Source organism: Castanea sativa, chromosome 4 (assembly GCF_040712315.1).
Source record: "Castanea sativa cultivar Marrone di Chiusa Pesio chromosome 4, ASM4071231v1".
In the NCBI taxonomy this organism is placed as follows: Eukaryota; Viridiplantae; Streptophyta; class Magnoliopsida; order Fagales; family Fagaceae; genus Castanea; species Castanea sativa.
In genome coordinates, this window is record NC_134016.1 from 24,882,240 (window position 1) to 24,954,328 (window position 72,089).

Genomic DNA, 72,089 nt, shown 5'->3' on the forward strand with positions numbered 1-72,089 from the left:
TACCTCGATCTTGAAGAATGGTAATCAAGGGGCTTTTCTACCTCGAAACCGGAGCTGTGTCAACCAAGGGGCTTTTCTACCTCGAAACCAGAGCTATGGCGACCAAGGGGCTTTGCTACCTCGATCTTGAAGAATGGTAACCAAGGGACTTTTCTACCTCAGAACTGGAGCTGTGGCGACTAAGGGGTTTTTCTACCTCCATCTTAAAGAATGGTAACCAAGGGACTTTTCTACCTCGAAACCGAAGCTGTGTCGACCAAGGGGCTTTTCTACCTCGATCTTGAAGGATGGTAACCAAGGGGCTTTTCTACCTCGGAACCGGAGCTATGGCAACCAATGGGCTTTTCTCCCTCGATCTTGAAGAATGGTAACCAAATGGATTTTCTACCTCCAAATCGGAGCTGTGTCGACCAAGGGGCTTTTCTACCCCGATCTTGAAGAATGGTAACCAATGGGCTTTTCTATCTCAGAACCAGAGCTGTGTTGACCAAAGGGCTTTTCTACCCCGATCTTAAAGAATGGTAACCAAGGGGCTTTTCTACCTTGAAGCCGAAGCTGTGATGACCAAGGGGCTTTTCTACCTCGATCTTGCTGTTGAAATGTCGATCAAAGGGCTTTTCTACTTCGATCTTGCTATTGAACTATCAATCAAAGGGCTTTTCTACTTTGATCTGAGCTGTTGGAATGTCGACAAAAGGGCTTTTCTACTTCGATCTAACCTGTCGTCTGCAAAAAGTCAAAATTTGGGATTAGACTTTAAATAATGAGGGCTTTATGACCCCCACTATTTTTTAGATGTGTGATTTCCATTTGTTCCTTCTTGATTTGAAAAAGTTTACATTTACATCAAGAACACTTTGGTTGATTTTTGTAGTTCTTTGAAAGAGATTTTATTTTTGAAATTTGAAACTTAGAATTTGAAGTTCGAAATTTGGAACTTGAAATTTGAGACTTGAACTTTTGAAAATTGAAACTTTGGAATTTTGAAACTTGAGATTTTGACGCTTGAAACTTGAGATCTTAAAACTTGGAACATGGAATTTGAGATTTGAACATTTGCAACTTGAAATTTTGAAACTTGAGATTTGAGAAATAGAATTTGAAATTTAGAATGTGGAATTTTAAACTTGAGAATGAAAATTTTTAATTGAAAATTTGGGATTTGGGAATGTTCTTGAAGATTTGTTCATCGAGATTTTTCCTTTGAAGATTTGTTCAGGAGATTTGTCATTTGAAGATTTATTCATGAGATTTTTCCTCTGAAAATTTGTTCAAGAGATTTTTCCTCTGAAGATTTGTTCAAGAGAATTGTCCTTTGAAGATTTGTTCGGGAGATTTTTCCTTTGAAGATTTGCTCAGGAGATTTTTCCTTTTCATGATTTGTTTAGGAGATTTACCCTTTTGAAAATTATTAGGAGATTTGTTCTTTGAAAATTTGTTCAGGAGTTTTTTCGTTTTTGAAGATTTGTTCAGGAGATTTTTCCTTTGAAGATTTTTTTAGGATATTTTTCCTTTTATGAAGATGTGTTCATGGAGATTTGTCCATTAAAGATTCATTCAGGAGATTTTTCCTTTTTTAACTTTGTTTTGGAGATTTATCCTTTGAAGATTTAAGAGATTTATCCTTTGAAAAATCGTTAGGAGATTCGGTCTTTTGGAAATTTTTTTAGGAGATTTATCCTTTTGAAAAGTTTTTTAGGAGATTTATCCTTTGAAATTTTTTTATGAGATTTGTCCTTTGAAAATTGAAGTTCAGGAGATTTTTTCTCTTTTAATTTTCTGCAAGAAAAACAAGAGTTGATGTCTAGTTAGTTAATTTTTATAACTCATGAACTATCACTCTTTTTGATCTTTTCATTTAATGACTTTGATATGTATGAACTCATTCTGGTAAGAGCCTGATTCAGAAAAGTTTAGAGTTTACCTGATGAAGTTTTGTGGTGCGAAGGTTTGAATTTACCTAACATGTTTTGCCATGGGTGATCTTACTTAAATGAGGCATAGCCAAATGCCCCTAGTTTGCAAATTAAAGCACGATTTTGAAAACCTTAACTTTTGAAGAAAAACGATTTCCTTTTTTTTTTCAAAATGGATGAGGCATAACCGAATGCCCCAAGTTTAGAAATAGATGCATGATTTTTGGAAATCTTGATTTTTTTTTTTTTGAAAAGATGATGATGATGATCTCTCTCTTTTTTTTATAATGAATGAGGCATGGTCGAATGTAGGGGTGGCAAAATTTGACACGACCCGCGAACCCGACCCGACACGACACGAAATAAGCAGGTTATGGGTTGAGGCTTAACGGGTTCGTGTCATATTCGGGTTGACACGACTAACCCGTTTAATAAATGGGTTGGGTTAGTGTTGAATACATAGAACCCGTTTGACCCGTCTGACCCGTTTAATTAAATGATATTTTACCAATATACCCTTCAAACTCTAGGTATATAAACTTATTAGTTGTTGTGATTTATTTTCTTTGACATATTGTGATTGATTATTTGTGATATTGGGATATGCTTTAATTTTGAATGATTATTTGTGATGCAGTTACTCGTTAGTTCTAAATTTTATATTAAAAATATTTATTTGTTTATTTTTTCATTAATTTTTATTTTTCATTTTGATAAAATCTGATAAACAGGTCGACACGACTGACCCGTTTAATAAATGGGTCGTGTTAGGGTTGAGAAATCTTGACCCGTTTAATAAACATGTCGGGTTAGTGTTGACCTATGCAGTCGAATACTCATGACTTGACACGACACGAACCCGACACGCGAACATGAATTGCCACCCCTAGTCGAATGCCCCAAGTTTGCAAATTGATGCATGATTTTTGGAAACCTTAATTTTTGAGCAAAAGATGACTTTAAAAAAAATAAATGAGGCATGATTGAATGCCCCTAGTTTAACAATCAATGTGAATTTTAAAAAATCTTATTATGTAGGGATCTCAATAAAGCAAAATTTGAGTAAAACAAGATCAAAATTACAAAACTGTGTAAAACAAGAACTGTTGGGATGATGGACCAATGGGCTCTGTTGGAGTGCCGATTGGCACATCTAAACTGGAGGTTGATGGTGATGGTTAAGTAGATGAAAGACCCATGTCCACCTCCTGCAAAAGATTCTTTCCATGAGCTTGTTAGTAATCAATTATTATAAAAATGTTTTGGGCCAATGCCCCTAGCTTAAATATGCTTACACAAAAAATTGATGATATGCTTAATGCAAAACAGATGCTCCTAGCCTAAATTCTTACCCAAAAAAAAAAAATTTTGATTTTGAGCCTTTGAAAAAAAAAAAAAAAATTTTTGAGTGATTGTGATCGAGCCTTTTGAAAAGGCTACCTACGTACCTCTCTTAAGAGGATCAGGTCCAGACGTAGTTTGAAGAAAGTTTTTTGAAAAATGATTTTGATTTTGATTTTTTTTTGAAAATTTTGAAATGAAGAACTTTTTTTTGGTAACTGGGATCAAGCCTTTGAAAATGCTGCTTACATACCTCTCTCATAGAGGATCAAGTCTAGATGTAGTTCGAAAAATCTTTTTTGAAAAATCTTTTTTTTTTTTTGAAATGAAGACTTTTTTTTTTTTTGGGTAACTGGGAACGGGCCTTTGACAAGGCTGCCTACATACCTCTCTCATAGAGGATCAAGTCCAAACATAGTTCGAAAAAAAGTTGTGAAAATTGAAGTTTTGAAAAATCTTTTTTGAGAAATGAAATTTTTGAAATGAGTCTTTTTTTTATATTAAAAAAAAAAAGCAATTTACTTAAAATAAGATTTTTTGAAATTTTATCTTTTTCAAATGAACAAAAGGTGATCCTTTGAACAACCTCTTTGACCAATCATAATTTTCAATTGTTAACTCAATCTCATTGGCTAGAATGGATTTGAAATCATTGAAAGCATGTAACCAAATTTGCTTCTTCATTCTGAAAAAAAAAAATTTAGATTAAGTCTTCAAAAACAATCAAAGAAATAAAATGCTTGGGAATCACACATATTGGGAGTAAGCAAAAAAGGGAAAAATCCTAAGTTTGAAGATTTGAAAATTTTTGAGAATTTGGAAATTTGTTCTCTTAAGAGTTATTTTCTGTTGGGAGCAAACAAAGTGAGTGTTTGGGACTTTAGAAAAAAAAAATGGTCTCTTGAGAATTTGTAAAATTTGTCTTTTAAAGATATCAGCTAGCGGAGCTTGATAATCTTGAGCAGTTTATTTCTTAATCCAAGAGAAAATATCATCAGAGCTAAATGTGTGCTTTCAATCAGCACAACTTCGAGGGGAGCTTTATTCAAAGGTTGTAATGTAGGCCGGGTTTAGGTTATCGAAAGGAAGGATAAAAAAGGCTCAAAACCCTTATGATGTTTCCCCAAGTATGCAATACTTTAAATTCAAGTATTGGAAGATTTTTCCACAACTTCCATTGTTGACTCTTGTGCTAAAATCCTTGTCATGTTCATCATCTTCACATTGGTCTTCATTGATTCCTTTCATTTGGTCTTGATTTTTTTAACTTGACAACTTCCTCTTTTTGGTCTCCTTAACATCCTATCTTATGGTCAAATCAGTCACTCTCATTTCTATTTTTCTCATTCATTTTTTTTGAAAGTTTTTTTTTTCTAATTTTTGCCTAGACCGCTCTTTCAGGTTTTCAACCTAGTGAGCTTTTCACTTTTTTTTTTTTTTTTTTTGGCTCTAATTTTTGCCTAAACCACCCTTTCAGGTTTTCATCCTAGCGAGCTTTTTTTTTTTTTTTTTGGAATTTTATTGGCTTTCACTCAACTGCATTTTTTTTTTTTGTTCTTTCAATTTGACAGACTTCCATCTTTCCTGGATGAATTTGTATTTCTCCTTGGGACCCTCTTATCCTTTCTAATGTACTTTCATTTTTCTTGACTTTACTGAACACACTTTTTTTATGAAATGTATCTTACTTTTTTTCTTTTCCTCATTTTCCTCAATTTGATTAAATTTCTTCTCTTGATGAATCTTCATTTTTGCTCATCCTTCTCAACTTGAATGATCTTACATGGAATCCCATATCTCTCATGTCTTTTGATGAATTAGTATTAACAACTTAATGAAAAAATTTGCATTCCCTTCTCTCTCTCTCTCTCTCTCTCTCTCTCTCTCTCTTTTTGGTTGAAGTCTTTTCTAGCTTGATGGCCTTCTCTTTTTTCTCACTATTTGATGCTTTCTCAAAATCTTATCTCTCCTTGATGGATTTCCTTTCTACCTAACTTTGATGAACTCTCTTTTCTGAAGTCGATGAATCTTCCTCTTTTGAACTTGTTATATTGTCTTCATTGAGGATCTTACCAAGTGGTGCTGAATCTATAAGGTCAACACTTTCTCATCTTGAGATTTAAGCATGCATACTTAATTTCTCCACCCAAGGTTTAAGTTTTTAGTGGGTTTATTGAAAAACAAGCTAACTGTCTAAAGGCTTAAGTTGGCTAGAAATAGATAATTATTGTAATAGGTGTCAAGGAATAGTGTGGGTTAACAAATGTGGCCTCCTATCCCTTGTGATAGGCTACGAATGTATTGATCCCTTGTAATAAATTAACCAATTAATTAGTCTAATTAATTAATTAATTAGTTCAATTAACATGCAATTCGCGTGGTAGCACAAACAAATCACTTACTAAGTTAAATGCAGTGGAAAAGAAAGTTGACACGGTGATTTGTTTATGAATGGAGAAAACCTCCAAGACAAAAACCTCACCGGGTGATTTTAAGGTCACCACTCCCGAGAATCCACTGTTATCACAACAAGCGGTTACAAGTAAAAGAATCCCAGTATCTTATACCAACCTATAGTTGAACCCTTACCCCAATACACAATTGTACTTGTTCTGTAGTGACAATCTCTCATTTTCAATGCACGACTTCTAGTACGTGACTAACTAATCGATGCGCGGATCCCAGTACACAGCTTACTCCTTTGCACGAATCCAAGTACATGACTAACACACCAACTTGAGAAGGATGTTGGCTGCAAAGTTCTTCAGTTCATCAACACGATGAAGATCACAATGCTCCTTAGTTACAAATCCCTACGGCGTACAAACCCAGCAGCTTCTTCAAGAGAAAGATGAACTAAGGCAAATTCTGTCTCCGATCACAATTTGCTTGAACAAAACCTTTGCATCAAGTTTCATCCGCTAAGACAGCCCTTAAAATAATCCTTATATATGTTTAGGGTTGTGAGAAAAGAAAGCCTAAAAAAGTATACACGGATATGTGTGAAAACAGATCTGAAAAACTGATTTTCATAAATCTCGATAGATAGGTTATCTGTCGAGCATCTTTCGAGCATCGAGCTAAAACTACCTTTTAAACCTCGATAGATGTCTTCTATCGAGCTAACTGTCGAGTTTTAAAATATAGCACTTCTGCACTTGATTCTTGGACAGATTTGCATGGCTTCAATACTTGAATCAATTACAAGTAAAATGCGTTTTGTCAAATGATTAGCCAATTCTAAATGACATATGTTCTTAACATGATTCACATATGTCCTAACACCTAGTGATGCTTTCTTGTAAGTACAATGACTTAAACTCTTTTAATCAATTGTTCTTGGAATAGAAGTATAAATGCTCCAACAATGTGAAAAATTCTTTAGAGATTGGGATTGAGTGTATGTGGCTTGAGAATTTTGAATGAATTGATGAATTTCTTTGATTGCCTTTTAGGACCTTTTCTTCTCATATTCTAAATGTTTAGCAAAAGTCCTTACATGGATTGAATAAAGTTAAATCCCTCTTTGGAACAAATTGATTGGTAAAGCAATTAATCATTATGATTTGGAAGAAGTTTTTATCAAATGGGTCTTCTTATATGATCTTGAAAAGAAGGCTTTTAAAAAAAAAAATTGGAGTCTTTGAAAGGGAGGCTTTGGGAAAAATCTTGTAGTCCTTGAAAGAACAAAAAGGATTTTAGAAAAAAAAAAGAAAAAAGAAAAAGAGTTACTAAAAAGGCCTAATGCCCCTAGTCCAATTTTTTTGAAAATGAATTGAAATGACTTGAAGGCCTAGTGCCCCTAGTCCAAAAGGTCGTTTTTTTCTTCTTTTTCTTTTTGAATTTTTTATGTACATATGAACAACATGATGAATCAAATGAATCAAACACAACATGGACTTTGTTGAGCAAATAACCAACTAGAAAGCAACTCCTAAATAAACAATAAAACCAAGGAATCAAAAATGAAATTCAAACAAAGTTCCAATGACTGGCTAATGATGGCGGAGCAATGACTTGTTTGTCGATCAGATTTTCAATGGCATGTCGTAGATTGATACATTTGTCTGTCTGATGGCCAGGTTCTTAATGATATTTGTAGAACTCATGTGACTTGTAACCTTTAGGCAGTGGGCTTGGAGGAGGTCGAGGTTCAAGTGGGTCAAGATGCCCTTCAAGCTTGAACTTTTCAAACAATTGGCGCATAGGCATGTGGAGTTCATTGAACTTTCTTCGAGGCCTAGAATTAACAGTTGATGATATTTGGGGAACTACAACATTGATAGCATCGACCCTTCTTTCTAGAGTTGTTATTTTCTTAGAGACAAGATCTTCTCCCTTGATTATGCCATTGTTGATAGCATCTTCCACTTGAGTACCAGCTATTATCAAAGCTTTGAAGTGAGGGAAGTATTGGGCAAAAAAGTGCTCATGGTAAATGGGTAACAAATTCTTAACCACCATTTGGATATGCTCTTCTTCACTTGGCCTGTTCATCATTTGGGCTGCCTTGGCTCTCCATTTGGTTTTGAATGCAGAAAATGACTCCTTCGGTTCTTGTTTTGTAGTTTCCAAATCTCTCCATGTCATATCCACCTCTATGTTGTACTTGTATTGACTGTGAAACTCGCGGCAAATGTCCCCCCAACTCCTTGTTCTAGCATCATTTAGATTGAGGAACCACCTAAAAGTGGCTCCAGTTAAGGTATTTTGAAACATTTGAGTAAGTAGTTCTTCAATCGCTCCTAGGGGCTACATTGCCCTCATGTACATCTTTTAATGGGACTTTGGTTAGCCAGTCCCGTCGAACTTGTCTAAAGTTGGCATCTTGAATTTAGAAAGCAATCTCACATTTAGGAAAATTGAGAGTGATTGGTAGTCCATAAGGTCCTCATCCTTGTAAGCTCTCTTGATCATCTCTTCCATCTTGTTTATTCTCTCATTGATCTTCTTCTCATTCTCTATTGTTGGTGGATTATGGTCAGCCTTGTTCTCCTCTTGGTTACTCTTCAAGTTCTGAAACTGTTGCACCATAAGGTTCATGTCCTCCCTCAACTGGATTTGACTAGCTACCATGGTGTTGAGTAGCTCTTAAGTGTTCATAGGTTTTTCGAAGTTCGGATGTTCTACCTCTTCTGCCATAGTGTTAGGAGTTTCAAACTTCTTGTGGCTTGAACTATCTTGTAGGTCGAATATGGGATTGTGATATTGCAGCAGTGGAGTGTCCTCTATGCTTACGAGCTTTAGTACTGTGATGGGAGTGATGGGCTTGGAACTGGAGCTACAAGCTTAAGTGCCAACCTTGGGTTCTCTTTACAACCTCCCTTCAGATCTTGACCAAATTATTCCCTCTCTCTCTCTCTAGAACAAGCTCTCTTGGGTCAATTAAAGCTAGGCCGCCATCTACATCAACCAACCAAGCAAAACAAACACACACAACATGCAATGCAATTTTAACATGGACTGGCCTAAAGGTAGGTTCTAAGCCATTACATTCCAGGGTGGGTTTGTTGTTTCATTGTTTTCCATAGCTAGGATGTTACACCTCCCAACTTGTAATGTAATGAACATTGCATTTGTCCGAACGGCATGGTCTGTCCTTTATAGTTAACAGGAAATGATCCAGTGACTTTAGACTATGAGTTGGTGAGTTCGCCACTAAGTACCCGAATCTAATGAAGACCGGTGATCCATGGTTACTACCACCACATGTTGTTAAGAGGGGTGCATACATATTTGTTGTTTTGATGGCACACACTATGACAGTTAGAGAAAGCTCTTAACAAATAACAAAAACAAAAAAAAATATCATACAACATCTTAACAAACATAAATAAACAAACAAACAACAATACCATGCAAGACCATGCAAAAACAAGGGTACATATTTGGTCACTTAAGTCTAATACAAAGCTTAGCTCTCGACATCTCTAGCGGAGTCACCACTATGAGAGACCGGCTTAATCGGGTTTACTCTAAAAAAAGAGACTTTTGAGTACTTTTTCAAGACACCTCTCTTTTTGGGTAAATGGTGTGTAGTCGCCACTTATTTTTTTATACAAAAAAAATAAAAAATAAAAATAAAATACAAATTTACATGATTGAAATGCTTCATTGTTATTGATTGGATAAAAATAAATACAAGTTTGATAAACTGATTATTACATGGCTTTAGGTCCTAGTTACAAACTACCAAAAGAATACATGGCCTTTTGTCCTAGTTACAATCTACCCAAAATAAAATAAAGATAAAGTCTAGGTCTACCTATCCAAAGACACTAAATTCGGAAGCTAAGTTACGGAATGGGAAGGTGTTAGGCACCCATTCCGCCCAAACATAGTCTAATCTTCTAGACTCTCATAATCAATGTACCCCTTTAAAAAAAATTGAATTGATTTTGGTTTAGAAAAATCAAATATGTTTTTGATGTGTAAAAAAAATAGTTTTTTGAAGGAAAAAATTTAGATCTGTGTTTATTAAATAAAACAAAGTCTTTTGGTTTTTTTTTTTTTTTAAATCAGATCTATTTTTTAGAACTAGAAAAATTGGTTTTTGGTTTGTGTTGTAAAAAAAATCAGATCTATTTTGTTTTCTTTTTCTGTGAAATAAAATAAGAATAAGATTTTTTAGAAGATGACCATATTCATGAAATAAACCTATGCTACATGCATTAAACAAAACTATTCATGACTTACTTTTTATCTCAAAATCTACTATGTTAAAAAAAAAAAAAAAATCAGATCTACATCTAGAGAATACATAAATCAGTTTTTATGAAAACAATTCAAATTTGCATCTAATGAAGATGCAAATTAGATTTTATTTTGAAGAAAAATTCGGATCTACATCTAATGAAGATGTAAATCAGTTTTTTTTTTTTTTTTTAGAAAAATTTAAATACATCTAATGAAGATGTAAATCAGTTTTTGATTTAGAAAAAATTCATATTTACATCTAATGAAGATGTAAATTTGTTTTTGATTTAGAAAAAATTCAGATTTGCATCTAAGGAAGATGCAAATCTGTTTTTTCATTTAGAAAAATTCAGATCTACATCTAATGAAGATGTAAATCTGTTTTTTGTTTAAAAAAATTTCAGATTTGCATCTAATGAAGATGCAAATCCATTTTTGATTTAGAAAAGATTTGTTAACAAGCAGATTTTTGAAATTCAAAAGAAAAATCAGAACAACAAAGGCATTAGGAACATGTTTTCAAAGAGAAATTTAACAACACATGGCATCCACATTAAAAAAAATCCTAAATCTACTCATGCATCATTAATCAAAATTAACAAAGAAGATTAAGAAGGAAGAAATTCACTACCTCTTACACGCGTGCTCTTTCTTGTGAATGGATATTTTAGGATTCAAAGAAATTTATTCAATTATTTTTGAAGCCTAAAATATTTTGCTTACAATAAAGAAATTCCTAAGGCAAAAGCCTCTAGAACGTCTTTAATGTAAGAGAGAAAATAAAAGCAAGGGGAGTCAAAAAGAGGAGAAATTTGAGAGTGTGAAAAAGTGTCTCTCTCCCCAAAAAAAATGTGTGCTGAATTCTGAGATTCAGTCTCTATTTATAAAGGTTGGGAGACTCAAAAAATTAGCTAGACGATCAGAACATGAGTTAGGACGCGTTCTTATCTCTAAAAAATCAAAATGGATGTGTTTTAACTCAATCCAAATGCCCTCGGTCTGGGGCCCGAGTTTGTGCCATTTGGCACTCTAAAAGTGGGTGCCAGGCTCGCTTTTGAGTTTGAGTCCGTTTTGGACTCCTTTTTTGAGATTTTTTAAGCTGGAACTTGCACTTGGACACGTTTTTAATCTATATGCTAAAAATTAAACTCTTTTCTAGATAATTCAAGTATTTTCAGTAACAATTATCTTGTAGATAAATACTCTAAATTTTTTTGATAAAGTCTAGATTATCTACAATTTTATTGTTATCCAATTATCCCCTTTTAGTCTCATGCAAGCAAGCCTACTTTTGACACTAACTAACAACCAATCACAAAATTATTTAATTAATTTTAATTATTTAACCAATCGGAATTAATTTAAATTAATCATGCATGGTTGACTCTACCTAGACACAATGCATGCTAATCGTACAACCTTGTTCATGCGATATCTTTTGATCCGACGGTCCGATTTGGAAACCGAGCATACCGTTGCGAACGTCAGAATCTCAAGATCATGTTTATGATATGCAATGAATGAATTAGCACATATAATGCAATCATGAATTTTGAGGTACATGAATAGTTATTCCAGTCATCTTTCTTGATTAAATCATGGGTGTAAAATCGAGTGTCTACACCTCCGATGCAGGCAGATGGGAAGATCCACCATCAGGTATGTGCAAGGTTAATATGGATGGAGCTGTATCTAGAGATGGCAGATTGTCTAGTGTCAGGGTAATTATAAGGAACAACAAAGGTGAGCCCATTGCAGCTCTATGTAAGCTCTTGCCAGGCCAATATTCAAACTTGGAAACAAAAATCATTGCGTTGGAGAATGGAATCATTTTAGCCAAAGAAATGGGCTCACTCAAGTCATCTTTGAATCAGATGCCCTCACAGTTGTCCAAGACCTCCAAGCAAAGGAAACAAATGGCAGCTCAGACCATTTGTACCAAGGACTTATTGCTCTCCTTGAGTCTTTTTGTAGTTGGAAAGTTTGTCACCTGGGGAGTACAACAAAGCAGCGCATGCCCTTGCTCGATTTGCAAAATGTAATGGAACAAACCAAGTGTGGAAAGGGTGTGTTCCTTGGATGGTCCAACACATCATTGAGTCTGACTGCTCTTAGAGCGCTGTTTCCTTATTTTTGTTTTGTTGTACTTCAATTTCAGTTTCAATGAAGTCTATCTTTCTCATCAAAATAAATAAATAAATGGTGCAGTGATTTTAACCTAAACACCTTTGACTAGCCCCCTTATGCAGTTTCTTATTTTACATACATGTTTATTGCATCATTATATTATATTATGACAATTATTATTTTTTATTTTTATTTATGTGGTTCTTGTTATGTTGTATATCAGAATTTCAAAACCTAGGTTGCATCACTAAGGAATGATGAGATATGGGAGAAAGGCAAAATGAATAACAATTTGATTAGGGATGAGCCCCTTCAATTGTGTAATCTTGTAATCAAGTTTATGAGGGGTTTACATTTAGGGGGGGGGGGGGGGACTTTAATGGCTATCTGAATACCAATATCAGAATCACAAGGAAGTGTGTATGTATTCAACGAATTTAATTATAGCATTGATCGACAGACCCGTCTAATGTTTGAAATTTCTTTGTGAAAAGGATAGATCATTTCAATTGTTGGTCTTCAACAAGGAATTCCTAGTAAGCGTAAGTCACGTTGACTACGTCCCTGCCCTTTGAAAACAACATCCATCACTCCCATTGATTGAATGGTTTGGTGAAGTATTCGTGGCAAAATGGGCAGTTCACTACCGATGATGTTGCGAGAAATCTACTAAACCTTACCATTTAGAGAAAGGAGAAGCCGTAACAAGGTTTTCGTAGGTGAACCTATAGAAAGATCATTGTCGAGACCTACCCAATAGAATGACTCTTGAACTAGTGACGACTGCCTAGGGATGGGAGGTGGCCTTGCCCCTCGTCCCCACGTCGTCAAGGACTCGTGTGTCTCCTAACCAAAAACAGAACCCTAGCACAGAATGCGCCAAGGAACTTGAACCAAAAAGCCCCACTGGCGGCCTTGGACATGGTGTGCCAGCAGGCGTCAGCCTGTTGTATTTGTTCAAAATGACACTCAGCAACAAATATTCAGGATCTCGTATTGATGAAGAATGTGGCGAAATGCGATACTTGGTGTGAATTGTAGAATCCCATGAATCATTGAGTTTTTTAACACAATTTGCATTCGAAGCCATTCGGTCGAGGGCACGTCTACCTAGGTGGCACGCACCATTGCCCCTTTCCCTCTCCTAAACCCCCTGCCATTCAAGGGTCACAATGCATTCAAGGGGGCAGAATTTAGCCTCTTGTGGGCATGCACTTGCAGTTAGCCTTAAAGCGAGTCCTCAAGGACAAGCGCCATGACAATCAGCAGTTTTACCAATCCTTGTTCCCCGAACGAGGGCTCACTAACTCCAACGCGTCACCTCGATGCCACTCCCAACGCAACCCCAGGTCAGGCAAGACTACTTGTTGAGTTTAAGCATATCAATAACAGTAGGAAAATAAACTTACAAAGATCCTTAGTAACAGCAAGTGTAAAAACCCCATTTAGTTTCGACCTATACCCGAACCTCCCGGTCCCAACTATGAGACAATCATTCACTACCAAAATGATCAAAATCATGTGTGGAGCCTAATAAGGATACAAACCCCAAAAGTGGCTTTATACAATCCAAGCCCAAGCCCAACGCTGAACTAGAAAACCAAGCCCAAATCCAGAAAGTCCATTTTTTGACCTAATTTGGCCAAGACTTACAAAAAGTGCGTACGCACCCAATCTATGGCATACACATCTTTTGGATAGAAAGTCTCAAATTACTCCATTTCCATTTTGATAAGATTCTAGGGCAACCTGATAAACTAGTTGCCCAAATGTCTAACCTAACCCTAGACCCTTATTGTAGTAAGTGAATAATATATATATATATATATATATATATATATATATATATATATATATATATATATATATATGCTATAAAAAATAAATGAAACAATAATTATTCATAATTTTAGGAGTATTTTTTTTTATGAGAAAAAGTTTATTTTTTTAAAAGACTCAAACATGTGTGGTTTTTTTTTTTTTTTTTTGAGAAATTAATTTATAAGTGGATAAAACAATATGAAAACCTACAAGAGAGTTTTTAGTAGGCAATATTTTAGTGGGAGTTAAATTTGTATTTTTGCCAAATTTTCCTCCAATTTTGAATGTGCTTAAATGTAGAGAGTAAGGGTATTTTGAATCACAGAAAAGCCCGTCCTAAACAGGATAAGGCTTTTTATGGAAAAACTTGCTACCATTTCATTTTGGAAACTAGAAAAAAGTAAAAAGAAGAAAGCGTAAATTTCAATATCAAAAAGATAGGGATAAAACATGCTAAAACTTAGGATTTTGAAAATGAGTAGTTTTACATGGGAGTTAGTGATATATATCTTTACCAAATTATCCTTAACTTTTGTCTTTGTTTAAAACATAGGGTGTAGGAGTTATTTTTGAATCACAAAAATAAGAGTCTCAAACAAGAGAAACTCCTTAATTAGTATCAAAGATAAAGACTAATTACAACTTACCCACTTGTGGTTTGGCCGAAATTTAAGTTGCCTACTCATGGTTTGAAATTTAACACTTTACCCACCTGAGGTTAGCTCAGTTTGGATTCCGTTACTCACCTCTGTTAAAAATGGGGCTAAATATGTATTTTTGCTCTCTTTTATGTCTCTCTCCTCTCAAAACATTAAAAAAAAAAAAAAAAAAAAAAAAAGAGAAAACAAGATCAAAAAGTATGGGTTTTGTAAAAATTATGAACAAACATTACCATCACCATAGAAGCTTCAGTCAAGAACTCCTTCATCCATTTCTAAGCAATCAACAAAGCCATAGCATCTAAAACTTAAATCAAACCAAAAGATAACCACACCAAAAAAAAAAATTCAACCTTCTATGGATGCCCTCCATCAAGGCATCAACTTGCAGCAACACTTTTCAATCACTACTCATAACACCTAGTTTAATTTGTTTTGCATTATTTTTGTATGATTGTGAGTATAACTCAATCACTATAAAATACTATGAAGAATCTTGAAACCAGTACGCAAGCTTTAAAAACAAACACATTGATAATTCTCATTGTTTAGCACTACCCAAGACCTCCAACCCCGCCAGTCTTCCACCACCACCACCAAACATCTTCTTTAATTCATAATCAAACCAAATTATGAATTTTTTCTTTGGGTATTTTTTTTGGTTTGATTTAAGCTTTAGATGTTATGGCTTCGTTGGTTGCTTATAAATGAAAGAAGGAATTATTTTTGCTAGAGATAATTCTTAATAGAAGCTTCTATAGTGGTGGTAATGTTTGTTCTTAATTTTTACAAAATCCTCACTTTTTGATCATGTTTTCTCTTCTTTTTTTATGTTTTGAGAGGAGAGAGAAATAAAATAGATTAAAAATACATATTTAGCCCTATTTTAACAGAGGTGGGCAACGGAACCCTAACTGGGCTAACTTCAAGTGGGTAAAGCGCCAAATTTCAAACCACATGTAGACAACTTTAATTTCAGTCAAATCACACGTGAGTTGGTTGTAATTAGCCCTAAAGATAATGAATGCTTCATTATATTGAATGTATAATGGTGTTAGGGGGTTGGGGTGAGGTGAGACTTGATGTTGGGTAAATTTGTAATTAACCATGCAAATATAGGTTCTAATTTGCTTAATTAGTAAAATCTATTGTCATCAAATAAGAGATCTGAGGTTCTAACCTTACCTATACCAAAAACCAATTAGTGTCTTAAACCTGATAATAAAAGTATATATATATATATATATATATATATATATATATTCATACATACACTATTAATAAAAAGATTCCCTTGTTTTGTCTTCAATTTTTGGCGTACCAAAATATCCTCATACAAATTCTAAAATAACACATTCTTTAGTTTAATTTTTTTTCCAAAAAAAAACAAAAATGTTGAAACAGTAATATTATCTCACGTACAAAAGGAAAAAAAATAAAAACATTATTCTCACCACCTATTTGTATTCAAATGTCTTCTTTTTATCTATATTTGTTATTTATTTGAATTCAAATATTTCAATTATCTTTATAAAAAAAATACAAAATTACTTCTTCTAAAAAAATAAAAAAAAATACCTCACGTAAAAAGGCAAAACTACTCATTCTTATTCAAAAATTTCTATGGTTTTTTGTTTAAATTCTTTAAAACATTTCAAAATTTTTGTTATCCAAAATCTATTCAGTTATCACAAATTCTCGTCCATCCACACTAAAGTATATCATCTTCATTTTGTTCAAATCTCAAATTTTTTTTTTTTTTTTACTTATCACAATCAATAAATTCAAATGTCTCATTACGTTTCAACTTCTTACGTTCTCTATCTCATTTTTAAACACTATTCTACGTTATCTTACCTCCTTCTAAAAAAAAATTACACATAGTTATTTATATATCACTATTAAGCATTATAATACTAAACCAAAAAAATAAATAAAAAACATTATTGTATGCGCAAAGCGCGTGTGATGAGTCTAGTATGTGTGTGTGTGTGTGTGTGTGTATATATATATATATAAGATGGGTATAAATTACATATTTTTAAGACCGTTGATTTACAATAGATCTAACGGCTGACAATATTGTCTCTCTTGCCTCTTTTCTAACGGGAGACCTCATTTAATTGGATTCAGATCCTCTAGAGTTCCTAGGGTACTCTACCAAGTAGAGTTCATTAAATCCTAACCACTCTTTAATGATTTAATGGTCTAGATTTTGCCATGTCAGCATTTCATTAACAATCATCTTAATTATTTTGTTTACAACATTATTTTATTATTTTAAGAATATTATTAATGAAATGCTGACATGGCAGAATCTAAATCATTAAATCATTAAAGAGTGGTTAGGATTTAATGAACTCTACTGGTAGAGTACCCTAAGAACTCTAGAGGATCTGAATCCCATTTAATTTACCATTATTATCTCCTCTTTTGCTCACTTTCACTTCCAGATTATCTCCACTTTTTTCTCCCTCCTAGATGGTGATTTTGACTGTTGCCAATTGTCATAGAAATAACACTAAACAAAAAACACCACTGTCCTCTTTTCTCTCCTTACCTCCCTCCCAATAATGATGCTGCTACAATGCAAATAAAACTCATTTTGATTGCTGCCATTGAAACGAACATCACTGTTTCCTACTCCTTATTATCACATTTTGATTAGGTATTCAATATTCATCCCCAAAAAAAAAAAAAAAAATTCTATTTTTATATCTAGATTTTTTTTGTGCTTCTTTGAAAGTCTGTTACGGCTTTTTTATTTTTATTTTTATTTTTTTTTATCTCCGCTTCATATTTCTCTTCATTTTAATTTTCTCCTCTCCCTAAATGACTCCCCCTCCCTTCTCCAATTTCATTTTGAAATTCCAAATTAACTCATCATTTTCATTTTTCTTGTGTGGTTGGCCACCATGGGTGCCTAGGGACCTTGTTGGTAGATTTCAACTCAGCCAAAGTTAAACAAAAAAGAGTGAAAACGACCTAAACCTGGTGTTTTTGCATCTAAAAACAAGCTCCGATAGATTCTGGTTTTTTTTTTTTTTTTTACACACAAATGGACTACTTTGTCTATGAGTGCAATTACGATTATCCATAACATTTTGATCTGTGAGGGTAAACGGAATTGAGGACATTAAACCCCGAAAATGGTGAAAGACCACAATTGGATTGGAGGGACAGTGGTAAACAAACAAAATGACCACAATATTGAGGCCATCTATTGTTCTCACCTTGATACATCTCTCCTGGACATATTCAGTGTCAAGTGTTTCTTGTTCTTCCAAAGTCAAAATTATTTGGTAATATTTAAAATCACTATTGTTCATAGATATATAATACACACACAGAAGCACGTATGTGTGTGTTTTTATTTGTGTGTACATACATACAATATAACATGCCCAACGTTCAGAAGTTCTGAAATTGCTCAGTGCTACACATAACCAATATGTTTAGTTAAGATAATTGTTTCAATTTATACTTCACTAACCAAATATATCTTCTGATCGTTGGTAACCATGTTTATTTCGATAATTTTGCCTCCATCTTCTGATAAAAGAGTATTCCCACTTGGACATTTCAACTGTTCCCTTGCTGCATTGATGAGCTCTTGAATGCTTTTCGGAACCCACAACACCACTCCCTCTCTTCTCTCCTCTTTGGGATCCCATGGGTGAAAGGGAAACACTGTGCATTTCTTCTGTCGCATTTCATCTGTTATTGCCAATAGAAACCTTGTTAATTCACTAATGAAAGTAGTAAATTAAACCATTTAATGCAATAAATTCACTCAGACCAAAAAAATATGTATATACAAATAGGCGGTAAGTGGATGTTTTGTTTGTAAAGACTGAGCTGCCTCCTAAATAGCATAGTTCAAGCAAATAACAGCACAAGTATGATGACTGTCAGAGCAGAAAGTTAGAGGAAACAAATTAACGGTTCACATGTATGATTGGTACTGTATGTAGCTTGACTTACATTGTTTAGCCCATGGCCTTTAGAACAAGTGGTTTTCCCATTACCTCTCCAAAGAAAAGCAATCATTTCAAATGTCATTAAATACCACAGAGCACTACAAAGAGTCAAAGCTGTATCACTTATGGAAATATTCTAAAAGGGGAAATACCAAGTTCCAACTTTAAGCTTTATTTTGTTAGTAGTAAAGGTTCCCACAGTAGACACGCCATATAGTTTTTTGACTTTTTTTGTGCATAAATTTTGAGACGCACATGCAGCCCTCTTGATAACTACCTATTGTTGATTCAAGGACGAGTACACGCATAATGCTTGAAATAAAAACATGCAATTGAAGACATTTGTGCTGATAAACCGTAGAGTGTGACAATGCACATGTACTACAAGATGACCAATGAACATATCATAAAGTTTGCCTATTTGATATTTCAGCCATAATTTGATGGGTACCAACAACATTAAATTCTCTTCAAATCAAAATTTCTTCCAAGACACACCTAGCCACCCATACGAAGTTTTATTTTTGAAAAAATAAAGCTGAAACATAACCGTCTCTCAGTAGAGACACATAAAGGTTGACATAATGGTCATGGCCAGGAGAAAAAGTAGAATAAAGGAAGATTGAGAAGCCTACGGGTTAAATTTGGGAAATCAGCTCCAGTGGAATATACAACATAGTTGAGAGCAACATAATCGTCTATATGAATTAGTTACTCAGAAATTCATAACTGGGGGTCAAAAATTGTATATTGAATTAATTTTCAATTCAAAGACTGTAACAGTTCCCACTGAGTCTGAACTATTTATGTTTTTGATTCAGCAGGTTATGTCTCGGATTAAATAATACAAGGCTACAACTGATTATTGCAGCTATTTTTGTCAATATTATGAAATCTTCATCTATGTTGATAATTATACTTTGTTGCATTGCTTGAATTGAAGCTGTGCTTGGAGAGATATAAGCAAACATGAAGAGGAAGATCAATATATCAATAATTTTCAGATTCCAACATATAGGCTACTACTTTGAACAAAACAAGGCCCAAACTTGGTAAACCAATCGTGAATCACATATATGGAATGAATAGTGATTTCTTCCTATTAAGACAGCTTGATGAGGAATGTTTAAGGCCCCATTTGCTTCCGCATAAAACATTTTCCTTCATTTTCAAGTATTTAGGATGACTAAAAAACTAGGTCAAATAGAATTCATTTTCTGTTGACTAGGAAAAACACCTTTAGGACTTAAAATGTTTTATGAAAACAACCTTAAGAGAAAAAAACACCCCTCTCTCATAAGAACACAAAACCCTTTATCTCTTAAGAGAACAAGAATACCTTAAACCTACAAAATGACAAAAGTATCTTAGTACCTCAAATATGACAAATACCTACAATATGACAAAAGTATCTTAGTACCTCAAATATGACAAAATACCCTCAAAATTTTCAAAATAACCAAAAAATCCTTGAAAGCACAAAATACCATGTAAACCTCCAAAACAATTTTTAAAAAAATCCATTAAAATCTCTAAAGTGACCAAAATACCCTTTAAACCTCCAAATGACTCAAAAATCCTTAAAATCTATAAAATGGCCTAAATCTCCAAAATATACACCATTTCCAAAATATTCTCAAAACCTTCAAAATGACTGGAATATCCTCAACTTCTAAAATAACAAAGATAAAAACCGTTAAATGACCAAAGTAGCCTAAAAATTTCTAAAAAAATAGAAATACCCCTAACCCCCCTCCCTCCCCCAAAAAAAAAGCCCCAAAACCTTTAAATGACCAAAATGCCTCAGAGCCTACAATATGACCAAAAGAACCTTAAAACCTCTTAAAAGATTAAAATATCTCCAAAACCTCTTAAATGATTAAAATATCTCCAAAACCTCTAATATTACTGACATACCCTTAAAATTATTAATTAAATGGGTAACATAATACATAACCTGTTTATGAACCAATCCCAAACCTGCCCATTTGCAATCCCTAACAATTGAGCCAATATTGATCTGCAAGAAGGTCCCCAGCGCCATTGCCAAGAAGGATGAGAATGTCCTTAATGCCACTCATCGCATCACACTAGCATAACTCCCCAGTGCTGATCCATTATTTCACATAAACCCTTGCAAATATTTCTTTCTTTATTATTTTTAGTTGATAGTAAATTTTTTTTGTTAAGTTTAATTAATAGTTTTTATTAATTGTTTAGTAATTTTTTTTGTTGTTGCACTCTTTTTTTTTTAAAAAAAATACTAAGTATTTTAACACACACACAATGAGAGCGGGAGAAGGTTTTAAAGAAATTGACAATTATAAATATCCAAAAGTGTCTAACTCTTGAATATACAACACAGGCTTTAAACCTCTTTAACTCATTCTCATTTTCCAATGTGAAATTTACCCACTATTTTTTCTTTTGAGAATACTAAGTATTTTAACACATACACACGCTTGTTGCACTCTCTCATTTTGATTGTGCCCATTAGTGTAATTTTTAATAATTTTATTTTGATACTGCTTATTTTTAGGTAAATTTTAGTTGTTAGTATTTATAGTTGAATTTATTCAACTATGTGTTGGCTTTATTCCGTGCCAAATTTGCTTGTAATTCAACATTTAGAAACTCTGTATTTAGGTGGGAATAATGTAAGGGTTGTATGCGAAAGAGTGTGAAGATTTGATAAAGAGTGTGCAACAAAAAGGTGACTCGTGACTGACTCGCGAGTAGTGACTCGCCAAAATAAAGCACAAGTGTAAAGCATACAGGAAGATGAAGAGTCAGGACAGCTGAATCTCCACAGGACAAAAAGTACAGTCTGGCCTAGTCTGGTAATTGGCAACTGGAACTCACGACTCATCCCAGTTGCGAAGTGACTCGCCAGTGCACCCTGTATTGCTAAAAAATGACCTTTCACGTTCCATCTCATACCCTACTATAAATACCCTTATACCCACGAAATGTAGAGAAGAGAGAGAGCTTCTTGAGAGAATTTTGAGAGAGAAACCCTAGAGAAAAACAAGATTGATTCATCCACAATCTTATACACTAATTGATTCTCCAAATTCCTCTACTCTCACCCTCTCCATTGTCATCCTCATGAGTGGATTATAAACCAAATCCTTACCTCACCAAATTCTAGAATAGTGAGAAGGTTCTTGGTGTTTGGAAAGCAGTTCAAGAGAGAACCAATTCATATTGGTTGATGCAATGGGCTAATTGCAGGATCCGAAAAGTTAGAGAAAACGCGGTTCGACGTAACCTTGTTGGAGCAAAACCTTGTTAGAGCAAAACCTTGTTAGAGCAAGAAGCTTGGAGGGCTTAAGTGCATTGAGTAAATTAGGCTTAAAGCGTCTATTGCTATTCATGTATCCCAACTAATTTTCTAGTTGATCATTTACTGCTTAGAGAGCGACGAAAATGTTTTTTGCCTAGTTCTTCGGTTTCCTCTTCGATAACACGTGCCGGTGTTATCTAGTGTTTGCATCTCCCTTTCCCTTACTCTTGGCTTTTAATTTCTGCTGGTTGTGATTAATTAATGGCTTAGAGTAGTTTGCTAATTTAATTATTGCTTATATTTCATATTCTGCACATATTTTATTTGAATATAAGCTTGCTTTAAAAAATTTGTGTTTGGGAGTATAAAAATTTACAAGTGTTTTATACACTAAGTGAGTTTTTCAGTATTAATATTTTAAAGTGGTGAGATAAAGTTGGTATCTAATATCTATATAAAATGACAAGAAAATTTTGTAATTTTTTGAACAAGCCAAACACGGTATAAATATTTTCCAAAGCATTTTCAAAAAGATAATCAAACACAGGAAAACAAATAGTTTTCCCTAAAAATATTTTCAAATATTTTCCAAACAGAAAACATTTATGCCGAAACAACAACAACAACCAAGTCTTAGTCCCAATTTTTTGGGATTGGCTATGGATCCTCAAAAGATTAGTCAAAGTCAGTTATATGTATTCTTTTTTGCCATTTTGTTTTATCTAAAGTCATACTTTCTGTTATGCTGAAACAAATGGAACCTGAATTTTATTTTGCCCTTAACTAATCCTTGGTAGCTTGAAGAGAGAGAGAGAGAGAGAGAGAAAGAACCCCAGGGGGATTCCATTTATGTGTTTGTGTATGTAAATTACACTTACTGAAGTGGGAGCAAAATCTATTTACCATCTCTTTGTACTGTACTACTATTACATCCAATAAGGCAAACCAAACATTTTCCTCTTTCTTTGATAATTTGATAATAGGGGATGGGGTGTTTTGAACCCTAGATGTCTCTCGTGGAAATACCAAGAGGTGCTAGGTGCCAGTTAAGTTACAAAGCTCTTAACACTCTTTTTTCTTTTTATTAAAAAATAAAAAGAAAAATAAAAACCTGGGAAGGGGCAGGGCAGAATTCAGAAACTGGAGTAGGAAAGAGAAAAGCCTTGATGCTCTTCATTTGTGCATTTTTTGGTCAGTAATTTTTTCAGTCAACAATTGTTATGCAATAAAATCTAGGATGGTATGCCATATGTGATAAGTACATTTTTCTTCATACCTCGAATTTCTTGAGAACAATCAGATAACCCAGACAGCTGAGAAGTTCTTGCAACTTTGAGCAGCTTGATCAAATTCTTATTTCCGCCTATAAGGGCATCATCCAGTGCAGTATTTCCCCATCTGCAAGCAGAAGATAGGCTGACAAAGGTCACTCTAGTTGGAAAAGTTACGTAGTCAAAAACACACAAAGTTATGGATAGTTCATTTTGTTTGCACTAGTTCTACATGCTTTCTTTCTTTCATAATAAAGCCAGTGATGAGTCAAGTGCAGATAGTAAGCATTTCTATTAACTATTATGGACTAAAAGAGTGTTCCCTTTTGCCATTTTCATGTATTCTGACAACAATTGATGCTTGACGACTGAAAAATTTTTAGGATAGGGAACATTAAATTTTAGAACCATGCTCTAGCCAAAATAATTATGGAGCCACTGTAGACATCTCATGTAAAAAATATTTTCTCAAAAACTGTATTTCTGAGTTAATCACACAGAAACATTCTAACCATAAAAACAACGAATGCTAAAATATCAATGTAATTGGTATATGTTAACATTTTGATATGCTATATCCTAAAGCTTCCAAAAGAGTATGTATAAGAAAGCCAAAGCAACTGAAAATTTGAAAAGAAGTGTGTACAGTCAGAGGATATGACACGAACTATGGAAATGTGTCTAACAATATTAGTTTTGAGTTTTGAATACATTTCAAAGGAGATTCAAAGTTCTCATTTTAATCTGTAATGGAAAATTATTTTTCTTTGCAAAACATGCATTTTGGACACAAAGTCAGCGGACTGGGACAGTGCCTTTGAATGAGAGGTTAAAATGAATCAAGTCATAGCACGTTATAGAATTATGTAACTAGAATGCATGTGGTGCAGAGACTATACAGGTGAATTTTTGGCATAAAATCAATAAAGATAAATTGTAAGTGGTTTAGTACATTTAGCAAGGTAGGATCTCTCAATCATAGAAAATTTATACAACAAATGTCAAAGTTGTCCAAATGCCAAAAGAATCCAAGATCTCTTATTTAAAAATGACAAGAAGTCTTTTTTTACAAGACCATCTAAACCAATGAGATAAAACTAACAGTGTTATGTAATCTTAATTGATATAAATATTAATTACTTATCTAATAATCAAGTGTAAACAATCATGAAACCATATCCTATTGATCGCAAATTCGCAATGCTAAACCCAAATGAGACATGCAAAAACATGTCAAGTAGAACATAATGTACAATCAGTTCAAAACAACTTCCTCATTGTACAATCCCCTATTTTGTACTTGAAAAACTGCTTTTGGCTTAAAAAGGATCATGCTTCATACTTGTCTTAAAAACCAGATAATTCTTCAGATTATACCTGTCCTTTGACAAAACACTTGCTCCTGCTTCTAGAAGTAATTCTACCACTGAATATAACCCTTCTGAGGCAGCTATGTGAAGTGGTGTTCGACAATCATAATTTTTGGCATTTGGATTAATGCCATTGGACAAAACCCTTTTTAAAAACTCAAAGTCCCTCCTTGCAACAATCATACAGAGAAAACTACCGGCATCATCAATTGTAGGTGCTGCCCCTGCCTTAACGAGTAGAGAAGCTACTTGATCGTGCCCATTCTTGATGGCTTCAAGCAAGGGAGTGTTTCCAAACTTATCTAATACACATAGTTAATCAACATTTATCACTAAATTTTGATGAAAGACAATACCAAAAGGAAGATAAAAGAAAAAAAATTTAAATGATAAACTTAAAAATTAGCACTAAGGGGTTTGCCTAGAATCAGCACCTAGCAGAAAACTTAGGAATAAGAACCTAGCAAAAAATTTAGGCATCAGCACCTAAGCTGCTAGGAATCAGCACCTAAAAATTTGGAAAATCTATAATATCAAATTTTACAGCACTTCTAGTATTACAAAAGATCATTTCCCCATAAAACTCTCAACTAAAGATAATCTAAAATCTTATCCCTATCTAGAAAGATATGAAATCTATTCCCCATATCAACTCAAAATAAAAATGAAAGTTTTAAAATAATCCAATCTCCCATGAGATAAATAAAATTTGAAATAATAATTCCAAAATAATTGTAGGTGTTCCAGTTAATATATATCTGAGACTTGCAAGGAGATTTACATGGAGCCAGAACTTTCCTTGCGGGACTCCAGGAAAACAAGATCTTTTTATAACAATCAACCATTGGAAATATTTTAGTAAAATTGTAAAAATAATGAATAGGTACCAATGAGCTCTGGCTCAAATGATACTTCCTCCATCCATTATAATGAGATGGAGGGTGTGATCATGTGTTCAAGACTCATTGTTAACAACCACCCACCCCAAAAAAAAAAAAAAAAAAAAAGCTAAAAATGATAACAGATGCAAAATAATTAGACAAAAAAAAAATCTTGTGAAAATAATGTATAGGTGTAAAAATGAAGAAATCATCATCTTTTTATAATAAGAAATAATCACTTTAACGAGGAAGCTTATTCCAATTACTGATGGTTTAAGAAAAATGATTCCATTCCAACATCAAATTTCTAAACCTCGAAAAACGTCTTTATTTGATTTTTTGATTGATGGAAAAATACAAGAAAGAGTTTACTGAGAAACTGAGTTTGCAAGTCTTTTACAAAATTGATGGTGATCAGATATTTTCATAGAAAATATCCATTTCATGATAAACATCCTAGACACATCAATTAGCAGCCTTAATTTTCAAAATTTAGTAGTCTCTTCTTCATCTTTTTTTAGTTTGTTGACTTTTTGCTATTACTTTTATGGTTGGCAAATGCAAAACTTGGATATGGTAAACATGTTTAAGTTTTGATAGCTTTAGACTTTTACAACTAGCCAAAAAATAAAAATCGGTCATTGAATTGAAGCTAACTAGCCAATATCCCATGCGATGCGCGGTGCATTTTGATAAATTTTATAAAAAATTATTTATGACCTATTGATTTCATGAATACTATTATGGTTAGTCACAGACTCACAGTTAACAATGTCACCTACAAACTTGTTGGTTCCTAGGTGTTTTTCTTGTATGATTTATGCTTTATATATAGATTCTATGGTGTTATTTTCTACATTTCTTATGCCACCAAAGTCTCTATCTCCACTATTTCAACACCTATAATTTTTATGTCATTCAAAATAGCTTTTCTTCAATTTCAGAATTGACATGATAGATAAAATTAAGGCACATTAACATTTTAATTGAAGAAAAGATTGATTTTTAAGATCGTAATTATAATAAGATGAAAATTGAAAGAATGATAGTTTTGTGACATAGAATGTTTCTAATTACTTTCAAAGATATTTTTTTAGTCTACCTGATAGATATAGGGATCCTCTTTTAATTATGCTTTATCAAAAAAGAATAGTAACCCAAAGCCTCTATTCTATGAGTCTTTATCCATCACTAATCAATTAGCTATAAAAACTGCTATAATTTCATGATACGACAACACAAACAATAATGTCATAGTGACATAATAATATCACAATTTAACCTCCCTAAAAGCAGCCAAAACACCAAAAATACTACAAATCCCTACCAACTATATATATGCATCATACGAAAAATCAAAAATTTAAATTGACACACAATATGAAAAAACCAATCTAAACACATTCCAATGCTACATCAGTAAAAACATATACATAAAATCTAAATAAAATATTTAAGATGAACATAATATTTTGGAAATTAGCATACCTCTTAGAAAGGGAACCAAAGATATTACGCGAGAAATTATATTGGACAAATGAGGATTTATATTAGACAAATATGGAGACAAATAATCATATCATATTATCTAATTTATTAAATCCGACTCTTGCAAATTTGTATTGAAGTTAGTCTTATGTTGGAAATTGAAAATTTTTTCTTAGTTCTCAATTTTCTCATGACTTTTTAGATCTATCCATATCAATCCAAAGCACTTAAAGTTATAAATATATACGAATTTTTTGAATTTTATTAGTACATTTAAATGCATCTACAATTACTTAATCGTTTGACATAAATTCTAAATTAGATGAGGTAAATGTCTAAATCAAAAGAATTTCATACAGTGTGCCACTTGGCAAAATCTCATGCTCTCTCACATGAGGTCTCTGCTTTTATATATATATATATATTGATTAAACTAAATTAAATATATTGTTATTATTATTATCCATTACAAGAGTTGTAACTTGTAAAAGGTCTTAATTTTGAAAGAAACCCAAGGACTTTGACCCCAGGCGCACCTGAAATTACACTTACCCATCTTAGGAAGAGCACTAGCCTAGAAGCCCACTAAACGATGTACAGAATAACAGACTACAGGGGATTCTTGGAGGGTGGGTGGGGATGATTAATTATTTTAAAAGCTGACCTGAAATGCTGACACCCACTCTCTGCCCAATAAGGAAAAGAGTAATATCTTCATATCCTTTGGATGCAGCAACATGCTGTGAAAAACAAAACTACATATTAATATAAGCAATACAAGAATTCATTCCTGTCCTAGTAAACTGGAAAAAGGGGGGAGGGTTGGTCAAACAGAACCAAAACACATACTTTTGATATTTCAGCACAAACTGCATATTCTAATGACAATAAAAGACCTTGGTCATGAACTCAGTATCAGCTTACAATTTGTGGTTGTATATGATGGCATATTAACACCATGCCATATTTGTGGAGTACAATACCATCTTATTGAGCTAAAGAGCCCAAGATAAAGAACTGATCCAAAAAAAAACTCCTGTTTTTGACATCATAGCAAATGCTTATTACAGAACAGTATCCTAGTTTTGATTTAGAATGTTGATCTTGGGAAGAAAAAAAAACAAAAGAAAAAGAAATTGGGAAGTTCCAGTGAGCACTTCTGAAAAACTATTTCAAAGAGAAAATTTACTTTCCCCAAATAACAAAAAACAGTTACCAATTTTAAAATTGTTGAAACATAGCTCTAGTACCATGTTAAAACAGAAAGTAGAAAATAAAAACTAATGTAGAGAGAGAAGGAGAGAGTGGAAGCAAGAGAATTAACGTGATTCGGCCTAATGGTGTACATCCCCATCTATAGTGGAAAGCCCTTTAGCAGATGCATCGTTTCTGTGTTGAGTAGTATGTTGCAATCAACCCAATGTAGGGTACTTATAGGAATACATTAGTTTTACTATGGTAACCTTAAAACTATGGTAGCCCATGGTATTAACAAACCATATTAACCCACGGTATCATACAAAAATATCTTTTAAACATTTATGGTAATTAATATATTCTAACATCTCCCTCAAACTCAAGGTAAATGCTTGCAGAAAACTTGAGTTTGGAAGGAAAGTCTTCAATGCAAAGAAGGTTTTTCATGCCCATTGCATGAATGGAGAACCACCAAGAATTGCCTCAAAAATATCACTGTCAAAGAGGAAGAAGCCCGTGAAGTGAGTGATGCACAATAAAGAATCTGTCTTGCCAAGGATGTGCAAAAGCGGTCTCTATAGGCATTTGATGTGCTGCTTGGGCAGAGACAAAGCACAACAGCAGAAAGAGCTCTGGCACGAGAGTGCAAGTAAACACACCTCCAACACAAATATTGTGTGGAGCAAGGACGTATGAAAGTCAGATGGTAGGTCAGTCACGTCACCGGGATAAAACTGGCGCATGAGGGCTCTAAATGCATATGAGACGCATGGAGGGTGTGTTCGAAGCGAAGTGGTGCATGCAGCCACAAGGAAGCGCATGGTCAGGACTGAGATGATGCAGGGGGTATGTGTGGCACTGAAACAGCAATTTTCAGAGGACTCGGATGAAGATTTCTGGAGTCCAATTATAGATTCCCATGGATCTAGATCTTAAGTGTGGGCTCTTATGCTGACAGCAGAAGCAACAACGAAAGTGGATTAGGTACAGAGATTGTAGCTCTGATACTATGTTAAAAAAGAAAAAACATGGCTCCGATGCCATGTTAAAATTGTTGAAACACGTGAGGCTCCCTTCACTAATATAACTATGAAAACCACCTCAAGAATTCGCACACAGTTTGCATCTTGAAAAATTTAAAATCAAAAGGATATCAAGTGTGAAAACAAAAAAAAAATTATTTCTCAACTAATCTACTGATGCTCTCACGTTTCAACCAATTTTGATTTTGAACCTTCTTTTTTTTTATAGGTAATCAAAGAAATATTATTAATGAAAATAAAAGTAAAAATTCAAATTGTTCATGATGATGAACAACAAGAAAAGGATAAATCAAATAACAAAGAAGAGGGAAATCAGGAAACTAATCTAAGAGAAAACATAAACTCAGAAAGAGAAGAGCAATCAGTAAAGCCCAATAGCGAGACCACTCAAAAAGACTACACATAAAGCCTTTAACTCTTCCAAAGTCTTCTCAGTACCCTCAAAGGAGCGACGGTTTCGTTCCAACAAGCAACCTGAAATCAAATTCCAAATATTTGAAGTATTATTCCCAAGCCATTGATGCGAACAAAATAACAATCCCGCCACCGTTGTTAGCATAACCCAATAAATACCGAAAGCTTGAAGCATAAAAGTCCATAAGGTATATGTAATAGGACAATGAAGAAGAAGGTGGTCCACTGACTCCCCATCACAACGACACAAGCAACACCGATTTGCCAAAGAGCGACCCCTAATCATAAGATTATCCAAAGTAAGAATCTGACCATGAGCAGCTATCCGAAAAAGAAAGCCACTCGCTTTAGAACCTTTGGTTTCCAAACACCCTTCCAAGGAAACAAAGAATCTTGAGTTCCTCGAATCGCATGGTAGAAAGACTGGGTATCAAACTTACCATCTCCTTTGAGCCGCCAACAAAGAGTATCACTCCTATCACCCCGAGGAATACGAGATTGGATAAGCTCAAGGAGAGAATACGATGCAACTAGTTCCCAGTCTTCAAATTCTCTATAAAACCTTAAATCCCAAACTCTAACAGTACCCCCTTCCAAAAGCCACAACACCTCAAAGATACAAGCATCCTTGTTAGCAGAACACAAATAGAGGTCAAGATAGAAACATTTTAGGGTACTATCACCAATCCACCTGTCATGCCAGAAACGGATACGAGTACCTTCACCCACAAAGAAAGACAAATGCTTAGAAAAGCTCTCCCACCCTTCATGAATGTTTCGCCGAAGACCACATCCATGAGCTCTCCTGCACGCTTTAGTACTCGACCCCCCTTGACCCTCGCCACATTTTGTGGGGATAACTCTCTACCAAAGATGGGTAACTTCATGATCATACCTCTACCAAGGATTTTGAACTTTCTCTGCCACCTTCAATCCGTTATGGCAATTTAAAAAAGGTTTCAAAGTCCAATCTGCAGGAAATCATATAATTCTATTCGTTTTCGATAACAATGAGGAAGTAGGGAAGATTTTATCTAGTGAACCATGGAGCTTCAATAAACACCTTGTGGTGCTCCAACGGTATAAGAATGATACCCCCATTAGGGAGCTAAGTTTTGATAAGGTTTCACTGTGGGTGTAGGAGCATGACATTCCAATACATTTTCTAAACAGAGGGGTGGCTGAGGATCTCTGTGAAGCTATTGGTGACGTAAACAAAAATACATATAGTACAGAGATGGGGAGTTCGAGTAACATTGGACATATCTTTACCCCTCTGTCGTGATAGTCTTATATCCTCAGGGCAAGGCAAGGAGAGTTAGGTGTCTTTCAAGTATGAGAGGCTCCCAAATATTTGTTATTGGTGTAGGTGCTTGGATCACAATGATAAAGACTATGATCTGTGGATGGAAACAGAGGGTACCTTATCATTGGAAAATCAAGAATATGATTCTTGGATTAGTGCTGCTCCAGTCTCTATGGCTAGGAAATCAGTGGTGAGGGTCCCAAAGTTCTGTGCAGCAAAAAAGAAGAGTCAGAAGGCAACGGAACACCAATGAGATGAAAATCTCAGGCCGGCAACTAGGGTGAATCCGGTGAACTCAGCCCCAGATAATCAGCCCCAAGATCTGGATACTACAGATTTTACGGATGAAATTGAGGTGAATCAAATTCAAAAGGATTCAACTATTGAGAGCCTAAATTTTAGCCAATTTGGTTCTCATTTGAGAGGAGGGAATGGAATGAAAAGGAATGAAAAGAATAATTTTAGAATATTCTTTCCTTCCTTGTTTGGGAGTTTAAGTGGGAGGGAATGGAATGGAATGGATAGAAGCGAATACTCCTTCCTCTCTATTCCCTTTAAACCTCAAATTTTTATTCCCCCCAAATTGAGAGGAATGAGAGGGAATAAAATAGATTTAATGAATTTTTTGCTAAAACTCCCAAAATACCCCTATGTATTCAACTCTTTATTTTAAAATAGAGGTCTAATAGTAATATTGTCATAAAATTATTCCATTTTATGTTACTCCCAAACAAGATTACTTACATTCCATTCATTTTCATTCCTTTATTTTAAAACATCCAATCAAGGTTGCTTAATTCCCTTCCATTCCTTTCTTTTCCATTCATTTCCCTTGTTTAAATACATTTCATTCCATTCCATGCCATTACATTCCCTTATGAACTCTCAAAGGAAGCCTTAATAATGACCCAGTGATTCATGGTGGTGAGCTATTTAATAGAAAAATTCTTGAAATTGATAGGGAGTTAACAAAGTTTGATGCTAGAGAAGGCTCAAATCACGATAAAAAAATTTCGCACGAGCTTGGAAAAATTCCCAAATAAAACTCCTATTCCCATATCAAATTCAATGTCACGTGATCCTGTGACAATTTCCCCAAGTGTGCATGCAACACCATCCATTCTCGAGGATATCTTGAATATTACTATAGACACAGCTACGGGAAAAAATCAAGGAAGTAAAAAATGGAAGAATATTGCGAGGCAGAAACAAGATGTGGGAGTTTTGGTGATCCTTTCAAAGCAGAATTATGGAGGTGAAGATTATAATGATTTACCTAACAAGAGAAGGTCAGATTCTCAAAAAGATCAAGAAAATTCAACAAGATTGGTGGAGGCTGCATTGTAGCCCCACTAGGGCCAATGAATCTCCTTTGTTGGAACTGTCACGGGCTTGGAAACCCACACAGACAGAGCGAGAGCTTGGTGATTTAATATAGGTATAAGATCCCTCAATTGTATTTTTGCCTGAAACATGGCTGCAAAAATCTTGGCTAGAAGTTTTGTGTGCGAGGTTTAAATTTGGTGGGATGCTTAATTTTTCTAGAGAACGTAGGGGAGGCGGTATGGCTGTCTTTTGGAAAAATGATTTTGATTTCTCGGTTGATACTTATTCTCCTAATCATATAGGTGCTACCATTAATAAAGGCAAAGAGAATGAATGGAGGTTTACAGGCTTCTACGAGGAACCTAAAGCTGTTAACCATCAAGTGGCTTGGGCAACTTTAAGAAGACTAAAGGCTAAATACTCAATCCCATGGTGTTGTGCGGGGGATTCAATGAGATTACAAGGGCTCAAGAGAAACAAGGTGGAAGCATAAGGCCAGAAAGACAAATGCAAGAATTTAGGGATGTACTGGATGAATGTGGCTTCAAGGATTTGGGTTACGAGGGTGGAAAATTTATGTGGGGCAATGGACGACGAGAAGGATATACAAAACGGGAAATACTGGATTGAGCTGTTGCTTCTACAGACTGGTTAGCAAAATTCCTAACCTCCAAGGTGGTGCATTTGGAGTGTGGGTCATCAGATCATAAACCTATACTTAACACCCTTCCTAGGATCCCCAAAAAATCTCAGAAATCTTGGAGGTTTGAACAGACATGGTTAGAAGAGGAGGGGTGTAGGGAAGCCATGGAATCAGCCTAGTTATGTGAAATTGAAGGGAGACCGATGAAGGGAGTTGAAGGCAAGATTCACCAATGTAAAAGAAATTACCATGGTGGAGCCGAATGGTTTTTGGGAATGTTATCAGATCTTTGAAAGATAAAAAGGAGAAATTGCGTAAAGCTGAAGATCTTGTATTATGAGGAGGCAGTATGGCGTGGGTTCAACAATTAAAAAAATAGATTAATGTACTACTAGTAAGAGAAGAGAATATGTGGAAGAAACGATCAAGGGCTCTTTGGCTGCATAAAGGGGATCAAAACACACGTTTTTTCCATAGTCGTGCAACACATTGATACAGGAGGAACAAGATCACCGAGTTTGAAAATTCTCTTGGAGAATTATGTTCGTCTGAGGAAAGTGTCTCGGCTGTACTCACTTCTACCAGAATTTATTTACATCCTTGGAACCCAGTTAGATTGAGCTAGCAGTGGACCCCATCCCAGAGACAGCCTCGGCTGAAATGAATGCTACTTTGTCTAAAGAATTCACCAGAACAGAAGATAAAGCTGTACTTAAACAAATGGAATCTCTGAAGGCAACAGGTAGGAGATGAGGTCTCTACAGCAATTTTGCACTGCTTAAATTTAGATTCTATCCCTCCCTCTATTAACCATACTTATATTACTCTAATTCCTAAAGTCAAAAGTCCAATCAGAGTCTCAGAGTATCGCCCTATCTATTTGTGCAATATTATTTGTAAACTCATCTCTAAGGTGGTAGCAAACAGGCTTAAGAAAATCTTACCTCATTTGGTGTCCAAAATCTGAATCTCAGAGTGCTTCCCAGTCTAAAAAATCTATCTCTGATAATGTTTTGGTTACCTTTGAAACACTACATCACATGAAAACCCAACAATCCAAAAAAACAGGTTTTATGACCCTTAAGTTGGATATGAGAAAGGTTTATGATAGAGTAGAGTGGGGTTTTCTGAGGAGAACCATGGAAAAGATGGGTTTCAGTGAAAAGTGGGTGTCTGTCATCATGTATTGCATTAGTACGGTATCATATTATATCTTAGTTAATGGTGAACCGAATGGGGACATTAGACCATCAAGAGGGATTCAGCAAGGAGATCCCCTTTCTCCTTACCTCTTCCTGTTGTGCTCCAAGGGCTTAAATAGGTTGATTCAGAAAGTTGTCAATGATGATTTGATCCAAGGCTTCTCCTTGTGTAGAGTTGGGCCTAGAATCACTCACTTATTTTTTGCAAATGACAGCTTGCTACTTTGTCATGCAAATATGGTGATCTCCAAGTGATTCAAGATATACTGACGTTGTATGAACACACATCTAGGCAAGAAGTCAACAGAGGTAAGACTATAATGTTCTTTAGCAAAGCTGTACCAAAAGAGAGGAAATTGGACATTATAAATTTCTTGGGTGTCCCTAAAATAAGAGAATATGAAAAATATCTTGGTCTCCCAGCTATGGTGGGGAGAAATAATAAGGCAAGCTTGAACTATATCAAAGAAAGGGTCTAGAACAAACTTCAAGGCCGGAAAGAGAAGCTACTATCCCAAGTAGGCAAAGAGATTTTGCTAAAAGCGATGGAACAAGCTATACCAACTTTTACTATGACTTGTTTTAAGCTCCCAGTTGGCCTTTGCCATGAATTTGAGATGATGATTAGTAAATTTTGGTGGGGGCAAAGAGGAGGGCAGAGGAAAATTCACTAGAAGAACTAGGAGACTTTATGTCAACCAAACGTTCAGGGAAGGGTAGGCTTTAAAGACATGGTAAAATTTAATGAGGCAATGCTAGCAAAACAAGTTTGGCATTTGTGGAATGACCAATCTTCCCTCTTCTACCAAGTATTCAAAGCAAAGTATTTTCCTAATGGATCGATTTTTGATGCTAAGGTGTCATTTGGCTCCTATGCTTGGCAAAGCATTCTAAAAGCTAGAAGGGTTATAACAAATGGGATGCAGTGGAGGATTGGAGATGGGGAAACAGTAGGAATTTATGAGGATTGTTGGCTGCCTGGAAATTTGTCTACAAAGTTGGCTTCACCCCGTGGTAATTTTCCTACAGGTGCTACTGTTACCCAGTTGTTTGAGCCGGAGACGGGTGGCTGGAATGTACCACTAATTGAAAATGATTTTTTACCTTTTGAAGCCCAGAAGATACTAGCTATCCTTTATGTATGACTAGGCAGCAAGATATTACGATCTGGCCGAGATGCAAAATGGGCTCATACTCAGTTAAAACAAGATACCAGCTTCTCAATGCGTTGGATGATAGGGAGAGGACATCAAGTTCAGATAATGCAGAGGCAAAAACTTTCTGGTCTCGCATCTGGAAATTGGATGTTCCAAATAAGGTGAAAACGTTCATGTGGTGTGCTTGCTCCAAGGCCTTACCAACAAAGATGAATCTTAGAAAGTGGAAGAGTTTGGATAACTCTCTGTGCACTCAATGCTCTGAGGGTGAGCAAGATACTATCCATGCTCTCTGGGATTGTGATGATCTACATTGTATTTGGGACCATGGTTTTAACTGGATTCAGAGGGACTTCCACACCTTGCCTCTTTCTCCGACCTAGCCAGTGTAGCTGATAAACAACCTTGGCAATTGGAGATTTTTGCCATGATTGCTTGGTCAGTTTGGACTAGAAGAAATAAACTTCAGTACAAAGAACCGAGTTTCCCCCCAAGGAAAAATATTAGACTACGCAAGATCTTTGTTGTCGAAATTCCAGTGTAAAGCCACTGCAAAACCACAGAAGCCAAACCCAGTCCCTATAAAGTGGAACCCTCCAAACTGTGAAGCTTTGAAGATTAACTATGATGGGGCTATTTGTGCTGATACATTTGAGGCAGGAATCGGTGTCGTTATTAGCAATGGCAGTGGGACAGTTTTGGCGGCCCTACCAGAAAAAATTGCTATGCCTACATCGGTGGAACTGGTAGAGATATTGGCTGCTAGGAGGGGCAGCCCAGTTTACAGTAGAACTTGGCTATCAGCAAGCTATATTCAAAGGGGACTCAGAACTGGTCTTCAAAGCTCTTTCGGAGGGGGTTCAATCTCTTTCACCTCTTGGTCATCTTGTTAAAGACTTCATGTCTATTGCAGGCTCATTAAGAGCTAAGTTGCACAGACACGGACACGGACACGGACACGGGGGAATGGCAATTTTTGAAAAATAAGGATACAACACGGCATGGACACGGCAATTAAATAATTAATTAATTTTATATTTAGGCATTTTTTTAATATTTTTAGACATAAAATAGGTTTATGTCTAGAATTTAAATTATGTAAGAACTACAAATAAGTAAACTAACAACCAAAGTAGTACAATAAAACAAAAGGGCTGGCCACACAAACAAAAATCACTAAATTCATAATAAACATTATAATTTAATAAATTTATAAAGCAAAAGGCTGAGTAAAGAAACAAAAATATATATATATATACACACACATAGAGTATAACACAGTGACAGTGAGAGTGGGATTTTTTTTTTTTTAAATCGCATTATTAGTAACACAGTGACAGTGACGTTGGCCAAAGCATATCTGGAAAAAAAAAAAAAAAAAAAAAAAGAGAGAGAGAGAGAGAAGAGAAGAGTTGGACCTGTCCGTCCTGTCGACACCGAGAGAGAGAGAGAGAGAGATCAAAAGGCACTGCATTGACGGCAACTGTCTATGGAGCTTGCCGACTCGCTGATCGGCCCGATCTAGCACTGGCGAGGGACAGAGGCCAGAGGCCAGAGGGAGGGTTGACGGTGTCAAAGCCGTGTCGGAGAAGCAAAAAAAAAAAAAAAAAAGACACTGCTCGGACACCGGAGTCCGGCGAGTCGTACAAGTATCCATGTCGGACACCGGTACGTCACCAAAAATGGCATGTCAGTGCAACCTAGATTAAGAGCCTATTCCTTCTCTCACACTAGGATGCAAGGCAATTGTGTCGCTCATGCCTTAGCATGGAGAGCTAGCTTTTCTTTTCCATTATTAGTTTGGATGGAGTATGTTCCTCCAGACATTTTAAATTCAGTAGTTTCTGATTCTCTTTAGTTAATGAATAATACTGCGAGGTACTGTTTCTCCAAAAAATAATTGGGAGTGGAAATCTCACCCACTAATTTGGGAGTAATTGGCTGGTTTTGTAATTAGCTTTAGATCTATTCTATGTAAAAGCAACAAACATTTTTGCTTTTCTTTGTGCCACATAAATTTATATGGCTCCAACGATTCTCCTTTGATTCACTAACCTTTCCCTCATCCAAGACTCTTTAGAGAAAAAAACCAAAGTTTCCAGTTTATATTACTAAGATAAAGCAATTAGGAAAAAAGTATGAACTAGTTAACAAAAATTAAAAAGGAAGGTGAGGGTATGTTAGCACTCTATTTGACAATTAAAATGTAACTCAATTTTCTAAAATCCATACCAAAGGCGATCTTCCATCATAATCCGTCTTATTGGGATCGGCTCCTGCATTGATCAAACGTTTTAGTCGATAAATATCTCCATCATAGGCCGCACAATTAAGCCTCATAGCCAGCTCTGATTCATGCTGTCCAATATATAGTGTGATATCTGATTCCAAAATCTTTCTTTGGAGATTGGAGTCCTTTCCCTGTTGTTGATTGAAGTGTTAGAATGTTATATATACTGACAAGATTTCTGGGTCTTCTCAGTAAATAGAAGACAATTATTTTGCCAGCAAGTAGACACAATTAAATTTACTTTTCAGAAAACAACAAAGGCATTGACAATTATCTCTCATGGACCATATTTTTGGGTAACAGAGATCAAATGGAAGGAAGAGTAAGATGAAAATGGATATTTGCAAGCACAATTTACCTCAAGGAGATTGTTTAAGATAATCCGCCCATCAGAGAAAGAGATCCCCAGGATTTCCTTAAAACATTGTTTATCAAGTCGCACGACCCTACATAGATCAACAACTTGAACCGTATAAGGCTGAGGAGTATTGCAAAGAAAAGAAACCTCGCCAAATGATTTATTGACTTGCAAACGCATAATAGATTCTTCTGTTTCATCATCATCCACCTTTCCTACCTCCTCCTGCAGATAATATCTAAGTAATCAAGTCCACAATTCAGGAATATGTTGATACACAGATGTGCATGTGCACACACAAAACAGAGGCATATATCCAGATATATTATATTTAAAAGTTAAAAAGAATGATAAAAAGAAAAGATATCCAAAAATATAAATACCAGCTTTAGATATGAAAGACGTACTTAAAGATTGATACCAAGTCTATATTTTTGGTTGTGCATTCTAGGATTGTTTCACTACATGTATTTGTCAAGTAGTCGTTGTTTGTGAATTGTTTTGTTGATTATCGTTAAAAAGTCATAACCCAGCACCATTCCAACTTGAGTGGGATCTTGAGAGAGGTGACTTGGATAAGATCCTGCCTTCCCAGTACTTTTATTATGAATAAGTATGGTTGTCTTCTAATATAAAAAAAAAAAAAAAAAAAAAAAAAAAAAAAAAAAAAAAAAAAAGAAGAAGGATAAACGTTTTATACTTTTCTAATTGAACATCAATACTTCTATAAATAATGATTTTTTTTTGTTCATTACACTAACACACATGTATCCCAATTATCTGTCTGTACGTATGTGTTGACTTGAATTTCTAACATGCTAAGGCACACAAGGGGAAGAGCTATATATATCAACAACATTAAAACCTTAGTTGAAAAATATGGGGTTTTATTTAAAAGATAAAATGGCAAAGCCCAAGTAAACGGGTAACTACCAAATTTAACATAATTTGACTTACTTCCACAATGGCAGCACAAAGGACAGTGGTGGGGTGAGGAACTAATTCTGGAGGGAAGTGGGGAGGGAGACTGAAGATAGGATGACAACATGAAGAAAACATGTCTAATTTTTTTTTTTTGGCATGATATAAGTATAATGTAAAATCAATATGAAGGAAGATTCTAAAAAATAAATAAAAAAATTATGCAAAAAAAAAAAAAAATTCTCATGACCCTGGTGTATGCAAAAGTAATTATATTGATTTTTAAGATAAATATGGAAAAATGCCAAAAAGAATAAAGTATTTTCAAAAATATTCAAGTAAACTATACCTAGAGCATTGAGATAGGCCTAACTATCAATTCTAAATGTCCATTTGACTTCTACTAGTTCAATTTGTAATGACTATTACTAACGTATACACAAACTTTGGGGTTTCTATGAGAGAAGAGAAGAGAGAGAGAGAGAGGTGTACAGCATTATCATGAACTGTATGGAAGTATGGGCATCCAAGACATTATTCTTCCACCATAACTTATTGTGATTGGCTTATTGGTAACATCTGTTGCTGTGTAAGAGGCTTCAGTCAATCTAAGATCTTTTCACTATTAAAGAGTTATAAATTTTCTTGTCATAAAAATTTAACAGTTATTTAGAGGGGGCATATTATCTAATTTTCGGTACTAACTATGCATATGCAAACACTTTGGGAAATTTTGTGATTTTGGGGTCTTCTTTTTTGGGGGGGGGAGGAGAGAGAGAGAGAGAGAAGGGTTGTCCTTAAGTTAAACATACAAATAAGATATATATATATATATATATATATATATATATATATAGACACACATACATACATATATATATATGCATTGAGAAAGACATTTGAGAGATGAAAGCATTGACAATTCATACCACTTCACCATGACATATGATATAAAGTTGATCTACTACTTTTCCTTGTTCTATAATCACTTCTCCTGGGAGAAAAAACTCCTCATGGACTTGGGCCGCCTGATAAATCATGGAATGAATAAGAGTCATTTCCACTGAAAGAAGCTGAGCTTCTTATTATCAATTCTGTTTTATATGTTTGAATATTATGAAGAGATATCAAATAGAAACAATATAGGAGAGGAAGCAAAGAAATAATGGGAAAAAAAATATGAGAGGGGGCATATAATTGAAACTAATTTGTTCATAAAATTAGACTGACAAGACTGAAGAAGGCAACTAGCTGGCCCTTGACCAATATTCAACTTACGCTAAAAGGAGCCTCACTTAAAATAAATGCATTGAACAAAATTTTTATACACGGAAGCTATTATACTGGCCAAGGCAAGGAGAACTAGATGTACCAGCTATTTGGGTACCCACAGTGTTGGAATGCAATACTAACTCTCTAATTAAATACATAATTCAAAAAATAAAATAAAAAAGGCATACTGGATGCCCATTACAATGAGTTAATTGATTATTGCACAACTTCTTGGAATTTGAGGTTTTGAAGGCACTTTAGAGTGCCAGTTTATTTTAAGAGCAGAATACTTGTTGCCAAAATTCAGATCTTCACAGGTTAGAAAATTTTTGTTATACCAATCAGTCTTATGAAACTCTATTCAGCCGTATATCTAAATTGTGAGTCTATTCAGCTTTATATCACATTGAAGTAGATTGCCACTTTATCCAAGACAAGATTCTAAGTGGAGATGTTACTACACCGTTTGGGAAGTCTAAAGACCAACTTGCGAATATCTTTATTAAGGCATAATATATGAGTTTTTTTAGAGTGTACATGTTCCAAGCTGGACTTATATGAAATTTATGATCCAACTTGAGGGAGAGTGTTAGAGAAACAGAAAGATGATATTATGGGTTGTACTCATGTGTTGTGTGGGCGGTACTCTTTTAGCTGTGTCCCGATCAGCTGTTCTTATTAGCTGTCCCATTCAAGAATATTCAGTGTCCTATTGTAACCACCCTTTCCTATATAAGAAATAAATAATAAGAGGGCTGGGTATCCAGTATTTTCCAGCCCCACCTTATCACTCTTATTGTTTTCTTTCCTTTGTCAACACTAACAATTACGTTAAACCACCTGAAGATTACAATTTACAGCAGTTCGAATTCAACACAATCATTGATAACAGAAGCAGCATATCATTCAAGATGAACTTTTGCAGAGAACAAATCATGCCAGAAAACCAACAACTTCTAAGTTCCTAAAAGTGAATCTAACGTAATTAAATCAAAATGAAAACTAGAAGAACAAGATTTAGTTGTTATGCTAACGCTCACAATAAATAAACAATTACAAATTTGCTTTATAGGTTGAAAGATTCAATAAACAGAAGTGCAAAAGGGGTACCATAGTCCACAAGGAGTATACAGAGGAAAGCCCACAATAAAAAATAAGGCATGAAAAATAAAAGCACAAAAAACAATTAATGGAAGCTTAGGGTGTCCGAGAACTCTAGAAAGTTCATAGTAGAGGAAGTACGAGACATCGAAGTCCAGTAAACAATTGCTAATAACAACAACAGTGAATGTTGCATGAAGAAAGTCAAACTGGGGCTATATGCCACTGAAATGGAACAGTAAACAATTGCTAATAACAACAGTGAATGTTGCAAAAAGAAAGTCAAACTGGGGCTATATGCCACTGAAATGGAATGGCAATTTGGATAAATTAAGATCTATGACATCAATGGGCATGATCAAGTTCATGGATATCACATGACTTTCAACTTCTGAAAACAGATAAAGTCTTGAATTTATAGTTGTTTAACCTTTGTACTTCAAATTCTACTTTAGATATATGACATGATGACTTACAATCTGCTTGATGAATCCCTCAGAACACCCCTTGAAAAGAGAAGCTCCTTTAACATGCTGCTCATATAAGTTCTGTGAAATCTGCATAAAAGAAACAATGAAATGATACACAGACATACAAATCAAGCACTACTAGAAATAAACAAAGTATCAAAAGAAAAACAGATACATGGATACATTCACTGAACAATATAAAGTAAACATTTAAAAAGCTGCCGCATGAATTATTCATCCCACTGACTGTCGGCATTTCCACCTCAAAAAGTCCTCTAACTATTGTGTCTGGCACTCTTTTTCTTACTCAACCCAACTTAGAGAACAAGGTAATTGCAGGAAATCTGAGAATCATCTTCCACACTTTATTATCAATTCACATTTTCCAAGTCAAAATTATTTCCACAAGGAAACAGGTACAATTACCAAAACTTATTAACCATCCCATGAGGCCAAGTGATACTTCAATAAAGGCTAATGTGAAAAATTAAAGAGTTTGGAGAGGAGGTGCACCTTTAAGGTAATTATGACTCATCCAACAGGGGAAAAAGGGGGAGAAAGAGAGGGAGAGAGAGATGTAATTAATAAATGGAGTTTTAGATTTTATTATTCAACATCTTCACAACATACACGCATTACAAATATTAAGGTAATATGCATGAAACTAACAGCAATTTTTTCCTATTCAACCCAAGGCCATGAGTATTCTAACAACTTCATCAAGACATAGAATTCTTGTGTGTATTAATTGGTTTCATAGTCCATATATTCCACTTCACTTTTAAACTCTTAAGTACAATGACCAATACAGCTGATTAAGAGTCCAAATGTTCTAGCAGCCTTCTAGCATGTGAAAATGAGCAAATTTTCCAAGAAAAATACTTCATTCTACCATTTACCTTCACGTGCAAAGGTTTGAAGCACCCAAGTTGAATTTGACAAGATATGGAATGGATAATATTGTGTCTGATACACCTTCTGTCATATGCCTAAATAGTTGGTGAAAATGACAAATGCGAAATACATTTCTAGTCCACTAGAACTAGAAGTGCTTTTGGGTACCTCTTAATATGCTTTTGTGACATATTGATATTTTCTAAAATGAGTGCCACAACATAAATAATAAAAACCTAGGTTTTATCTTTGAGTGTCAAAAGATTCAAAACAAATACGGCCCTGCATTTGCAAGATATTACCCAAAAAGGGGGTTACCAAGACTTGAACCAACATCTCACAGACAACACCCGGCCTCTTGTATCACATTGGAGAACCATCAATAAGTGAGCCTACAACTTATATCAAGCATACCACATACTAAAACGTACAAGCTAAACCAATTGTATACAGACAAATGATTGATACCTTAGTGCGAATAGAGGCTGGAATGTCCTGAAGCAAAGCACCTTCTGTTTTGCTGCGTTCATACTGTAATCGCAGATGACCTTTGATCTCCTTACTTATTTGCCTATCAATATTGTTTTTATTCAAATATGTGATAAGCTCAGCCATTTTATCCCGAAATTTTTCTGTCTTTGATCCTTTTACTATTAATGCTGCCATGTTACCAAGCAGATAAGCACCGAGAATCATGTCAACTGAAACATAAATCATGATGAATATCATCTCCCTGACATTGACTGCATGTATCTCTCCATAACCTGAAAAATAAAGCATATTATCAGTACATACAGATTCAACGAAGCATCCCAACTCTGATACAAGAAACTCAAGACTGAAAAATAAACAAACAAACTTTGATTAATGAGGGACCAGTATGACATTGTGAAAATAAATGTACTACTCTAGATTTTATAAAAGAAAACCATTCTGACACAGCACTGCTTCATAGAAAAAAGAGAAGGATCATTATCAACATTTTCTGAATATAAAAGTTGGATTTTAGAATTTTATGAGAAGAGAAGAAAAACACAGTAATGTTCATTAGAAAATAGACGAGTTCATAAATAGGGCATGAGCCCACCACTCACACACAAGCATTGTAATCTATAAGTGTTTTCCCTATAGATAATAACTTAATCATTAAATTTGCTTCTCTTCAAGACAGAAATATAGAGAAGCTTACCAACAGTTGCCATGGTAACAATGGCAAAATAGAGAGATGTCACATAACGCTTCCAGAGATCAATTTCTCTGAAGTGTGAATAAGTGTAGTCACCCATCTTCAAACTTCCTATCCATGTGTAACCTTCATTAGCAGGAGGCACGGTGGTAGCAAGATAGTAAAAGATGCAGGCAGCCGTATGCGTGCAATAGAGTTCAACAACAAAAAGTTTCAGAATTCTCGTAGCAAGGTAATTTATCCTTATATCTTTCTCCAACTTCTCAAAAAACTCTGTCACTCTGAGCGCTCGACTTAGCCTAATCCATAACAGATACCTAACTAGCTCGTGTCTACCAGAAACCTGATCAGAGTAATTGTGTTCAGTTTATCATATAAGAGCTACTGAGGTAAGAAAAATATCACAATCACAAAAATGAATTCAATCAAACTTGAAGCAAAAGATGTAAGAATAATAACAACAATTTTTAAAATGAAATAGAGATGACCCTATATGCCATCTGTAGGGCTCATTCAAGAATAAACAACTTGTGACATGGTAATTGATCAGATTAATTATTGTAACATATGATCCTAATGTCCCCTATTTTCTTTTCCCTTCAAGATAAAGCATTCTAAAGCAGTAGTGCTTCTTCGTAATTGAATCTCATTAGCAGTTGCAGCTAGACCTTTGCATGGCCTAAGTACTTTTAATTAAGCCACATTAGTGAGACATGCCATCCCCTCTTTGAGAGCTTAAACATTGTGGGACCAATAATTTATTAATTTTATTGGAAAAATTCCTGAAAATAGCACTAAACTGGTAGTGCACTATTAGTATTACATCTGTGGTAACAATACGAATACAACTACATATTAATTTGTGGGCAACCACCGCAACACATGTGCTGATGTCTGTTACAATGAATACGAAAGGCATAAAAAGTGGAATAAAACAAACAAAAGGTCTAGAAAAGAACACTTGATGAAGGTGATAATAAACTAATATAGAAAATGGAAAATAAACATGCATGCATGCTATACAAAGTAAAATGTAGTCCAGATTAGTTCCTTAAAAGGAAACTCGACACTCCTTCTGTCATGTCCCAAATTATATATATTGAGAGATGTTAGGTTCATAACATATTTACAACATTTTCAAAATAAACCATAAGTAGTTAATTATTATTGATTCAAATTTGAACGTAACACTAATCTTACTGTTTTGCCCCCCAACAATAACACACATTAACAACCTATTATAAAAATGTTGTGTCGACGACATCTCAAAATGCATATTTGCTCTTTTTTTATGGGCAAAAACATATTATTTATTGCCATACTACTTTACTCTTTTTTTTTTTTTTTGGCAAAAATATATTACCCTTGCATGAAGAAAATAAAAAAAGGACAGTATTGGATAGCAAAAGAAGAAATATAATTAATTAATTAATAGGTGTACCTTGAAGATAGCATCCCAGGGAAAACAACCGAGTAAATCAAGGACGAAGCGAGACTTAATGTAGCGAAGTGCAATGAGATTGCGGTTGGAGACAATGCGGTAGGAGTGGGAGTCACGATAGGCGACGAAGAAGCGAACGACAATGTCGATGAGAAAGGCGAACTGACCAGCAATGTCGAGGAGGAAGAGGTTCTCTGGGAGGCCTCTGAAGAATCCAAACTCGAGGGGCGTGAAGAAGGAGGAGTACACTGCCCATATCAGTATGAAATGTCTCCATATCATGTACCACCTGCACCAATTTCATTTCAACCCACAAACTGAGACCGCGGGCGGGAGATTCCTTTCATGTTTACAAACACATTCTTACCCATGATTTTACTCAAAAAACCGTATATATATGCATATTTATTTATTATTATATTGACAAAAAAGAGTAAATCTTTTTATAAACTGTTATTGTGATTAGTAATTATTGGTAAATAAAAAAATGATATTAATTGAAAACCGATAAGAGATTGGCTACATCAACATTTTTTTTAAATATTGTAAAATAATTTGTGAATATAACATTAAACTTAAATCACAAAGATTTTAACTGACACGATAATAAAAGTATAGGACCTAAACTTTCACAATTAATAAAGATAAGGTTTAATTTTTCTCAAATATAAGTTTATAGGGTTTTTTATTTTTCGGAGAAGAAGTTCTAAATTTAATCAAGCTTCACTTATTTGACCCAAAACCTATTACATCACAAATCAAATGGGGGTAGATTAGATTAGTTACTGCTCAAAATGTTTAATCTTCCCATGGATAATTAAACTCGTTTTTACGTGGTCTATTAGTCAACACAATCACATAGTTAAATTTAATTTCAAAACTTAAAACTTAAACTAATTTTCCCTTATTTTAAAAACTTTTGTTAAGCTAACATGTTTTACACTCATATTGTGAAAATTGATATAGTTAAAAATAAATAAATAAAATATCAAATTAAAATTTTATTTTATTTTATATATATAAATATAACATTTATGTGCCACACGCATTAAAAAAACACTATTTTATATATATATATATATATATAATATGCCTTCTAGTATTAAACATTTCATAAGGAGAGAAAAATTATATATAAAAAAATTCCACCCTCAAATGATGTGAATTTTAAAACAACAGTTTACTTCTATTTTTATCTAGAATTTTTGCTTTTTAAAAATAAAAAAATAAATAAAAAACCGTGCTATCTCATAACACTCACCAACTAACCCGCAAATAATCCCCAAAATAATATTCTACTAAAAACTTTAACATGGAGAGACGATCTAGGGAAGAAAAGAACCAAAAAAATAAAAAAGAAGAAGAAGAATAGATATTTCACATGTGGTCCAGTGTAGGTCCAGAGTTTGGAATCCAAACGCCCTGGACCCTAACTTTTATGACTTTTTTTTTTTTTTTTTTGCTAAATTAACTTTTATGACTTATAGTTATATGTGTAGGCTCATTTATTATTCCATTTATTTAATTTAAACTTTGTATGATAGTCATGTGTTATCCAAAAATTCTTTTCAGTTTCTCTCTACACCAAAAACCAATTGATATTTTAGTCTAATAATAAAGAATACATCATCAAAAGTGAACATCATAAGTTGAAACTCTATCGAAAAAAGAAAAAAGAAAAAAGAAAAATGGAGGGATTTTAAGGATGGTACAAAACTAATATTTATCTACATGGAGTGTATAAATTGATGTCATTTATTAAAAAACTAATTCCAGTATTAAATTATTAAAAATCTTAAAAGATAATTTATTAGAGGTAAAACATTTTCAAGTGTGACAAGTAAAATATTTTAAGCAAACCACCAAAACCAATGGCTCAACCACCAAAGCTAATAATACCAGAGGTCCAATGACTAAACTATCGAAATGGTGGCTTTTGCTACCGGATTGTCGGCAACCATCACCGGAGTGGTGTCTTCGATGACTAGACCACTCACACTGGTTGTCTTTGGTTATCGGACCTCCGACACCAATCATAGGAGCATCGACTCTAGTGACCGAACCCTTGGCATCAATCATCGGAGCAATGGCTCTGATCATTGGACCTTGGCACAAGTTGTTGGAGTGGAAACTCCGACCATCGGACTAACGACACCGATTGCTAGAGTGGCGACTCTAGCCCCTGAATTGCCAACACCGGCTGCCCAACCCACTAGACCCGATGACCTAGCTTCTAAATAGGGTGAGGGAAGCCATTGTATGTTTTTGTAAAATGTTTTACCAAATTTTTAAAGGTAAAATATTTTACAATTTTTTATAAATAATTTTACAATTAACGAAAAATATTTTACAAGTTTGACTATATTTTACTAGCAAACAAATACCTGAAAATGAAAAAATATTTTTTGGAAAATATCTTACTTCAAAATAAATTGAACATAAATAAGAATTAATAGCGATGCTTTTGAGATATTTAGGGTCTATTTGTTTACTCAATTTTCATCACTTAATTTTCATCACCCATCACTCATCACTTAAAATTTCTCATTTTTTCAAACCCCACTATCACTCAATTCCCGTTACTTTGTTTAAAAAAAAAAACACAAAAGTCAAACATTGTGGTTGATAATTACGAAAATGCCATTAAAAACTGAGTTTTGGAAACTGAAAACACCTAAAATGTATTTTCAATTTCTATAACTCATCACTAAAAAATTATAGTAAAAACAATAATTGAAAACCAAGCCAAACAATCATCCATAGGTAGGATCCACTTATTTGAGATGATTAATCATGAAAAGTGAGTGATCATCCCGTTTTCATGGAATCCAAACAAGCCCTTAAGCTCTGTCTAGTTAGCCCATGACACATCATTCTTAACTCACATCTACAACTCAATTCTCAGCTAACCCACACATCACTGTGTCTGGCACTCCATTACTCATAGCTTTTTTCTCTCTTCCAAACCCACTTTAACACTATTCATAGTCTGTGTCAGAACGGTATTGTCTCTCTACATTCATATCACCCGCGTGAGTTCCTCACATTCTTGTCTTCTCCAAAGCTCTCAGCCACAGACTAGCAAGGAAAGAAGGGAACCCGACTCGTGTTTCTCTCTCCTTTAGAGCCCAAACGAAACGAAGGGAAGCACAGACCTGCTAGATCGGCAGTCATCTCTCTCCTCTACACAAGCCCAAACAAAACCCACAGATACTAAAAGAAATAAACCCATAAAATGTACCAGATAAACCCACACCAAAAAAAAAAAAAAATGGCAATTCTTGAACCAAACTATCCAACCCAAAGAGCGTTGGAAACAAACAAATCACAAATTAGATCGACTCACATGAGAGATATCTGTTGGACTAAAAGAGATGAGAGACTAATAGAGCAACCAAGATTGCAACAGACCGAGCTAGAAGCTGTGAGACAGAGACCTCATGAGAGCTGTGAGCTCCATGTGCAGAGTGTTGTGTTTAGTTTGAAGAAGAAAGCAAGAAGCATCGATGTGAAGAGATGAAGAAACAAAGAAAGAAACGAGAGAAATAGAGAATGAAAGAAGAAGCAGATGTGAAGAAAGAAAGAAGTAGCAGCTCATGTGAAGAAAGAAACAAAGAAACAAAAGGACAAAAGAAAAGGCATTGTATTCTAATGCGATAATACAAGCAACTAGGTCCCACGACTTGTGTTTTATCAAATTGACAATTATTTTGTTAAAAATTGAAAATATTGTAATAAAATAATTTTTAAATATGTGAATTGTGTCATAAGACCTATTTTTATTAAAAAAATTGCTAAAAAGTGAGGTTTATGGGTCCTGTAAATAGTGCACGAGACCCACTGCGTGCACTATCCACCGCTTATTTTGCTGGTGTGAACAGTGCACCGACAAAAAAGTCAAAAATCATGGCTCAAAAAAAAAAAAAAAAGGCATGAAACGCCAGAAATGCAAACGCAGGATAGAATAATTTCTACCCAAACGCACACTTAACTCATAACTTAAAAATCTGAAAATACCAAATATTTGTTCTCAATTCTCATCACTCATCCTCAATATTTTTCATAATGAGTTATGATAATTGAGTGCTAAAAATCAAACCAAACAACCCTTGTATCGGTGGGACTCACATTTTAGAGTGATGAGTGATAGAAATTAAGATATATGCGATAAAAACCGGTAAACCAAACATAGACTGACATTGAACTAGCAATATAAATTTACATTATAGACCCAAAAAATGTGGTAAATATGGTACACATCTGCAAAAAGTGTACAATAATAACGTAAATTAAGAATTTTCCTTTTAACATATATACTTTTTGGGAAAAAGAAGACTTTTAAGTTTTCAATTTTCGTTGAACAAAAAAACTAAAAGTGTACTTTTTTAATGTAGAAAACAATCTATAATCTCATCTTATTCCATAGAAAAACACAGACTTGACTGTTGTTATTTAGTAGGCTGTAGTACTTTACCAAACAGAAAAAGATTTCATCAAACGAAAGAGATCTCAGCAAAAAGAAAACAAAACAAAAAAGTGAAAGAAAGGGAGAAAGAGTCTCGTGTAACTGCCCAATAGTTTGGAGAGATCCGATCGTCGGCCGTCGGCTGGAGGCTGCAGCGGACAATGAAATATTGCATCTGGCGAATTGTGGAGGCAGATTATCAGAGATTTATTTTCTTTTAGTTGCTTGTATTGATTGATTTTTCTTGGGGGTTTTCTTAACAATGATTATAAGCTGTTGTAAGTACCTTATTCTTCTACGATCTTTTTAAGCTCTACCCTGAATTGCAAGAACCGTCCATAATTTTCAAACTTATGCGGTTCGACTATGGTTCATGCAATTCACTAACTTCTTTGCATAAAACAGTTTGTAAGGTTAAAAAAATCATCTTAGTGAACAGTTATGGTAAAGTGGATCAAACTGTACAGTCTGGTCCAGATTTCACAATTATGGATGTACATTATACTAGCAATATAAACATAAAAATTTGGTAAATGTTGTACATATTTGCAAAGAGTAGTGTACAATTTAATGTAAACTAAGAATTTTTCTTTTAACATGTTCACTTTTTGAAGGAAAAAAAAATTTTATGTTTTCATTAAACAAAAAATAGACTAAAAATTTACCTTTTTTTTTTCAACGTAAAAACCAATCTATAATCTCATCTCAGTCCACAGAAAAACACAAACAAGTACGGAAAGAGATAGAGAGAGAGAGAGAGAGAGAGAGAGAGAGAGAGAGAGAGAGAGAGATATAGAGGTACCAGTTATCAGGATGAATGACAAAGCGCTGCAATCTGCTGCCTTCACTGCTGGAAGCGGGGTCTCCTCCAATCCCACTCACACTCCTCTCTCCTATCAACGCCTTGAAAGGCCTCTTCCATGTCAACCCTTCGTCTTCTGACTCCTCACCTCCCCTTCTCCTTCCTTCAATATTCATCTTCCGAGCCTAGCTATATAATCAAAGATAGATCAAATTCTATGTGAATACTGATATTTGAAGCAGAAAAACCCTAATCAATACTGAACACAGTTCTTTTTTTTTTTCTTTTTCTTTTTTTTTGATACAATGGCTGGTTTGTGACATATATATTGGGGTGATTGACATTCGAGAGCAGTGGGAATGCTAACTTTTTATTATTCCGCTAACTTTGTTCGATGCGAGATATCGGAATTTACAACAGTGTGATTTTTGCGACAAAGAGAATCAGCGGACCTTAACGTCAGATCTGTAAATTCCTGAATGGTTTGGGTTGTCTTACTACTGTTACTGCTACTACCGGTGGTATACGTATGTTGTTCTCTATTTCCTAGTGATAAAAGGAAACGCAGGACAATATTTTGTGATGTACAAAATGATAAGATTTTTTTTATAATAAATAATGATTAGATTGTTCATCATACATAGACACACATCCATATCATCATAATGATTATTTGGAAAAAATAAATAAAAATAAAAACCCTTTTTTTTTTTGTTGTAGAAATGGAACTTCAATAAAAACTAAGAAGCAGAATTAGAGATGGGCACAAGGCATTTATAAGACACGCCTGCAGAATCTAGCCTAAGCAACAGGGACACCTCCAAAGGAGGGTCTAACAACACTACAAAATCCTGTGAAAGTAAAGCTCCCCTTCTAGCATGGGTGTCGGCGCATTTATTCGCCTCTCGAAAACAGTGTTAAATACGGACCATAGGAATTTCCTTCAACCCGGCCTTACAATCACTCACTAGAGTCCCTATAAAATTCGGATGATTTTCCTCCTTTTGCAGCAAGTCCACAATGAGTTTCGCATCGAGCTCAAACACAACAGCAGGGAGTTTTAAGGCAATGCACAGGCGGATGCCATCTCTTAATGCCCATAGCTCAGTTGCCACACTCGTGGTGCACCCAATGGCTCGAGCATAGCCCCTAATCCACTCGCCCTTGTCATTCCGGATCAACCCTCCACCTCCTGCTCACCCCATGTTTCCTAGAGCTGAACCATCTGAATTTACTTTACACTAATTCAGTGGCAGTATAATCCAACTAACATAAATTCTTTGTCGGGTCTAAACCATTTTCCCATTTAAACCAACATAAGTAAACTCATTGGCTTCAAAAATAGCTTCCATTCTAACATTCCTATTGGGTCTCTCATTCCCAAACATAATCCCATTTTGGCACAACCAAAGACTCCAAGTTTTGAAACAGAAAACAACCCCCAATTCAGATTTAGTGCAGGAATTATCTTCGTGCTGCAACAGATCTGCCTCAGCCACTCCACAAGATTAATGCCATAGAAAATAACCACGAGAAAAGGAAAAGGAAACGAGTCCCAAAATCTTCTTGCAGCACGACAGTCCCTAAGGACATGTAAAGCAGTCTTTCTCCACAAAGCTAGCATAAAGTTGGCACATCCATTCCTTGGTCCGTAAGAACAGAGCGGACAGGTATGCTATTGTAATAGCATTTCCAAAGAAAACGGTGGATCTTTAGGTTGGTTTGAGCCTTCCAAATCCATTCTCCAGCAAAAAGGCGAGGAGCAGTACCTGTCACCTCCAGTGCAGCCAACCTGTAGCTTCCTTAAGCTCAAAACTGCCACTTGGAGAGGAGGACCATGTGATCCGGTCTGAGTTTTGGGCAGAGAAAGAAATGGGCGTTGTACGGGCCCTACCCCCCTGTCAAGCCCAATTGCCCTCAGGCCCCTAAGGACTAACTCTTATAAAGGCCCCTTGCCGACCACACGTGGTAATGCTCAGGCCGCCCAAGAGGTGCGATCTAGGAGCGCTCAATGCAGCTTGTGGCGTGTCCAGCCGAGCATATACTTACCCACGGAATTGGTCCCAGCACCACTATCATTTTCTCCTTCCCACCACCCGGTGTCCACTTAGATGAAACGGTATTGGACCTCTTTTCCACTGCCTAGGGAATGCCCATGCCGAGCATCAAACCCAGCAGTGGAGCCAGTTCCAATGCCACTCATTTTCTCCCACTCCCAACTAAACCCCCACTTAAGGGTAATAGTATTGGACCCCTCCCTTCACCCATCAGGAGAATAATCATGACCATTCCACTAAATTTGGCTATAAATAGACAAAGAAGAATCAGTGATAAAGGTTGGCAATTGAAGAGAGAGAAAAGACTAGAGACTGAGAGCAGTGTCAATGCCCCCGAGGAAGAGAAGGGAGAGACAGTAGGGAAGCCTAGTACGCGGGCCTGCCGGGCATAACATCACCCTTTGTAGGAAATCTAAAAGCCCACTATACAAATAGATTGTGAGCCCAAATCCCTGTGAGGCCCACGAGCCTAATTTTTGGGACGCACAATTGGCGCCCATCGTGGGGCTCTACTACGCAGCTGTGGTGCTATCTTGGCACGCTCACAGAGATGTCTAGAAGTGGACAGAGAAGCCATACGAAAAGCGGCACTGGAGGGACGTCGCGGGGGTCCACATGGCGGGAAAGGAGGCAAAAAGGGCAGGAGGACAGAAGGCACGAGGCGGTAGAAGAGTCTGGGCCCGGGCAAGGGTCGTATAAACCCGCTGGACTGTGTCTGACGTCTCAGGCCGCAGCCGCCTTGACGAAAGAGACCAAGAGCTTGAGCGCCTGCGTAGGGCAGTTAGGGATCTAGAGTTGCAAGCGCGGGGCCGACGAGGGAGAGGGGATCGTGGAATGCGAAGGGAAAGGTCAGTAAGTGTGGGGAAACACCGTGAGGCCGGATCTCATCAGTCCGGGTCTCATAGGCACTGCGACCGCTCGCGAGAATATGCGGACCATGAATCAAATTCCCTTGACGCCGATTGGCCACTAAACGCGGCAATGTATACCATGAGCCGAGCACTGCAACAAGCAGCCCGGTCGCCATTCTCTAGAGATATCGAAAGCGCACCGATGCCGAGTCGGTTCACGAGGCCACTGTTCAATTCCTACACTGGGAAGACAGTCCCGGTGGAGCATGTGAGTCACTATATTCAGATGATGTCCATGCACTCTCATAACGACGCATTGATGTATAAGGTTTTCCCCTCGAGCCTCGAGCCCACTGCATTGAGGTGGTTCAACGGGCTGAAGAAGGGCTCTATCCATAGTTTCTCAAAATTGATCTAGGAGTTCGGAGTACGATTCATGACGTGCAGCCGAGTGCCGTAGCCCGTGGATGCGTTACTATCAATGAAGATGGGGACGGGAGAGACCCTTCGCAACTATGCCAGCCAGTACTGGGAGCTGTACAACGAGATCGGTGGGGGAAACGAAAAGATCGCAGCTAGTACCTTTCGGATGGGCCTGCTCGAGGAGTCCAGGCTGAGAGAATCGTTGACCTTGAAGCCTCCCGAGGATATGAGGCAGCTGATGAGGCGTATCGAGGAGTATAAGCGCTTGGAGGACGACCGGCTACAGTCCAAAGGGAAAAAGCCGATGACCATCTATCCTCGGAACAACAGCTTCAACCCTAGACACCGGAAGGATTTGAGGATTCAGGAGCCCGGCCCGGCGATTGAGGGAGTCAATGCGACGTTCAAGGAGCCTGTATACCGCATCGTTGATAGAATAAAAAATGAGCTGTATTTTAGGCGACCGAACAGGATGGCAGGCGACCCGTCGAGGAGAAACCAAAACCTGTATTGCTCATATCACAGAGATAAAGGGCACACCACTGAGCAGTGTAGGGTGCTGAAAGATCACCTGGAACAGCTGGTGAAAGCAGGGCATTTGAAGGAATTTCTGGCGGAGACGGGAAGTCGGGAGACCAGACAGGCTGGGCGGCAGCAATGAAACCCTCTCCCTCCCCCTTTAGGAGTGATAGAGGTCATTCACGCCGCTCCAAGGGCAATTACGACACCCACCACTAAGGGGGTGTTGACCGTGGTGTCAGCAGAAGGAAGCACGAGTGAACAACCCCCGGGGAAGATGCCGAGGTCAAATAAACAACCCATCGCATTCGACAACGACAACCTGGAGGGCACTACCCAGCCCCACCACGACGCTCTGATAGTCATGGCCCGAGTAAGGGGGTTCATAGTGAAGAGAATAATGATCGATCAGGGGAGTGGCATAGATGTGATGTACCCGAATTTGTACCAAGGGCTCAGTCTGAAAAAGGAAGACTTGTCCAAGTATGATACCCCTTTAATGGGATTCGACGGGCACATGGTGATCCTAGAGGGGCAAATTTCCCATCCGGTTATCATGGGAGGCCGGGAGGTGTTGGTGACGTTCATAGTGGTCGCATCTTCCTCACCGTACACGGCAATATTAGGAAGGCCGTGGATACACGACATTGGGGCTATGCCGTTCACCTTGCACGTAAAGGTCAAGTTCCGAACTGAAGAGGGGATTACAGTGATAAGGGGCGATCAGCAGGCGGCCAAACAATGTTTGGTGACCGCGGCCATCGAACAAACTAAGCAGAGGGAACCAACTGAGAATCTGACCCTATAGCAATTACAGGACCCCAAAGGGGAGGCGACCAGCTCTACCGAGGATTTAGTAAGCATCAAGATCCTGCCGGGAAGCGAGAGGAGTTTTCAGATAGAGGCAGGCTTGAGTAATGGGGAGAGGGTGTAGCTGATGTTATTTCTCATACAAAATGTGGATGTATTTGCGTGGAGTCCATATGAGGTGCCCGGCGTCGACCCCGAGTTCATAGTTCACAAGCTGAATGTGGATCCATCGTTCCCCCCCAAGAAGCAGAGGCCGAGAAGGTCTGCTAGGGAGCACGCGGACGCCATCAGATAGGAAGTTGGGAGGCTGAGAGAAGCGGGGGCCATAAAGGAAACGTTCTTTCCAGAATGGCTCTCAAACATGGTGGTTGTGAAGAAGAAGAGCAGCAAGTGGAAGGTTTGTGTTGATTTTACCAACCTTAACCGAGCATGTCCGAAGGATCCGTTTTCAATGCCGAAAATCGACTAGTTGGTGGAAGCCACATACGGGCACCCGAGGATGAGTTTCCTCGACACTTTCCAAGGCTATCACCAAATTGCCCTGGCTACCGAGGACCAGGAGAAGACAGCATTCTTAACGCCAGACGCTAACTACCACTATACTATGATGCCGTTCAGTTTGAAGAACGCGGGAGCCACATATCAACGAATGATGACAAGGATGTTTAGGGATAAGGTTGGACGGACGATCGAAGTATACATTGACGACATGGTGATAAAAAGCAAGCAAGAGGGGCATCACATTGGTGACCTGAAAGAAGTGTTTGAGATACTCCGACGACACCAGCTACGCCTCAATGTCGACAAGTGTGCGTTCGGGGTTGGATCTGGCCGATTCTTGGGATATTTGATTACTAAATAGGGGATAGAGGTCAGCCCCGACCAAATAGAAGCTGTGAAATGCCTCCGACCACCGGGTAACCCTAAGGAGGTGCAGAAGCTGATTGGTATGCGGCAGCCCTTAACCGGTTTATCTCCAAATTCGCGGATCGGTGCCGCCCTTTTTACCAACTTCTGAAGAAGTGGAAGGGATTCCACTGGGACGAGGAATGTGACAGGGCCTTCCAAGATCTGAAGAATTACCTTGGCCCGGCACCGACGCTGTCAACTCCCGAGCCAAGAGAAGACTTATACATGTACCTCTCCGTGTCCGAACATGCGGCGAGCGCCGTACTACTAAGGGACAACGGGGCACAGCTCCCGGTTTATTACATCAGCAAGACACTAGTCGACGCCGAGACCAGGTACTTGCCACTGGAAAAGCTAGTGCTGGCACTCGTACATGCCACCCGAAAGTTACCCCATTATTTTCAGGCCCACACTGTCCATGTCTTGACTGAGTATCCGCTCTAGTCACTGTTGAGGAGATCTGACTTCACGGGGAGGATAGCTAAGTGGGGGACTCGGTTGGGCTCCTTCGACATCAGATACAAGCCGAGGAACTCTGTGAAGGGACAGGTACTTGCGGATTTTATTGCCGAGTTTTCGCCGAGAGCTACTAGTATAGACGGCGTGGTAAAAGTCGAGAGATGGAGGGTGTTTGTGGACAGAGTGTCCAATACGGCTGGATCAAGGGTAGGAATCGTGGTCGTCACCTCGGAAGGGTTAAAGCTGGAACACTCGTTCAGGTTGGGCTTCAGGGCTTCTAACAATGAGGCCGAATACGAAGGGCTTCATACGAAGCTCTGCTTGCAAGGCTAAGGGTTGTCATGGATCTAGGGGCAAGGGAGGTGGAGGTATACTCGGACTCCCTCCTCGTGGTAAGTCAGGTCCAGGGGAATTTCGAGGCTAGGGATCCCCGGATGATAGAGTACCTGCGGCTAGCAAAGCAGATGATGGATAACTTCGATATGGTCAAGATAGAATGGATAGCCCGGGGGCAAAACCGGCACGCCGATTCCTTAGCAACTCTAGCATCATCAATAGCTGACGAAGTGCCTCGGTTGATTAGGGTGGAGTTGGTTCCCGAGCCAAGTATTGCCACCCGGGCACTGATTGTGCAGGTCACTGAAGCCGAGAGATGCTGGATTGATTCGATCATCGAGTTCCTTTCAGAAGATCGAACCCCGGAAGATGAGAAGGAGGCAGCCAAAGTATGGCGAACCGCCACTCGTTACTGGTTATCTGCCGATCGGAAGCTCTATCGCAGGTCATTCAAAGGGCCATACCTGTAGTGCTTACGCCCCAACCAAGCTAGGGAGCTGTTAGCCGAACTGCACGAGGGAGTCTGCGGTAGCCACGTGGAGGGACGCTTGCTTGCGCACCGAGCAATGACTCAGGGTTTCTAGTGGCTGTAGATGAGAAGGGAAGCCACCGAGTATGCTCAGAGATGTGAACAATGTCAAGTTCACGCGTCGATGATTTGCCAACCAGCTAGGAACCTAAACCCAGTTCATAGCCCGTGGCCATTCGCTCGCTTGGGGCTGGATATAGTCGGGCCTTTTCCCTGAGCAACAGGCAATCGAAGGTTCGTGCTAGTGGCGATGGACTACTTCACAAAGTGGTTAGAGGCCGAGGCGCTGGCCAACATCCAAGATGTTGATGTTAAGAGATTTGTATGGAGGAACATTGTAACAAGGTTCGGCGTTCCAAAGTCCTTAATATCAGACAACGGCCTGCAGTTCGACAGTAGAGCGTTCCGGGAGTTCTGCAAGGGCCTTGGTATCCGGAATCGATACTCCACACCAGCCTATCCGTAGAGTAACGGCCAGGCGGAAGCGACCAACAAGGCCAACGTGAGCGGCTTGAAGAAAAGATTGGAGGGTGCCAAGGGCAGATGGGCCGAGGAGTTGCCAAGCGTCTTGTGGGCGTACCGAACTACTCAGAGGAAATCCACCGGAGAAATGCCGTTCTCTCTCACCTATGGAGCGGAGGCAGTTATCCCCGCTGAAGTAAACCTTTGTAGCGCCCGAGTTGTGGGATTCGCTTCTGACGAGAACGAGGAGTTGATGGCTAGGGAGTTGAACCTGCTGGAGGAGCACCAAGATATGGCCATCATCCGGCTGGCAGAATATCAACAAAAGCTTGCCCGGAGGTACAATAGATCTGTCAGGAGGAGGGAGTTTGCCGCGGGTGATCTGGTACTCTGAAAGGTAGTGGAAAACACACGAGAAGTGAGCGCGGGGAAGCTGGCTCCGACCTGTGAGGGGCCCTACCGTGTGACAGCTATAGCCGGAGCAGGGGCATACTACCTGGAGGATTTGGAGGAAAGACCGCTTCCTCGACCGTGGAATGTTCGCAACTTAAAAAATTTTTATCAATGATCGGACACCCTCCCAAAGATACAAAACAGATGTAACCGAACACCACCGTCTGTTTAATATCAAGACATTGAGTCAGTGCCTCTTTTTATTTCCGGTTATCGTTGCTAGGCAAGTGTTATGATAGATCGCGGGAATAAAAGCAGCTCGTTCACGGCAAGGACAGAAACCTGCCCTAGGTTCGAGCCCTATCGCCGAGCAGGTGGAAACCTTACACTAGGTTTTTTAACTAAGGACAGAAACCTACCCTCGGTTCGAGCCCTATCGCCAAGCAGGTGGAAACCTTACACTAGCTTTTTTAACTAGGGACAAAAACCTGCCCTCGGTTCGAGCCCTATCGCCGAGCAGGTGAAAACCTTAGCTTAACTAAGGATAGAAACCTGCCCTCGGTTCGAGCCCTATCGCCGAGTAGGTGGAAACCTTACACTAGCTTTCTTAACTAAGGACAGAAACCCGCCCTCGGTTCGAGCCCTATCGCCAAGCAGGTGGAAACCTTACGCTAGTTTTCTTAACTAAGGACAAAAACCTGCCCTCGAACTAAGGACAGAAACCTGCCCTCGGTTCGAGCCCTATCGCCGAGCATGTGGAAACCTTACGCTAGTTTTCTTAATTAAGGATAGAAACCTGCCCTCGGTTCGAGCCCTATTGCCGAGCAGGTGGAAACCTTACACTAGTTTCTTTTTAACTAAGGACAGAAACCTGCCCTCGATTCGAGCCCTATCACCGAGCATGTGGAAACCTTACACTAGTTTTTATCTATGGGCATAAGCCCGCCCTCAGTTCGCGCCCTATATCAGAGCAGGTAAAAGCCTCGCGCTAGCCCTATTGTCGAATTGGGATTTGGTTAATTTGTTTGATTTAAGCTATGTGGTTAAGTCAAAGAAGCCACCCCCGGCAATCTAAAGCGAGAGAGTAGGAAGCGACGGCATTTAACAACAACATAAACGGCATAAATTGAAACAACGGCATCCAAAAAACATCAAATATAGATAGACAACAGGGGAATCGTTCCATCGCCACAGCCCGGCGATTTAAGCTTTTTGAATGGCAAATAAAATTAATTATGGTAACAAAACAAAAGGAAAAGCATAAAAACAAAGAAAGGCTAGGTCATCAAATGGCGGGGTCAGCTGGAGGGGGTGAAGTCAAGGGATGCTTGGTACCCTTCACAGCCGTCGATGGGGCTTGTTCCGGTGCATCTTCAGCCCCCGCACGGATGTGACTTGACACCTCATTGTCGGCCGCCTCCAAATGAGCATTAATGTCCTGCACAAGGTCGATCATACTCGGAGTCTCCTCCTCGTCTGATGCCTCCGTCCGGCTATGAACGGCAGGTGGAAGGGGAGCCGGGTAGGGGATCTGTTCGGAGTTCCACAATGGAGAATCCGCAGCCAAACCCACCGCCTGAAGGGCAGCCAGCCATCCCTCCCCGAAGCCATGACGCCAAGCCTGGTAAATGATCGGCTACGCGGAGTTTTCAGCGTCCGAGAAACTGACATTGTACCACTTCTCCTCGCAGGCTTCAAAGGACGCCTTCAGGTTGACGATTTCACTAGCCTGGGCTAGACTCAAGCTGTCCGCCGTCGCTAGCTTGAGCTCGGTCTCCCCGAGCTTCGTCTCCATGTAGGTCAACTTCCCTTCGGCGGCCTGCCGGGCTTTCTCTGCGTCCACCGCCTTCCACTCCGACGCCGTGGCAACCTCCCCCTTCTCCCTGGCCGTGGATTCAGCAATAGCCTTCAGCGCCTTGTCCCCCTCCAGGACCTCGGCAACGTCCCTCAGCCGTCCGGTCACAACATTTGTCATCTGCGCGGCCTGGAGATAAGAAAATAGCCAAGTGACAAAATTAGAAAGAGATGAGGTAAACACTCGAGGCAATGCGCCTAGTCAAGGGGGATAAAGTGTTACCGCGATAGAGTGCCACAGCAGTCGCGTGGCCAGTGTCTCATCGTCGCCCTGTGCATAGTAGTGCACGTCTTCGGGCAGCATGAGGCCTTGCGCCAAGCTTTGGGCCACTCGCCCCCCTGCGCCCTGGTCCCATAGTCGAAGGCTAGCGGTGGCCAGCAAACACTCGTCGCCCAACAGGAAGGTGGGCTGCCAGCCGGCCACCTGACGCGAGGAGGATGCCACGTCCGTTCTTGGCTGCACCGAGAGAGGAGTCGCTGCCGGCCCCTCCGGAAGCCTGGACCCACCCGCTGCACGGGGAGGGATCTTCGGCAAAACGTCGCCCGGTAGAGGGAGGGCTACTCTTAGCAACCCTTTTTCTTTTCCTGCCCTCGCCCCCAGGAGGAGTTTGACTTGTTCCCCTTGGGGACTGGGTTTGAGCCACTAGACCGGCGTCGGGAATGAAGCGGGAAAGGGTCATCTCCTTGTGCTTCACCATCCTCTCTGCTTGGGCAGTAGCGGGTTCCTCGATTACAGAGGTGGCGTCCTCTGTCTGTCCGACTGCTTCCTGCCTTTGTCGACTCTGCGACACTCGCTCTGCCAAGTTGTCCCTCACCGGCGCAATATCGTCGGCAGTTGTGTAGCGCGGGCCACTTTCTCGTGCCTCGCCTATCGTAAGCCCGGGAGGGAGGAAAGACTTGTACCACACGTCGATGTACGACAAGAGGGGGCTGTCTACCAGGAGCGCCTGGCCAAAGCTCTGCCAAGTGGTGTACACGGGGTTGACGTCGAGGATCAAGTGAGACGCCCTGAGCTGCCCGTCGTCGTGCACGAAGATCTCCGACCTAAGAACAAAGTTGAGGTCGCGTGCGTGTATAACTCGACTGACCGGGAAGAACCTTCTAGACTCTGCAGTACGGGGAACAAACTGGTCATCTAAAAGGGGAAGGTATAATAAAAAAAAAAATAATAATAATAAATAGATAAATAAATATCGAAGAAGGGTTTCCAGTACCGACCAACTTCGCGCAGGGATAGCGGGCAAAGAAGCTCACTGGTATGCCAGTTGTCGCGCACCCGAATGAACTCTCCGGCCGAGTTCCTATTTGAGTCGGGCAGGCAGAATATGAGCCGGACTCGGGTATCTCTAGTTTTCAGGTAGTAACCACAGGCGAAGTTGCCGCACAGTTTATACATTAAATTTATGTCGTACTGATTCAAGTGCAGCCCGAACATGTGGTTTAACCGGACGACACAACTAACAACCCTATAAAAGTTAGGGGGAAACTGGTCGGGGCACAAGCCGTAAAATCCTAAGGTACCTATGATGAGGGGGTCTACGGGGAACCTAACCCCACCCTCGAGTATCGACATCAAAGGGAAGAAGGCTATGCTCGAATCAGCGGCCCTCTCGAGTTCAAGGTCGCCTATGTTGCAATATGCAACGTCGACGTCCTTGGGATGCCAAATGTCTTTCTAAAACTAGCCAAGGCAGCCCCAGGAGTAAGGAGGTGAGAAAATCCCATTACTATAAGATAATGTGGAAGAGAATCGAAAAGTTGAGAGAGGTAGAAAGAACTTACTTGGGGACTCTAGAGAGTGGAGAACTGAGAAGGATTTTGGCGCAGAAGAGGGATGCTCGGCAAAGGAGGGAATGGGAGTAATGGAAACACAAAAAGTGAAGATGGAGTCCAAGAAGGACTACTCATAGGCCTATGAAACATTTAATGAGGCCAGAGGCGGGAAAAAACGCCCCCCTAAATCATTTTCTTGGGTAACCCTCCACACGCGTGGGCACAGTTCACGAACTGTCAAGCAGTTCGCCATTCACCAAATATTAATTACTGAGGTGACGATCTGATGCAGCGCCATCCTCGAGAAATTCGCTGAGCCGATTACCCTGGACAGGTGTCGAGGATATACCTCCACGGAAAGCCATCACCACGGCTGACTCGGGATCCTTGATTCATCGCCTGAAGCAGAACATGAATCAAGGGGGGGCTATTGTACGGGCCCTACCCCTTGTCAAGCCCAATTGCCCTAAGGCCCCTAAGGACTAACTCTTATAGAGGCCCCTTGCCGACCACACGTGGTAATGCTTGGGCCGTCCAAGAGGTGCGATCTAGGAGCGCTCAATGCAGCCTGTGGCGTGTCCAGCCGAGTATATACTTACCCACGGAATTGGTCCCGGCACCATTATCATTTTCTCCTTCCCACCACCCGGTGTCCACTTAGATGAAACGGTATTGGACCTCTTTTCCACTGCCTAGGGAATGCCCATGCCGAGCATCAAACCCAGCGGTGAAGCCAGTTCCAATGCCACTCATTTTCTCCCACTCCCAACTAAACCCCCATTTAAGGGTAATAGTATTGGACCCCTCCCTTCACCCATCAGGAGAATTATCATGACCATTCCACTAAATTTGGCTATAAATAGACAAAGAAGAATCAGTGATAAAGGTTGGCAATTTAAGAGAGAGAAAAGACTAGAGATTGAGAGTGGTGTCAATGCCCCCGAGGAAGAGAAGGGAGAGACAGTGGGGAAGCCTAGTACGCGGGCCTGCAGGGCATAACATCACCCTTTGTAGGAAATCCAGAAGCCCACTATACAAATAGATTGTGAGCCCAAATCCCTGAGAGGCCCATGAGCCTAATTTTTGGGACGCACAAGCGTCGCTTTTAACTCCATCAATAGCTGGTCAGGGAAGGCAAATGAGTATCTCTGCCAATTCCATCCGAAGAAGCTAACGACATCTTTTAGTTGGACTTCCTCTTCACCATAGTTTAGAGGACCTTTAATTAGGCTTCTAAGAGAGCCCTTATCCAATCATTTATCATACCACATGGAAAGCTTACTCTCTCTCCCAACAGTCCACTTAGATCCGCTCCTAAAAACTGATTCGCCCTTCCGGATGGCAACCCAAGTAACAGAGCACGTTTTGCAGTGAGTATGGGAGTTGGAATTCTCCAAGGATTACGACATTTCTGAGTCAACACCTTGGCCCACAAAGAATTGGGCTCCGAAGCGAGGCACCAATTTAATGTAGCAAGAAGTGCAATGTTTTTGGCTTTGGCAGCCTAGATGCCCAGCCCACCCTCCTTCTTAGACCTAGTAATCTTATTCCAACCAACCAAATGGAGGTTTTTCTTATTCTCTGAAGAACCCCAAAGGAAATTACGATTGAGCCTATCCACATTAGAGAGCACCTTATCCGGTAAAGCAACACATTGCATTGCATAATTTGGGATTGTGGAGGTCACGACTTGGATAAGAACCAGCCTACTCGAAAAGGAGAGCAGGTTGGCTTTCCACCCAGCAAGCCTCCCTTGGACCCTTTCCAAGATAAAGCCAAAATCCTGGGGTATGCCCGAGTGTTTAATTGGGAAGCCAAGATATTTTCCAAGAGTTAGAGTTAACCGAAATTCCAGAATACTACACAGATCAGACCTCACATCAGTTGAAACATTGAGAGAGAAAAATACCCGAGACTTATCCTTGTTAACCTTTTGTCCAGAAAGACTACAGAATGAGTCCAAAACCTCCCTAACAGCCACACATTTTTTCCTATCCGCCCTTGCAAACAAGACCAAGTCATCAGTGAAGAACATGTGAGAAAAGGCCAGACCTCCTTGAGAAGCCTTAACTGGGTTCCAAAGCTTAGAATTGCATTTTTCTTCAATAAGCGCACCCAACACTTCCATACACAAAATAAATAGATACGGGGACAGTGGGTCCCCTTGTCTAATACCTCGGGAAGGGAGAAACGACTCAAGAGAACGCCCATTGAAGAGTATAGAGATAGAGGATGTGGAGACACAACTCATAATAAGCGAGATTAACTGGCTTGGAAACTTGAAAAGCATAAGTGTATCCCTAATAAAGCTCCACTCCAATCGATCATAGGCTTTCTCTAAGTCTATCTTAGTTGCCATGAACCCACATCTTCCTCTCTTCTTAGACATGGAGTGAATAAGTTCTTGCACTATAATTGCATTGTCAATATCTTTACGACCGGGAACAAAAGTTGTTTGGAGCGGGGAAACCAGACTTGGAAGAAGAGGCCTAATTCGAGCCACTATGATTTTGGATATAATCCTGTAGACCGTACTACACAAATTGATGGGGAGGTAATGGTTAAAAGATTCCGGATTACCACACTTTGGAATCAAAGTAATGACAGTCTTGTTAAAGTACTCGGGAACCTTACCAGAGAGAAAAATGTGTTTGACTTCGCTTCTAACAGAGTCTCCTACTAATAGCCAAAAACGCTGGAAGAATCCAGCGTGAAAGCCATCCAAACCTGGTGCCTTGTAAGCTTTAAGGGACCAAAGGCCAGCCAAGATTTCCTCATCTGAGATTGGGCTGGTTAGATTGGTTAAATCCTCTGCATTTAAAAAATTTTGCTAGAAAGGAAGGTCCCAACTAGCAAGAACAGAGTGGCTGTGACTTGAGGGAAATAACTCCACATAACTACTCCTAATGAAATCAGCTATCTCCTTATCACCTTGGATCCAGTTTCCAACTCGGTCTTTCATACAAGAAATTTGATTTCTTCTTCTATGAACCAATGCCGAAGTGTGATAAAAGCTGGTATTTCTGTCATCCTCAACTAGCCAAGTAATTTGGGATTTCATGGCCCAACACTCCTCTTCATTTTGGATATTTTCGTGAATTCCAATCTCAACACCTTATCTAAATCCATGACGAAATTACTGGGATTGGTGGAGAGGGCAGTTGCACTCCCCTAAGCCTCGCGACAACTCTCTTCTTGCAATGAAACAAGTTTCCAAATACCTTCTTATTCCAAACTTTAGCTTTCTCCGCGAACTTGGCCATCGCAATGGACAAAACAGCAGGGTTGTCCCAGGCATCCCGAACAATCTTAGGAAACTTCAAATGGGACAACCACATAGGCTGGAACCTAAATGGGCGCTGGAGCCTAACCTAATGATTCTGCTCCAGACAAACTAAAATGGGGAAATGATCAGACTGCACTCTTTCAAGGTGCTTAACCAAGGCTTCTTAGTAAATGTTGTTCCATTCAGCATTAACAAAGACTTTATCTATCCTTTCCTGGATTAAATCAATCAAAGGTCTGTGATTGGACCACGTGAAACGAGGCCTAGAAAACCCAATGTCTATGAGGTGGCAAGTGTCTAGACACTCTTAAAAGTGGAGAGCGCAACTAATATTGACCGGCCAACCCCCATACTTATCCTTCCCCACCAGGATTTCGTTGAAATCTCCTGCTACAACCTAAGGTAAGGAGTGGAGTCGAGCAACCGAGATAAGATTTTCCCAAAGGAGGCATCTCTCAGCCACTCGTGGACTAGCATACACTGCAGAGAGAAGCCAAGACCCATTTTGATGGTTTGGGGTAAACACCACATGAATTTCCTTCTCTGTTGTCAATAGTTCAGCTACTGCTACCTAAGATGAATCCCAAAGAAGCCACAAACCACCACTCAACCCGATAGTATTTTGCAAAAATTGCCCCATCAAAGGGTAGTCTATTTGCTATCCCTCTCACTCTATCACCACCAGCCTTAGTCTCAATAAGAATCCTGATTGCCGAAGAATGGGTGCGGACTAAATCAGACACAATGTTACAAAAATTGGGCTTGAGAGCCCCACGACAATTCCATATGAGCAAATCCATATATACAAATAAACAGGGGAACAAAAGGAAATGATAATCAAGAAGGGAAAGGAACATCACCTCCCTTATCTACCTTCATTTCTGTGTTTGGAGATTTTGAATCCTCAGACAGGTAGTCACCGGAATCCATACCACCATTCGCGATTTCTTCATCCACCTGGCTCACGTGCTTCAAGCGAAGGCTCGGGTTAATGCGCTTAAGCGAGCAATTGGCTATATTAGCCAAATCAGCCTTCAACCGCGAACCCCGATCCAACTCCACAATCTGTTGGTTTGAGATTTCCATGAGAGGAATGTGTGGTGGGTCTAGGTTTGGAGAAGGCATCGACTTATCCTCACTCCTCTTCTTAGTGATCAAATCACCCACCAGGTTCCCTTGGCGAGTTTCCCCCGTCCTAATTCCCTCAATCTCCATATTAGAACGCGCATCAACCATCACTGAGCTTGAAGAGCCAGCTGCCTTGAATTCTCTAATCTCCACCCTTGAAGTGCCCGAAAGCCCCTAAGTGCCTGATTCAAAAGGATTGCCACTCACTTCTTTCCAAACCAATGGCATTATATTGTGAGCTCCTTTCCAATTAGGGAGATCTCGGCTTTTCTTCTTTTTCTTTAGGCTTTGGGCGGAGAGTTTGGCTTGTAGTGAAGTCAACGTAGGTCTAGATAGGTCACCTGATGCAAGCTTAGTAGTTTGATCTCCATAGATTGCACTATTGTCAGGAGGGGTAATGGGCTTTCGCTTTCCCTCTTTGCTATTCAAAACAGCTTTCATTGGGCCCAAAGTAGACTTGGCAAGGTTGGTCTCCTGAGATTCCTTTGGGCCTCGGTCTGGACTACCTAAAGAAGGGGTCTGGGCTTTATCTTTCATAGGCATCAGACTAGGTTTCCGTTTTCGTGTAACTAATACCCATGGTCCAAAAGCATCCTCTGCCTCAATACCAGGCTGACCTTGAAATTCTGCATTTTTTCCTATGTCATCAACCCTACCATCCCCCACCGGCGAGCGCACCGTGTAAGGACACTTCTCCTCCCTGTGACTAACTCGTCCACATGCAAAGCATAAGGAGTTAAGACCTTCATATTGGACCGGTTGATCAATCCCTCTCATCTTGAGCAGCTTTGTGATTACTTCGTCAAGGTTAACTTGAACACATAACCTTGCAAGTCTCCCTTGGGTTTCTGCTGCAGTATGGGTAATCGGGTATCAATCCTCAGCATTGGACCTATGGTTTCGCCAATCGCCCTTAACGCCGATGGTTCGTAGTATTTAATAGGCAACTCAAGGTAGACAAATCCACACCGCAACTAACAATAAATTAGCCCTGGACGACTTGAAATTAGGCTCCCAGCCCCTAATAGACAGATAATGACCTCCCACGAACCAAGGGCCCTCCCTAAGCACCCGAGCATGGTCTTCTTTGTTCTGAAATCTGATGAGGAAGAAGTCATTCCCAAGAGCGATGCAATCCATTCTCCCAACCGGCTTCCAAAGCCCCAAAATGCGAGAGTACAAGAAGTGGAAACCCACAATTTTCCCGAATACTTTAACTATCAATGCATTCGCCCATGGAGCTCAAATCTTTGCTTTCATATCTCCTAAGAACTTCACAGCTTTTTCACCCAGTGGCAGCTCGGAAAACTCATCATCCAACTCCGCTTCCATTTCCATATTGACCCCAAAGTCGAAAGCTTGTTCAAAGGCTCCAGGGATTTCTCCAAGTAGTTTCTCCTTATACAACTTACTCCCTTCCTCAGAGGAGGAACCAGGAGTGTTGTGGCGTGAACCCAAGCTATGGTTCTCTTTAACCTTCTTTGTACTATGTTGCAGCTCGTCATCTTCTTCTCTTGACCTCACCGCAGCCTCGCTCATCTTCGAGTACTTGAGTTTTACTTAGTTGATACTTATGACTATTGTAACATAACAAATTTAAGTTTGACATGTGACGGTAGTCATATATTCTTGTAATTGAAAATAAAAACCCTTTATACTTTATAGTACACTTCTAATTACAACTTACAATCACCCTCTCATGCTTGTAACTTTCCATAGCAAGAAAGTTGAAGTTGAAGCTCAAACTTTTTTTTTTCCTTTATAATTAGTTAAAGCACAAACTTAGAACCATTAAAAAATAAGAAATGAAAAAAAGTCATAAAAGAAAAAAAATTTACAACTTTTTTCACATCATCTTGATCTATCTATCACTTACAATATGTCGATCAAAGAATGTGAAACTTTTTGTGCCGTAGACTCTCTTTAAAAAAAAAAATTAACGCTACAATCTCTCTAACAGTGCCTCATTTATGCTAAATCAATATTGGAAACGCCACCAACCACTCCAACCAAGAGTTCGAAGGTGAAAAGATTAATTGGTTTTCTTCGAATTTTTGCCCAAAATCAGCTCGTGGTACAATTATTGTGCGCAAATTGCTCTGAACCACGCATAGTTTATACAAAAAACATTTACTTTAAAAAACTAAACAAATTCTCTACCACTTAATTGAGTCAGATTTTTGTAAGGAATTCCAAATTGTTGGGATTTTCACTTTGGAAAAAACAAACCCAACAAACAAACCCTTATGAAACCCAAATGCCCAAAAAAACTTGGGAAGCCAATTGGCTGTGCAAACGGAATAATGGTATTTGAAGAGTACGTATTTTTTTTAAACGAGGAAATATCGTCTACAACTTGGTTAAAATTTCTCAAATTTGATGAATGTGGTGCTAGGAAATGAACTAGCCTGTTCGATCCTAAGGTCATAGCTTTTGTGAAGGGCGATGATACTCACAAATACATAGAAAGTTTCTAAAGGATTTTTGCAAGCCAAATGGGGTGCCCTTTTCTGTATAGATTCTTCCGCTATTTATAGATATGGACGATCTCAAGACTTACAATTCTATCGAAATTCTTCCATCTCAAAATTATTTATTTAACTCATATTTATGCACTAAGATTATAAGATAACAGTGCAAATAAGTGAAATAAGCAAAACATTCAAAATAGGGCATTTAAAGGCTAAAGTATCGGCTTAAAAAAAAAAAAAAAAAAAGGCTAAAGTATCAATCTAGGGACACTACGAGGGCTTTTGGATTCAGATTATAAGTTCCACGTTTTGCTTTTTGCTTCTTTTTTTTTTTTTTTTCTTCGTTTCTGCTGCGGGTCTACTGCGGAGGGGACAAACGCGCAGTGCGCGCACTATGCGCGTACTGTGCGCGTATTGTTCACGTACTTTTTTAGCAATTTTTTATTAAAAATGGGTCCCGCAGTACTATTCACATATTTAAAAATTATTTTACTACAGTGTTTTCAGTTTTCAGCAATAAGTTCTATCCAAACGGACCCTATATTTCTCGACTGGCACTTCAAATCTATATACACATATTAAAAGTCAAAATTGAGAGAAAAATTCAATTATATATCAAATTAGAATTAAATTCGAGTCTAATTTTGCACCGTATGACCTATTTAATCTATGTTGTTCAAATTGGAACTCAATTAGAATCTAATTTTGCTTCACATGTCTCATCTAATCTTAGTTTTAAAATTTTTGAACCAAGTGAGTTAATTGAGTGTAAAAATTGGATTTCAATTAGAGTTTAATTTTGTACCACGTGTCCCATCGAATATAATTTGATAGGCCAAAAACGTATTAACCCCTTGTGATGAATTAATTGATTAATTAGCCAAGTTTAATTAATTAACCAAATTAACATGCAAACGCGTGGTAGCACAAACAAATCACCAATAAACTAAAGTGTAGCGGAAAAATAAAATGACACGGTGATTTGTTTACGAATGGAGAAAACCTCCAAGGCAAAAACCCCACCAGGTAATTTTAAGGTTACCACTCCCGAGAATCCACTATTATCAAAACAAGCGGTTACAAGTAAAGGAATCTCAGTACCTTCTACTAACTTACAGTTGAACCCTTACCCCAATACCCAATTGGACTTGTTCTATAGTGACAATCTCTCCTTTTGATGCACGACTCCCAGTACATAACTAACTAATCTGATGCGCGGATCCTAATACGCAACTTATTCCTTTGCACGAATCCCAGTACATGACTAACTCCACAGCAACCCTTTGATTGTTGTCATTGATTTGCAACAACTTCACATAGAAACACCAATAAGATCTTCAATGTTGGTGTAAGAGACTTTCCTTGGTTACAGAACCCAAATGCGTACAAGAAACGCAGCAAGAACTCTTTCTTTTGTAGGAAGAGGCTAAGGTTTCAAAAAGAAAACCTTATGAAGCTCTCTAGGGTTAGGTTTTTCTTCTTCCACCTCCTTTAAATAGGAGTTTAATGGGCTCTCCTATTCCAAATAGGTTTATACAAACCTTGGGTTTTCCTAGTCCAATAAGAATTATACAAACCCATAAACAAATAGCCTTTTAGAATAAAAATGTTGCTGGCTATAGACTGAATCCCGTAATCTTAATAGATCTAGACATCTACCGAGCTTTAATGAATCTCGACAGATTGAGCTTCTGTCGAGTAGGTATTGAGACCTACAGATTGCACTTTTCTTGAGTAGTTCTTGAGTAATCTTCATGTCTTCAATTTAACCACTTGTAATGATCATCTTGAACCTACTTAGATTTACCCAAATACAAGTATAGTGCGTTTTGTCAAAGGATATGCCAATTACATAAAAATATGTCCATAACAATCTCCCATTTTGGCAATCTATGACAAAACCACAAGAGTACATTGAACGTCTTAGAATACATTTTACTCAAGATTACTGAATAAATAAGTCTAGTCTAAAAAGATTTGAACCTTGGAAGTTGCTGCAAGAAGAAGGTTTGGAATCTTGACTTGGCTTTAACTTGTCTTTCCTGAAAGGTACTAAACAAAACACATCAAGGTACCATGTGGAAAATAATGACAAGTTGAATAAACAAGAAACATGTGTATAAATAGAGAAAAGAAACAACACATGTGAGATAAAGAGTGAAACACATACATCATCATCAAATATAGAAGCGACAAATGATGTATGTAAATGGTTACAAAACCAAAAGATACACAACACAAAAACTATATCAATATCAATGTGTATCAAACTAACTCTCCCCCTAAGTTAGTTACAACAAAAACTTTCTTCCCTTTAACATGAAGTTCTCCCCCTAAGTCTATTACTCCCCATGAGGAATGACATTCAATTCTCAAAATTTCTCCCCCTTTTTGACACAATTGTCAAAGGGCATAAAAAGCCAAAAGACTTGACCGGAGATAGACAGAAAACTGATATAGAGGGAACGAGGAGAACAAGGAACCATAGACCTACAAGAAAAAGAAAAACAAGATGCTATGGACACAAAGAAAAAAAATGCAAAACAAAGAAAAATGAACTGCATGCAAGGATATCTCGATGGATCGAGAGCTGTCGAGATGCTATTGAGCCAACCTCGATGGATCGAGAAGCTATCGAGCAGGTGTCGAGGAGACAGAAACTTTCTCGATGGATCGAGAAGCTATCAAGAAGGTGTCGAGATTGCGATAAGAAAAAGATGAAGAGCTCGATAGATAGGCTAGGTGTTGAGAGGTGTCGAGGAGTTGTCGAGATTGCTTTAAAAACATTTTTTCAAGAAGAGAAAAACACAAACATGAATACAATCAAGAATATAACCCAACCAAAGATCCAAATAACATTTTGATTTCTCAAAAACATCTCTCAACAGTAAAAATGATAAGCATTTAGATCCCAAAAACACACACACACACACACACTAAACAAGTCTAATCAATTTTATATTTTAAAAACAAGTTAAGACAGTTTAGTGAGCATACATCAACACATGTAAACATTGTGATGACCAAATCACATTGTACCTGCACATGTATCAAGAATAGCAAAGAATATTGCGTGTTGTGTGTGAAAAACATTGCAAGATTGCATAAGTGTCTCAATGTTATGACGATTTGAGATATGAAAATATCACTTTTAACTCACACACAATCATAACTGTTTGATGGGGACTATCACCATCGAGGTACATCCTATAACTCCCACATCTCCTAAAAAACACGCTTGCAATCATATTTTAAAGCATTTTATTCTTTCTGCTTTTATTTTCTTTGCATATTTTATTTTTATTAAGCAAACCATGCATGGGTATACAAAGAAGAGAAAAGAAATACTCCATTATGTTAAGTTTTTTGACATTGCACTTTTGCTATGCCGAAGCATACAAATGTCATTGACATTGCACTTTTGCTATGCCGAAGCATACAGATGTCATGTCATGATTGGCGGGTAACAGTAGTGAGATGGTTATTTATGCCTTTCTCTTAAGAT

The 72,089-nt window shown here is 38.0% G+C and overlaps 4 protein-coding genes and 1 pseudogene across 8 annotated transcripts; 4 read left to right on the forward strand and 1 right to left on the reverse strand.

The window, feature by feature from the left end:
• The first annotated feature begins 13,044 nt into the window (after positions 1-13,044).
• On the forward strand, positions 13,045-13,200 carry LOC142633187 (5.8S ribosomal RNA; annotated as a pseudogene).
• Positions 13,201-17,865: 4,665 nt separating this feature from the next.
• Positions 17,866-51,168, reverse strand: LOC142633122 (potassium channel SKOR-like). 5 transcript variants are annotated; one of them, XM_075807392.1, is made up of 13 exons: positions 50,777-51,098; positions 50,325-50,513; positions 45,058-45,346; positions 43,620-43,959; positions 42,899-43,194; positions 41,543-41,623; positions 39,623-39,721; positions 37,773-37,997; positions 37,357-37,545; positions 27,501-27,576; positions 24,475-24,769; positions 23,103-23,224; positions 17,866-18,277 (listed from the first exon to the last, which is right to left on the reverse strand). In XM_075807392.1, the coding sequence occupies exons 2-13, from the start codon at positions 50,498-50,500 to the stop codon at positions 18,039-18,041; spliced, it is 2,427 nt and encodes an 808-aa protein (XP_075663507.1). In that variant the 5' UTR covers positions 50,501-50,513; positions 50,777-51,098; the 3' UTR covers positions 17,866-18,038. The 5 variants fall into 5 exon arrangements, 4 of the variants coding, with proteins under 4 accessions (XP_075663507.1, XP_075663506.1, XP_075663509.1 ...); XM_075807391.1 differs by having other exon boundaries at positions 50,692-51,098; XM_075807394.1 differs by lacking the exons at positions 50,325-50,513; positions 50,777-51,098 and adding an exon at positions 48,404-48,702.
• Positions 51,169-53,719: 2,551 nt separating this feature from the next.
• Positions 53,720-54,316, forward strand: LOC142632623 (uncharacterized). The gene has a single exon (XM_075806996.1). It carries the CDS (start codon positions 53,720-53,722, stop codon positions 54,314-54,316), a length of 597 nt encoding a protein of 198 aa, XP_075663111.1.
• A 135-nt stretch (positions 54,317-54,451) lies between these two features.
• LOC142632624 (uncharacterized) lies at positions 54,452-54,982 on the forward strand. Its single transcript, XM_075806997.1, has one exon. It carries the CDS (start codon positions 54,452-54,454, stop codon positions 54,980-54,982), a length of 531 nt encoding a protein of 176 aa, XP_075663112.1.
• A 1,711-nt stretch (positions 54,983-56,693) lies between these two features.
• Positions 56,694-57,158, forward strand: LOC142632625 (uncharacterized). The gene has a single exon (XM_075806999.1). It carries the CDS (start codon positions 56,694-56,696, stop codon positions 57,156-57,158), a length of 465 nt encoding a protein of 154 aa, XP_075663114.1.
• The last annotated feature ends 14,931 nt before the right edge of the window (positions 57,159-72,089 follow it).

Excerpts from the sequence above, each read along its gene's own strand:
- LOC142633122 (XM_075807392.1), bottom strand. The coding sequence starts at position 50,500 with ATGAATATTGAAGGAAGGAGAAGGGGAGGTGAGGAGTCAGAAGACGAA. Across the intron at positions 37,546-37,772 it reads TCTTAAACAATCTCCTTGAG|GGAAAGGACTCCAATCTCCA; the intron begins GTAAATTGTGCT and ends AATCAACAACAG. Across the intron at positions 23,225-24,474 it reads AGTGTTTTGTCAAAGGACAG|ATGGGGAAATACTGCACTGG; the intron begins GTATAATCTGAA and ends TTCTGCTTGCAG.
- LOC142632623 (XM_075806996.1), top strand. The coding sequence starts at position 53,720 with ATGGGGACGGGAGAGACCCTTCGCAACTATGCCAGCCAGTACTGGGAG.
- LOC142632624 (XM_075806997.1), top strand. The coding sequence starts at position 54,452 with ATGCCGAGGTCAAATAAACAACCCATCGCATTCGACAACGACAACCTG.
- LOC142632625 (XM_075806999.1), top strand. The coding sequence starts at position 56,694 with ATGGATCTAGGGGCAAGGGAGGTGGAGGTATACTCGGACTCCCTCCTC.